Source organism: Balaenoptera borealis (assembly GCF_965194805.1).
Source record: "Balaenoptera borealis genome assembly, contig: HAP1_SCAFFOLD_248, whole genome shotgun sequence".
Taxonomy (NCBI): Eukaryota; Metazoa; Chordata; class Mammalia; order Artiodactyla; family Balaenopteridae; genus Balaenoptera; species Balaenoptera borealis.
The window spans coordinates 713,286-785,374 of record NW_028123909.1 but is presented as its reverse complement, the minus strand read 5'-3'; positions in this window follow the sequence as shown (position 1 = coordinate 785,374).

The following is a 72,089-nucleotide window of genomic DNA, read 5'->3' as shown; positions in this document are numbered from 1 at the left end:
AACAGGACCCGAAGATGAACAGACATATGTAGGAATCATTGAGCAGATTCTGTACAGCCAGGCAATCAAAACACTCTAATCAAATTTACTCTGATAAGAAATAGAAATTAAATTTAAAAAACAAACCTAAGTAAGGAGACATAAACTTCTGGGGGCTTGTCCCAGCACATTCCACTCTAATTTACAACCTCGGAACACTACCTCCAGGAAGACTCTGTTGCCGTAGTAACAAGAGTTGAGAACGTAATAATGCTGCGGCCTTGTGGCTGTTTCCCACAACAGCAGCTTTAAACCCAGTACTAATAGTTGCTTAATAGTCACAAGGACTGCAGGGCTCTAAATGACACCTGCCCTGAAAAATGCCCTGGGGTAGGGAATAGGCAAGAAAATTCAACACATGAGAAATTTTTCAAGAAGTCAATAAGAGGAGGGAAGTTGTACTCACTCTTTAAAAAAAAGGAAAAGAAAAAAAAGGACATGCCTAAAGCTCAGTATAAGGAATTATTAGACACATGCAAATTCAAATTCAAAAAGGTTTCAGCTCACACCAGTCATTTCCATCAGCAAAATGTCTATAAACTATAAATGCTGAAGGGGTTTTAGAGAACTGTGTACCTTCTAGCTGCTGGTGGGATGTAAAGTGGTAACAGCACTAACGCAAACTGAATGGAGCTTCTTGACAAGGTAAAAATTGAGCTACCATATGATGCAGCAGGTCACCCTTTGGGCCTATAACCTAAGACCACCTGAATCGGAAAGACACAGGCAGGCAAATGAGCACTGCAGCAATATTGAAATAGCCAAGACATGGAAGCAGAAAAAAGGTTCATAAACAGATGAATGGACAAAGAAGAAGTAGTATACGTACCAAATAGAATAGTAGCCTGGGGAAAAAAATGAACAACGCCGTTTGCAGGACTACAGTTGAGCCTAGAAATAATCATATAAGGTTAACTAACTCAAAAGGGTACGACAAAGATCCTATGATAATATTTATACATGTTATCCTAAGATTGCTACCAATGAACATATTTCCACAGAAAAAGACACTCACAGACTTATGAAATAAACTAATGGTTAGCAAAATGAAAGGTGGGAGGATGGGTAAATTAGGACTATGGGGTTAACATACATATACTAATGTATGTTAAGTGTATAACAACATATAACAGATAAACTGTATGAATTATATAATCACCAATACCTTTAAAATATACATTTTGTAATCACATACATGGTAACAGGACCCGAAGATGAACAGACATATGTATGAATCATTGAGCAGATCCTGTACAGCCAGGCAATCAAAACACTCTAATCAAATTTACGCTGATAAGAAATAGAAATGAAATTTAAAAAACAAACATAAGTAAGGAGACATAAACTTCTGGGGGCTTGTCCCAGCACATTCCACTCTAATTTACAACCTCAGAACACTACCTCCAGGAAGATTCTGTTGCCCTAGTAACAAGAGTTGAGAACGTAATAATGCTGCCGCCTTGTGGCTGTTTCCCACAACAGCAGCTTTAAACCCAGTGCTAATGGTTGCTTAATAGTCACATGGACTGCAGGGCTCTAAATGACACCTGCCCTGAAAAATGCCCTGGGGTAGGGAATAGGCAAGAATATTCAACACATGAGAAATTTTTCAAGAAGTCAATAAGAGGAGGGAAGTTGTACTCACTCTTTAAAAAAAAAGGAAAAGAAAAAAAAGGACATGCCTAAAGCTCAGTAGAATGAATTATTAGACACATGCAAATTCAAATTCAAAAAGGTTTCAGCTCACACCAGTCGTTTCCATCAGCAAAATGTCTACAAACTATAAATGCTGAAGGGGTTTTAGAGAACTGTGTACCTTCTAGCTGCCGGAGGGATGTAAAGTGGTAACAGCACTAACGCAAACTGAATGGAGCTGCTTGAAAAGATAAAAATTGAGCTACCATATGATGCGGCAGGTCACCTTTTGGGCCTATAACCTAAGACCACCTGAATCGGAAAGACACAGGCAGGCAAATGAGCACTGCAGCAATATTGAAATAGCCAAGACATGGAAGCAGAAAAAAGGTTCATAAACAGATGAATGGACAAAGAAGAAGTAGTATACGTACCAAATAGAATAGTAGCCTGGGGAAAAAAATGAACAACGCCGTTTTCAGGACTACAGTTGAGCCTAGAAATAATCATATAAGGTTAACTAACTCAAAAGGGTACGACAAAGATCCTATGATAATATTTATACATGTTATCCTAAGATTGCTACCAATGAACATATTTCCACAGAAAAAGACACTCACAGACTTATGAAATAAACTAATGGTTAGCAAAATGAAAGGTGGGAGGATGGGTAAATTAGGACTATGGGGTTAACATACATATACTAATGTATGTTAAGTGTATAACAACATATAACAGATAAACTGTATGAATTATATAATCACCAATACCTTTAAAATATACATTTTGTAATCACATACATGGTAACAGGACCCGAAGATGAACAGACATATGTATGAATCATTGAGCAGATCCTGTACAGCCAGGCAATCAAAACACTCTAATCAAATTTACGCTGATAAGAAATAGAAATGAAATTTAAAAAACAAACATAAGTAAGGAGACATAAACTTCTGGGGGCTTGTCCCAGCACATTCCACTCTAATTTACAACCTCAGAACACTACCTCCAGGAAGATTCTGTTGCCCTAGTAACAAGAGTTGAGAACGTAATAATGCTGCCGCCTTGTGGCTGTTTCCCACAACAGCAGCTTTAAACCCAGTGCTAATGGTTGCTTAATAGTCACAACGACTGCAGGGGTCTAAATGACACCTGCCCTCAAAAAGTGCCCTTGGGTAGGGAATAGGCAAGAAAATTCAACACATGAGAAATTTTTCAAAAAGTGAATATGAAGAGGGAAGTTGTACTCACACTTTAACAAAAAAAGGAAAAGAAGAAAAAGGATATGCCTAAAGATCAGTATAAGGAATTATTCGCCACATGCGTATCCAACCTCCATAAAGGTTTCAGCTCACAACAGTCAAATGGCCATCAGCAAAAGTCTACAAAGTATAAATGCTGAAGGTGTTTTAGAGAAATGTGTACCTTCTATCTGCTGCTGGGATGTAAAGTGGTAACAGCACTAACGCAAACTGAATGGAGCCGCTTGAAAAGGTAGAAATTGAGCTACCATATGATGCGGCAGGGCACCTCTCGGGCTTATAACCTAAGACCACCAGAATCGGAAAGACACAGGCAGTCAAATGTGCACTGCAGCAATACTGAAATAGCCAAGACATGGAAGCAAAAAAAGGTCCATAAACAGATGAATGGACAGAGAAGAAGTGGTATATGGACAGAATGGAATAGTAGCCTCGGGAAAAAAATGAACAATGCCGTTTTCAGGACTACAGTAGAGCCTAGAAATAATAATATAAGGTTAAGTAAGTCAAAAGGGTATGACAAATATCCTATGATATCATTTATACATGTTATCCTAAGATTGCTACCAATGAACATATTTCCACAGAAAAAGACACTCACAGACTTATGAAATAAACTAATGGTTAGCCAAAATGAAAGGGGGGAGGATGGGTAAATTAGGACTATGGGATTAACATAAATATACTAATGTATGTTACATGCATATAAACATATAACAGATAAACTATATGAATTATATAATCACCAATACCTGTAAAATATACATTCTGTATTCACATACATGGTAACAGAATCCGAAGATGAACAGACATATGTAGGAATCATTGAGCAGATTCTGTACAGCCAGACAATCAAAAAACTCTAATCAAATTTACTCCAAAAAGAAATAGAATTAAATTTAATAAACAAACATAAGTAAGGAGACATAAACTTCTGGGGGCTCGTCCCAGCACATTCCACTCTAATTTACAACCACGGAACACTACTTCCAGGAAGATTCTGTTGCCCTAGTAACAAGAGATGAGAACGTAATAATGCTGCCGCCTTGTGGCTGTTTCCCACAACAGCAACATTAAACCCAGTGCTAATGGTTGCTTAATAGTCACAAGGACTGCAGGGCTCTAAATGACACCTGCCCTGAAAAATGCCCTGGGGTAGGGAATAGGCAAGAAAATTCAACACATGAGAAATTTTTCAAGAAGTCAATAAGAGGAGGGAAGTTGTACTCACTCTTTAAAAAAAAAGGAAAAGAAAAAAAAGGACATGCCTAAAGCTCAGTATAAGGAATTATTAGACACATGCAAATTCAAATTCAAAAAGGTTTCAGCTCACACCAGTCATTTCCATCAGCAAAATGTCTATAAACTATAAATGCTGAAGGGGTTTTAGAGAACTGTGTACCTTCTAGCTGCTGGTGGGATGTAAAGTGGTAACAGCACTAACGCAAACTGAATGGAGCTGCTTGAAAAGGTAAAAATTGAGCTACCATATGATGCGGCAGGGCACCTCTTGGGCTTATAACCTAAGACTACCAGAATCGGAAAGACACAGGCAGTCAAATGTGCACTGCAGCAATATTGAAATAGCAAAGACATGGAAGCAAAAAAAATGTCCATAAACAGATGAATGGACAGAGAAGAAGTGGTATATGGACAGAATGGAATAGTAGCCTCGGGGAAAAAATGAACAATGCCGTTTTCAGGACTACAGTAGAGCCTAGAAATAATCATATAAGGTTAAGTAAGTCAAAAGGGTATGACAATTATCCTATGATATCATTTATACATGTTATCCTAAGATTGCTACCAATGAACATATTTCCACAGAAAAAGACACTCACAGAGTTATGAAATAAACTAATTGTTAGCCAAAATGAAAGGTGGGAGGACGGGTAAATTAGGACTATGGGGTTAACATACATATACTAATGTATGTTAAGTGTATAAAAACATATAACAGATAAACTGTATGAATTATATAATCACCAATACCTTTAAAATATACATTCTGTAATCACATACATGGTAACAGAATCCGAAGATGAACAGACATATGTAGGAATCATTGAGCAGTTTCTGTACAGCCAGACAATCAAAACACTCTAATCAAATTTACTCCGATAAGAAATAGAAATTAAATTTAAAAAACAAACCTAAGTAAGGAGACATAAACTTCTGGGGGCTTGTCCCAGCACATTCCACTCTAATTTACAACCTCGGAACACTACCTCCAGGAAGATTCTGTTGCCCTAGTAACAAGAGATGAGAACGTAATAATGCTGCCGCCTTGTGGCTCTTTCCCACAACAGCAGCTTTAAACCCAGTGCTAATGGTTGCTTAATAATCACATGGACTGCAGGGCTCTAAATGACACCTGCCCTGAAAAATGCCCTGGGGTAAGGAATAGGCAAGAATATTCAACACATGAGAAATTTTTCAAGAAATCAATAAGAGGAGGGAAGTTGTACTCACTCTTTAAAAAAAAAGGAAAAGAAAAAAAAGGACATGCCTAAACCTCAGTAGAATGAATTATTAGACACATGCAAATTCAAATGGAAAAAGGTTTCAGCTCACACCAATCGTTTCCATCAGCAAAATGTCTACAAACTATAAATGCTGAAGGGGTTTTAGAGAACTGTGTACCTTCTAGCTGCTGGTGGGATGTAAAGTGGTAACAGCACTAACACAAACTGAATGGAGCTGCTTGAAAAGGTAAAAATTGAGCTACCATATGATGCGGCAGGTCACCTTTTGGGCCTATAACCTAAGACCACCTGAATCAGAAAGACACAGGCAGGCAAATGAGCACTGCAGCAATATTGAAATAGCCAAGACATGGAAGCAGAAAAAAGGTTCATAAACAGATGAATGGACAAAGAAGAAGTGGTATACGTACCAAATAGAATAGTAGCCTCGGGAAAAAAATGAACAATGCCGTTTTCAGGACTACAGTTGAGCCTAGAAATAATCATATAAGGTTACGTAACTCAAAAGGGTACGACAAATATCCTATGATATCATTTATACATGTTATCCTAAGATTGCTACCAATGAACATATTTCCACAGAAAAAGACACTCACAGACTTATGAAATAAACTAATGGTTAGCCAAAATGAAAGGTGGGAGGATGGGTTAACTAGGACTATGGGGTTAACATACATATACTAATGTATGTTAAGTGTATAAAAACATATAACAGATAAACTGTATGAATTATATAATCACCAATACCTTTAAAATATACATTTTGTAATCACATACATGGTAACAGGACCCGAGGATGAACAGACATATGTATGAATCATTGAGCAGATTCTGTACAGCCAGGCAATCAAAACACTAAAATCAAATTTACTCCGATAAGAAATAGAAATTAAATTTAAGAAACAAACATAAGTAAGGAGACATAAACTTCTGGAGGCTTGTCCCAGCACATTCCACTCTAATTTACAACCTCGGAACACTACCTCCAGGAAGACTCTGTTGCCATAGTAACAAGAGTTGAGAACGTAATAATGCTGCCGCCTTGTGGCTGTTTCCCACAACAGCAGCTTTAAACCCAGTGCTAATGGTTGCTTAATAGTCAAAACGACTGCAGGGGTCTAAATGACACCTGCCCTCAAAAAATGCCCTGGGGTAGGGAATACGCAAGAAAATTCAACACATGAGAAATTTTTCAAAAAGTGAATATGAAGAGGGAAGTTGTACTCACACTTTAACTAAAAAAGGAAAAGAAGAAAAAGGATATGCCTAAAGATCAGTATAAGGAATTATTCGCCACATGCGTATCCAACCTCCAAAAAGGTTTCAGCTCACACCAGTCAAATGGCCATCAGCAAAAAGTCTACAAACTATAAATGCTGAAGGGGTTTTAGAGAAATGTATACCTTCTATCTGCTGCTGGGATGAAAAGTGATAACAGCACTAATGCAAACTGAATGGAGCTGCTTGAAAAGGTAAAAATTGAGCTACCATATGATGCGGCAGGGCACCTCTTCGGCTTATAACCTAAGACTACCAGAATCGGAAAGACACAGGCAGTCAAATGTGCACTGCAGCAATATGGAAATAGCAAAGACATGGAAGCAAAAAAAATGTCCATAAACAGATGAATGGACAAAGAAGAAGTGGTATACGTACCAAATAGAATAGTAGCCTCGGGAAAAAAATGAACAATGCCGTTTTCAGGACTACAGTTGAACCTAGAAATAATCATATAAGGTTAAGTAACTCAAAAGGGTACGACAAATATCCTATGATAACATTTATACATGTTATCCTAAGATAGCTACCAATGAACATATTTCCACAGAAAAAGACACTCACAGACTTATGAAATAAACTAATGATTAGACAAAATGAAAGGTGGGAGGATGGGTAAACTAGGACTATGGGGTTAACATACATATACTAATGTATGTTAAGTGTATAAAAACATATAACAGATAAACTGTATGAATTATATAATCACCAATACCTTTAAAATATACATTCTGTAATCACATACATGGTAACAGAATCCGAAGATGAACAGACATATGTAGGAATCATTGAGCAGTTTCTGTACAGCCAGACAATCAAAACACTCTAATCAAATTTACTCCGATAAGAAATAGAAATTAAATTTAAAAAACAAACCTAAGTAAGGAGACATAAACTTCTGGGGGCTTGTCCCAGCACATTCCACTCTAATTTACAACCTCGGAACACTACCTCCAGGAAGATTCTGTTGCCCTAGTAACAAGAGATGAGAACGTAATAATGCTGCCGCCTTGTGGCTCTTTCCCACAACAGCAGCTTTAAACCCAGTGCTAATGGTTGCTTAATAGTCACATGGACTGCAGGGCTCTAAATGACACCTGCCCTGAAAAATGCCCTGGGGTAGGGAATAGGCAAGAATATTCAACACATGAGAAATTTTTCAAGAAGTCAATAAGAGGAGGGAAGTTGTACTCACTCTTTAAAAAAAAAGGAAAAGAAAAAAAAGGACATGCCTAAAGCTCAGTAGAATGAATTATTAGACACATGCAAATTCAAATTCAAAAAGGTTTCAGCTCACACCAGTCGTTTCCATCAGCAAAATGTCTACAAACTATAAATGCTGAAGGGGTTTTAGAGAACTGTGTACCTTCTAGCTGCCGGTGGGATGTAAAGTGGTAACAGCACTAACGCAAACTGAATGGAGCTGCTTGAAAAGATAAAAATTGAGCTACCATATGATGCGGCAGGTCACCTTTTGGGCCTATAACCTAAGACCACCTGAATCGGAAAGACACAGGCAGGCAAATGAGCACTGCAGCAATACTGAAATAGCCAAGACATGGAAGCAGAAAAAAGGTTCATAAACAGATGAATGGACAAAGAAGAAGTGGTATACGTACCAAATAGAATAGTAGCCTCGGGAAAAAAATGAACAATGCCGTTTTCAGGACTACAGTTGAGCCTAGAAATAATCATATAAGGTTAAGTAATTCAAAAGGGTACGACAAATATCCTCTGAAAACATTTATACATGTTATCCTAAGATTGCTACCAATGAACATATTTCCACAGAAAAAGACACTCACAGACTTATCAAATAAACTAATGGTTAGCCAAAATGAAAGGTGGGAGGATGGGTAAATTAGGACTATGGGGTTAACATACATATACTAATGTATGTTAAGTGTATAAAAACATATAACAGATAAACTGTATGAATTATATAATCACCAATACCTTTAAAATATACATTTTGTAATCACATACATGGTAACAGGACCCGAAGATGAACAGACATATGTAGGAATCATTGAGCAGATTCTGTACAGCCAGGCAATCAAAACACTCTAATCAAATTTACTCTGATAAGAAATAGAAATTAAATTTAAAAAACAAACCTAAGTAAGGAGACATAAACTTCTGGGGGCTTGTCCCAGCACATTCCACTCTAATTTACAACCTCGGAACACTACCTCCAGGAAGACTCTGTTGCCGTAGTAACAAGAGTTGAGAACGTAATAATGCTGCGGCCTTGTGGCTGTTTCCCACAACAGCAGCTTTAAACCCAGTACTAATAGTTGCTTAATAGTCACAAGGACTGCAGGGCTCTAAATGACACCTGCCCTGAAAAATGCCCTGGGGTAGGGAATAGGCAAGAAAATTCAACACATGAGAAATTTTTCAAGAAGTCAATAAGAGGAGGGAAGTTGTACTCACTCTTTAAAAAAAAGGAAAAGAAAAAAAAGGACATGCCTAAAGCTCAGTATAAGGAATTATTAGACACATGCAAATTCAAATTCAAAAAGGTTTCAGCTCACACCAGTCATTTCCATCAGCAAAATGTCTATAAACTATAAATGCTGAAGGGGTTTTAGAGAACTGTGTACCTTCTAGCTGCTGGTGGGATGTAAAGTGGTAACAGCACTAACGCAAACTGAATGGAGCTTCTTGACAAGGTAAAAATTGAGCTACCATATGATGCAGCAGGTCACCCTTTGGGCCTATAACCTAAGACCACCTGAATCGGAAAGACACAGGCAGGCAAATGAGCACTGCAGCAATATTGAAATAGCCAAGACATGGAAGCAGAAAAAAGGTTCATAAACAGATGAATGGACAAAGAAGAAGTAGTATACGTACCAAATAGAATAGTAGCCTGGGGAAAAAAATGAACAACGCCGTTTGCAGGACTACAGTTGAGCCTAGAAATAATCATATAAGGTTAACTAACTCAAAAGGGTACGACAAAGATCCTATGATAATATTTATACATGTTATCCTAAGATTGCTACCAATGAACATATTTCCACAGAAAAAGACACTCACAGACTTATGAAATAAACTAATGGTTAGCAAAATGAAAGGTGGGAGGATGGGTAAATTAGGACTATGGGGTTAACATACATATACTAATGTATGTTAAGTGTATAACAACATATAACAGATAAACTGTATGAATTATATAATCACCAATACCTTTAAAATATACATTTTGTAATCACATACATGGTAACAGGACCCGAAGATGAACAGACATATGTATGAATCATTGAGCAGATCCTGTACAGCCAGGCAATCAAAACACTCTAATCAAATTTACGCTGATAAGAAATAGAAATGAAATTTAAAAAACAAACATAAGTAAGGAGACATAAACTTCTGGGGGCTTGTCCCAGCACATTCCACTCTAATTTACAACCTCAGAACACTACCTCCAGGAAGATTCTGTTGCCCTAGTAACAAGAGTTGAGAACGTAATAATGCTGCCGCCTTGTGGCTGTTTCCCACAACAGCAGCTTTAAACCCAGTGCTAATGGTTGCTTAATAGTCACATGGACTGCAGGGCTCTAAATGACACCTGCCCTGAAAAATGCCCTGGGGTAGGGAATAGGCAAGAATATTCAACACATGAGAAATTTTTCAAGAAGTCAATAAGAGGAGGGAAGTTGTACTCACTCTTTAAAAAAAAAGGAAAAGAAAAAAAAGGACATGCCTAAAGCTCAGTAGAATGAATTATTAGACACATGCAAATTCAAATTCAAAAAGGTTTCAGCTCACACCAGTCGTTTCCATCAGCAAAATGTCTACAAACTATAAATGCTGAAGGGGTTTTAGAGAACTGTGTACCTTCTAGCTGCCGGAGGGATGTAAAGTGGTAACAGCACTAACGCAAACTGAATGGAGCTGCTTGAAAAGATAAAAATTGAGCTACCATATGATGCGGCAGGTCACCTTTTGGGCCTATAACCTAAGACCACCTGAATCGGAAAGACACAGGCAGGCAAATGAGCACTGCAGCAATATTGAAATAGCCAAGACATGGAAGCAGAAAAAAGGTTCATAAACAGATGAATGGACAAAGAAGAAGTGGTATACGTACCAAATAGAATAGTAGCCTCGGGAAAAAAATGAACAACGCCGTTTTCAGGACTACAGTTGAGCCTAGAAATAATCATATAAGGTTAAGTAACTCAAAAGGGTACGACAAATATCCTATGATATCATTTATACATGTTATCCTAAGATTGCTACCAATGAACATATTTCCACAGAAAAAGACACTCACAGACTTATCAAATAAACTAATGGTTAGCCAAAATGAAAGGTGGGAGGATGGGTAAATTAGGACTATGGGGTTAACATACATATACTAATGTATGTTAAGTGTATAAAAACATATAACAGATAAACTGTATGAATTATATAATCACCAATACCTTTAAAATATACATTTTGTAATCACATACATGGTAACAGGACCCGAAGATGAACAGACATATGTAGGAATCATTGAGCAGATTCTGTACAGCCAGGCAATCAAAACACTCTAATCAAATTTACTCTGATAAGAAATAGAAATTAAATTTAAAAAACAAACCTAAGTAAGGAGACATAAACTTCTGGGGGCTTGTCCCAGCACATTCCACTCTAATTTACAACCTCGGAACACTACCTCCAGGAAGACTCTGTTGCCGTAGTAACAAGAGTTGAGAACGTAATAATGCTGCGGCCTTGTGGCTGTTTCCCACAACAGCAGCTTTAAACCCAGTACTAATAGTTGCTTAATAGTCACAAGGACTGCAGGGCTCTAAATGACACCTGCCCTGAAAAATGCCCTGGGGCAGGGAATAGGCAAGATAATTCAACACATGAGAAATTTTTCAAGAAGTCAATAAGAGGAGGGAAGTTGTACTCACTCTTTAAAAAAAAGGAAAAGAAAAAAAAGGACATGCCTAAAGCTCAGTATAAGGAATTATTAGACACATGCAAATTCAAATTCAAAAAGGTTTCAGCTCACACCAGTCATTTCCATCAGCAAAATGTCTATAAACTATAAATGCTGAAGAGGTTTTAGAGAACTGTGTACCTTCTAGCTGCTGGTGGGATGTAAAGTGGTAACAGCACTAACGCAAACTGAATGGAGCTTCTTGACAAGGTAAAAATTGAGCTACCATATGATGCAGCAGGTCACCCTTTGGGCCTATAACCTAAGACCACCTGAATCGGAAAGACACAGGCAGGCAAATGAGCACTGCAGCAATATTGAAATAGCCAAGACATGGAAGCAGAAAAAAGGTTCATAAACAGATGAATGGACAAAGAAGAAGTAGTATACGTACCAAATAGAATAGTAGCCTGGGGAAAAAAATGAACAACGCCGTTTTCAGGACTACAGTTGAGCCTAGAAATAATCATATAAGGTTAACTAACTCAAAAGGGTACGACAAAGATCCTATGATAATATTTATACATGTTATCCTAAGATTGCTACCAATGAACATATTTCCACAGAAAAAGACACTCACAGACTTATGAAATAAACTAATGGTTAGCAAAATGAAAGGTGGGAGGATGGGTAAATTAGGACTATGGGGTTAACATACATATACTAATGTATGTTAAGTGTATAACAACATATAACAGATAAACTGTATGAATTATATAATCACCAATACCTTTAAAATATACATTTTGTAATCACATACATGGTAACAGGACCCGAAGATGAACAGACATATGTATGAATCATTGAGCAGATCCTGTACAGCCAGGCAATCAAAACACTCTAATCAAATTTACGCTGATAAGAAATAGAAATGAAATTTAAAAAACAAACATAAGTAAGGAGACATAAACTTCTGGGGGCTTGTCCCAGCACATTCCACTCTAATTTACAACCTCAGAACACTACCTCCAGGAAGATTCTGTTGCCCTAGTAACAAGAGTTGAGAACGTAATAATGCTGCCGCCTTGTGGCTGTTTCCCACAACAGCAGCTTTAAACCCAGTGCTAATGGTTGCTTAATAGTCACAACGACTGCAGGGGTCTAAATGACACCTGCCCTCAAAAAGTGCCCTTGGGTAGGGAATAGGCAAGAAAATTCAACACATGAGAAATTTTTCAAAAAGTGAATATGAAGAGGGAACTTGTACTCACACTTTAACAAAAAAAGGAAAAGAAGAAAAAGGATATGCCTAAAGATCAGTATAAGGAATTATTCGCCACATGCGTATCCAACCTCCATAAAGGTTTCAGCTCACAACAGTCAAATGGCCATCAGCAAAAGTCTACAAAGTATAAATGCTGAAGGTGTTTTAGAGAAATGTGTACCTTCTATCTGCTGCTGGGATGTAAAGTGGTAACAGCACTAACGCAAACTGAATGGAGCCGCTTGAAAAGGTAGAAATTGAGCTACCATATGATGCGGCAGGGCACCTCTCGGGCTTATAACCTAAGACCACCAGAATCGGAAAGACACAGGCAGTCAAATGTGCACTGCAGCAATACTGAAATAGCCAAGACATGGAAGCAAAAAAAGGTCCATAAACAGATGAATGGACAGAGAAGAAGTGGTATATGGACAGAATGGAATAGTAGCCTCGGGAAAAAAATGAACAATGCCGTTTTCAGGACTACAGTAGAGCCTAGAAATAATAATATAAGGTTAAGTAAGTCAAAAGGGTATGACAAATATCCTATGATATCATTTATACATGTTATCCTAAGATTGCTACCAATGAACATATTTCCACAGAAAAAGACACTCACAGACTTATGAAATAAACTAATGGTTAGCCAAAATGAAAGGGGGGAGGATGGGTAAATTAGGACTATGGGATTAACATAAATATACTAATGTATGTTACATGCATATAAACATATAACAGATAAACTATATGAATTATATAATCACCAATACCTGTAAAATATACATTCTGTATTCACATACATGGTAACAGAATCCGAAGATGAACAGACATATGTAGGAATCATTGAGCAGATTCTGTACAGCCAGACAATCAAAAAACTCTAATCAAATTTACTCCAAAAAGAAATAGAATTAAATTTAATAAACAAACATAAGTAAGGAGACATAAACTTCTGGGGGCTCGTCCCAGCACATTCCACTCTAATTTACAACCACGGAACACTACTTCCAGGAAGATTCTGTTGCCCTAGTAACAAGAGATGAGAACGTAATAATGCTGCCGCCTTGTGGCTGTTTCCCACAACAGCAACATTAAACCCAGTGCTAATGGTTGCTTAATAGTCACAAGGACTGCAGGGCTCTAAATGACACCTGCCCTGAAAAATGCCCTGGGGTAGGGAATAGGCAAGAAAATTCAACACATGAGAAATTTTTCAAGAAGTCAATAAGAGGAGGGAAGTTGTACTCACTCTTTAAAAAAAAAGGAAAAGAAAAAAAAGGACATGCCTAAAGCTCAGTATAAGGAATTATTAGACACATGCAAATTCAAATTCAAAAAGGTTTCAGCTCACACCAGTCATTTCCATCAGCAAAATGTCTATAAACTATAAATGCTGAAGGGGTTTTAGAGAACTGTGTACCTTCTAGCTGCTGGTGGGATGTAAAGTGGTAACAGCACTAACGCAAACTGAATGGAGCTGCTTGAAAAGGTAAAAATTGAGCTACCATATGATGCGGCAGGGCACCTCTTGGGCTTATAACCTAAGACTACCAGAATCGGAAAGACACAGGCAGTCAAATGTGCACTGCAGCAATATTGAAATAGCAAAGACATGGAAGCAAAAAAAATGTCCATAAACAGATGAATGGACAGAGAAGAAGTGGTATATGGACAGAATGGAATAGTAGCCTCGGGGAAAAAATGAACAATGCCGTTTTCAGGACTACAGTAGAGCCTAGAAATAATCATATAAGGTTAAGTAAGTCAAAAGGGTATGACAATTATCCTATGATATCATTTATACATGTTATCCTAAGATTGCTACCAATGAACATATTTCCACAGAAAAAGACACTCACAGAGTTATGAAATAAACTAATTGTTAGCCAAAATGAAAGGTGGGAGGACGGGTAAATTAGGACTATGGGGTTAACATACATATACTAATGTATGTTAAGTGTATAAAAACATATAACAGATAAACTGTATGAATTATATAATCACCAATACCTTTAAAATATACATTCTGTAATCACATACATGGTAACAGAATCCGAAGATGAACAGACATATGTAGGAATCATTGAGCAGTTTCTGTACAGCCAGACAATCAAAACACTCTAATCAAATTTACTCCGATAAGAAATAGAAATTAAATTTAAAAAACAAACCTAAGTAAGGAGACATAAACTTCTGGGGGCTTGTCCCAGCACATTCCACTCTAATTTACAACCTCGGAACACTACCTCCAGGAAGATTCTGTTGCCCTAGTAACAAGAGATGAGAACGTAATAATGCTGCCGCCTTGTGGCTCTTTCCCACAACAGCAGCTTTAAACCCAGTGCTAATGGTTGCTTAATAATCACATGGACTGCAGGGCTCTAAATGACACCTGCCCTGAAAAATGCCCTGGGGTAAGGAATAGGCAAGAATATTCAACACATGAGAAATTTTTCAAGAAATCAATAAGAGGAGGGAAGTTGTACTCACTCTTTAAAAAAAAAGGAAAAGAAAAAAAAGGACATGCCTAAACCTCAGTAGAATGAATTATTAGACACATGCAAATTCAAATGGAAAAAGGTTTCAGCTCACACCAATCGTTTCCATCAGCAAAATGTCTACAAACTATAAATGCTGAAGGGGTTTTAGAGAACTGTGTACCTTCTAGCTGCTGGTGGGATGTAAAGTGGTAACAGCACTAACACAAACTGAATGGAGCTGCTTGAAAAGATAAAAATTGAGCTACCATATGATGCGGCAGGTCACCTTTTGGGCCTATAACCTAAGACCACCTGAATCGGAAAGACACAGGCAGGCAAATGAGCACTGCAGCAATATTGAAATAGCCAAGACATGGAAGCAGAAAAAAGGTTCATAAACAGATGAATGGACAAAGAAGAAGTGGTATACGTACCAAATAGAATAGTAGCCTCGGGAAAAAAATGAACAATGCCGTTTTCAGGACTACAGTTGAGCCTAGAAATAATCATATAACGTTAAGTAACTCAAAAGGGTACGACAAATATCCTATGATAACATTTATACATGTTATCCTAAGATTGCTACCAATGAACATATTTCCACAGAAAAAGACACTCACAGACTTATCAAATAAACTAATGGTTAGCCAAAATGAAAGGTGGGAGGATGGGTTAACTAGGACTATGGGGTTAACATACATATACTAATGTATGTTAAGTGTATAAAAACATATAACAGATAAACTGTATGAATTATATAATCACCAATACCTTTAAAATATACATTTTGTAATCACATACATGGTAACAGGACCCGAGGATGAACAGACATATGTATGAATCATTGAGCAGATTCTGTACAGCCAGGCAATCAAAACACTAAAATCAAATTTACTCCGATAAGAAATAGAAATTAAATTTAAAAAACAAACATAAGTAAGGAGACATAAACTTCTGGAGGCTTGTCCCAGCACATTCCACTCTAATTTACAACCTCGGAACACTACCTCCAGGAAGACTCTGTTGCCATAGTAACAAGAGTTGAGAACATAATAATGCTGCCGCCTTGTGGCTGTTTCCCACAACAGCAGCTTTAAACCCAGTGCTAATGGTTGCTTAATAGTCAAAACGACTGCAGGGGTCTAAATGACACCTGCCCTCAAAAAATGCCCTGGGGTAGGGAATACGCAAGAAAATTCAACACATGAGAAATTTTTCAAAAAGTGAATATGAAGAGGGAAGTTGTACTCACACTTTAACAAAAAAAGGAAAAGAAGAAAAAGGATATGCCTTAAGATCAGTATAAGGAATTATTCGCCACATGCGTATCCAACCTCCAAAAAGGTTTCAGCTCACACCAGTCAAATGGACATCAGCAAAAAGTCTACAAACTATAAATGCTGAAGGGGTTTTAGAGAAATGTATACCTTCTATCTGCTGCTGGGATGTAAAGTGGTAACAGCACTAACGCAAACTGAATGGAGCTGCTTGAAAAGGTAAAAATTGGGCTACCATATGATGCGGCAGGTCACCTTTTGGGCCTATAACCTAAGACCACCTGAATCGGAAAGACACAGGCAGGCAAATGAGCACTGCACAATATTGAAATAGCCAAGACATGGAAGCAGAAAAAAGGTTCATAAACAGATGAATGGACAAAGAAGAAGTGGTATACGTACCAAATAGAATAGTAGCCTCGGGAAAAAAATGAACAATGCCGTTTTCAGGACTACAGTTGAGCCTAGAAATAATCATATAAGGTTAAGTAACTCAAAAGGGTACGACAAATATCCTATGATAACATTTATACATGTTATCCTAAGATAGCTACCAATGAACATATTTCCACAGAAAAAGACACTCACAGACTTATGAAATAAACTAATGGTTAGACAAAATGAAAGGTGGGAGGATGGGTAAACTAGGACTATGGGGTTAACATACATATACTAATGTATGTTAAGTGTATAAAAACATATAACAGATAAACTGTATGAATTATATAATCACCAATACCTTTAAAATATACATTCTGTAATCACATTCATGGTAACAGAATGCGAAGATGAACAGACATATGTAGGAATCATTGAGCAGATTCTGTACAGCCAGACAATCAAAACACTCTAATCAAATTTACTCAGATAAGAAATAGAAATTAAATTTAAAAAACAAACCTAAGTAAGGAGACATAAACTTCTGGGGGCTTGTCCCAGCACATTCCACTCTAATTTACAACCTCGGAACACTACCTCCAGGAAGATTCTGTTGCCCTAGTAACAAGAGATGAGAACGTAATAATGCTGCCGCCTTGTGGCTCTTTCCCACAACAGCAGCTTTAAACCCAGTGCTAATGGTTGCTTAATAGTCACATGGACTGCAGGGCTCTAAATGACACCTGCCCTGAAAAATGCCCTGGGGTAGGGAATAGGCAATAATATTCAACACATGAGAAATTTTTCAAGAAGTCAATAAGAGGAGGGAAGTTTTACTCACTCTTTAAAAAAAAAGGAAAAGAAAAAAAAGGACATGCCTAAAGCTCAGTAGAATGAATTATTAGACACATGCAAATTCAAATTCAAAAAGGTTTCAGCTCACACCAGTCGTTTCCATCAGCAAAATGTCTACAAACTATAAATGCTGAAGGGGTTTTAGAGAACTGTGTACCTTCTAGCTGCTGGTGGGATGTAAAGTGGTAACAGCACTAACGCAAACTGAATGGAGCTGCTTGAAAAGGTCAAAATTGAGCTACCATATGATGCGGCAGGGCACCTCTTGGGCTTATAACCTAAGACTACCAGAATCGGAAAGACACAGGCAGTCAAATGTGCACTGCAGCAATATTGAAATAGCAAAGACATGGAAGCAAAAAAAATGTCCATAAACAGATGAATGGACAGAGAAGAAGTGGTATATGGACAGAATGGAATAGTAGCCTCGGGGAAAAAATGAACAATGCCGTTTTCAGGACTACAGTAGAGCCTAGAAATAATCATATAAGGTTAAGTAAGTCAAAAGGGTATGACAATTATCCTATGATATCATTTATACATGTTATCCTAAGATTGCTACCAATGAACATATTTCCACAGAAAAAGACACTCACAGACTTATGAAATAAACTAATTGTTAGCCAAAATGAAAGGTGGGAGGACGGGTAAATTAGGACTATGGGGTTAACATACATATACTAATGTATGTTAAGTGTATAAAAACATATAACAGATAAACTGTATGAATTATATAATCACCAATACCTTTAAAATATACATTCTGTAATCACATACATGGTAACAGAATCCGAAGATGAACAGACATATGTAGGAATCATTGAGCAGTTTCTGTACAGCCAGACAATCAAAACACTCTAATCAAATTTACTCCGATAAGAAATAGAAATTAAATTTAAAAAACAAACCTAAGTAAGGAGACATAAACTTCTGGGGGCTTGTCCCAGCACATTCCACTCTAATTTACAACCTCGGAACACTACCTCCAGGAAGATTCTGTTGCCCTAGTAACAAGAGATGAGAACGTAATAATGCTGCCACCTTGTGGCTCTTTCCCACAACAGCAGCTTTAAACCCAGTGCTAATGGTTGCTTAATAATCACATGGACTGCAGGGCTCTAAATGACACCTGCCCTGAAAAATGCCCTGGGGTAAGGAATAGGCAAGAATATTCAACACATGAGAAATTTTTCAAGAAATCAATAAGAGGAGGGAAGTTGTACTCACTCTTTAAAAAAAAAGGAAAAGAAAAAAAAGGACATGCCTAAACCTCAGTAGAATGAATTATTAGACACATGCAAATTCAAATGGAAAAAGGTTTCAGCTCACACCAATCGTTTCCATCAGCAAAATGTCTACAAACTATAAATGCTGAAGGGGTTTTAGAGAACTGTGTACCTTCTAGCTGCTGGTGGGATGTAAAGTGGTAACAGCACTAACACAAACTGAATGGAGCTGCTTGAAAAGATAAAAATTGAGCTACCATATGATGCGGCAGGTCACCTTTTGGGCCTATAACCTAAGACCACCTGAATCGGAAAGACACAGGCAGGCAAATGAGCACTGCAGCAATATTGAAATAGCCAAGACATGGAAGCAGAAAAAAGGTTCATAAACAGATGAATGGACAAAGAAGAAGTGGTATACGTACCAAATAGAATAGTAGCCTCGGGAAAAAAATGAACAATGCCGTTTTCAGGACTACAGTTGAGCCTAGAAATAATCATATAACGTTAAGTAACTCAAAAGGGTACGACAAATATCCTATGATAACATTTATACATGTTATCCTAAGATTGCTACCAATGAACATATTTCCACAGAAAAAGACACTCACAGACTTATCAAATAAACTAATGGTTAGCCAAAATGAAAGGTGGGAGGATGGGTTAACTAGGACTATGGGGTTAACATACATATACTAATGTATGTTAAGTGTATAAAAACATATAACAGATAAACTGTATGAATTATATAATCACCAATACCTTTAAAATATACATTTTGTAATCACATACATGGTAACAGGACCCGAGGATGAACAGACATATGTATGAATCATTGAGCAGATTCTGTACAGCCAGGCAATCAAAACACTAAAATCAAATTTACTCCGATAAGAAATAGAAATTAAATTTAAAAAACAAACATAAGTAAGGAGACATAAACTTCTGGAGGCTTGTCCCAGCACATTCCACTCTAATTTACAACCTCGGAACACTACCTCCAGGAAGACTCTGTTGCCATAGTAACAAGAGTTGAGAACATAATAATGCTGCCGCCTTGTGGCTGTTTCCCACAACAGCAGCTTTAAACCCAGTGCTAATGGTTGCTTAATAGTCAAAACGACTGCAGGGGTCTAAATGACACCTGCCCTCAAAAAATGCCCTGGGGTAGGGAATACGCAAGAAAATTCAACACATGAGAAATTTTTCAAAAAGTGAATATGAAGAGGGAAGTTGTACTCACACTTTAACAAAAAAAGGAAAAGAAGAAAAAGGATATGCCTAAAGATCAGTATAAGGAATTATTCGCCACATGCGTATCCAACCTCCAAAAAGGTTTCAGCTCACACCAGTCAAATGGACATCAGCAAAAAGTCTACAAACTATAAATGCTGAAGGGGTTTTAGAGAAATGTATACCTTCTATCTGCTGCTGGGATGTAAAGTGGTAACAGCACTAACGCAAACTGAATGGAGCTGCTTGAAAAGGTAAAAATTGGGCTACCATATGATGCGGCAGGTCACCTTTTGGGCCTATAACCTAAGACCACCTGAATCGGAAAGACACAGGCAGGCAAATGAGCACTGCACAATATTGAAATAGCCAAGACATGGAAGCAGAAAAAAGGTTCATAAACAGATGAATGGACAAAGAAGAAGTGGTATACGTACCAAATAGAATAGTAGCCTCGGGAAAAAAATGAACAATGCCGTTTTCAGGACTACAGTTGAGCCTAGAAATAATCATATAAGGTTAAGTAACTCAAAAGGGTACGACAAATATCCTATGATAACATTTATACATGTTATCCTAAGATAGCTACCAATGAACATATTTCCACAGAAAAAGACACTCACAGACTTATGAAATAAACTAATGGTTAGACAAAATGAAAGGTGGGAGGATGGGTAAACTAGGGCTATGGGGTTAACATACATATACTAATGTATGTTAAGTGTATAAAAACATATAACAGATAAACTGTATGAATTATATAATCACCAATACCTTTAAAATATACATTCTGTAATCACATTCATGGTAACAGAATGCGAAGATGAACAGACATATGTAGGAATCATTGAGCAGATTCTGTACAGCCAGACAATCAAAACACTCTAATCAAATTTACTCAGATAAGAAATAGAAATTAAATTTAAAAAACAAACCTAAGTAAGGAGACATAAACTTCTGGGGGCTTGTCCCAGCACATTCCACTCTAATTTACAACCTCGGAACACTACCTCCAGGAAGATTCTGTTGCCCTAGTAACAAGAGATGAGAACGTAATAATGCTGCCGCCTTGTGGCTCTTTCCCACAACAGCAGCTTTAAACCCAGTGCTAATGGTTGCTTAATAGTCACATGGACTGCAGGGCTCTAAATGACACCTGCCCTGAAAAATGCCCTGGGGTAGGGAATAGGCAATAATATTCAACACATGAGAAATTTTTCAAGAAGTCAATAAGAGGAGGGAAGTTTTACTCACTCTTTAAAAAAAAAGGAAAAGAAAAAAAAGGACATGCCTAAAGCTCAGTAGAATGAATTATTAGACACATGCAAATTCAAATTCAAAAAGGTTTCAGCTCACACCAGTCGTTTCCATCAGCAAAATGTCTACAAACTATAAATGCTGAAGGGGTTTTAGAGAACTGTGTACCTTCTAGCTGCTGGTGGGATGTAAAGTGGTAACAGCACTAACGCAAACTGAATGGAGCTGCTTGAAAAGGTCAAAATTGAGCTACCATATGATGCGGAAGGGCACCTCTTGGGCTTATAACCTAAGACTACCAGAATCGGAAAGACACAGGCAGTCAAATGTGCACTGCAGCAATATTGAAATAGCAAAGACATGGAAGCAAAAAAAATGTCCATAAACAGATGAATGGACAGAGAAGAAGTGGTATATGGACAGAATGGAATAGTAGCCTCGGGGAAAAAATGAACAATGCCGTTTTCAGGACTACAGTAGAGCCTAGAAATAATCATATAAGGTTAAGTAAGTCAAAAGGGTATGACAATTATCCTATGATATCATTTATACATGTTATCCTAAGATTGCTACCAATGAACATATTTCCACAGAAAAAGACACTCACAGACTTATGAAATAAACTAATTGTTAGCCAAAATGAAAGGTGGGAGGACGGGTAAATTAGGACTATGGGGTTAACATACATATACTAATGTATGTTAAGTGTATAAAAACATATAACAGATAAACTGTATGAATTATATAATCACCAATACCTTTAAAATATACATTCTGTAATCACATACATGGTAACAGAATCCGAAGATGAACAGACATATGTAGGAATCATTGAGCAGTTTCTGTACAGCCAGACAATCAAAACACTCTAATCAAATTTACTCCGATAAGAAATAGAAATTAAATTTAAAAAACAAACCTAAGTAAGGAGACATAAACTTCTGGGGGCTTGTCCCAGCACATTCCACTCTAATTTACAACCTCGGAACACTACCTCCAGGAAGATTCTGTTGCCCTAGTAACAAGAGATGAGAACGTAATAATGCTGCCGCCTTGTGGCTCTTTCCCACAACAGCAGCTTTAAACCCAGTGCTAATGGTTGCTTAATAATCACATGGACTGCAGGGCTCTAAATGACACCTGCCCTGAAAAATGCCCTGGGGTAAGGAATAGGCAAGAATATTCAACACATGAGAAATTTTTCAAGAAATCAATAAGAGGAGGGAAGTTGTACTCACTCTTTAAAAAAAAAGGAAAAGAAAAAAAAGGACATGCCTAAACCTCAGTAGAATGAATTATTAGACACATGCAAATTCAAATGGAAAAAGGTTTCAGCTCACACCAATCGTTTCCATCAGCAAAATGTCTACAAACTATAAATGCTGAAGGGGTTTTAGAGAACTGTGTACCTTCTAGCTGCTGGTGGGATGTAAAGTGGTAACAGCACTAACACAAACTGAATGGAGCTGCTTGAAAAGATAAAAATTGAGCTACCATATGATGCGGCAGGTCACCTTTTGGGCCTATAACCTAAGACCACCTGAATCGGAAAGACACAGGCAGGCAAATGAGCACTGCAGCAATATTGAAATAGCCAAGACATGGAAGCAGAAAAAAGGTTCATAAACAGATGAATGGACAAAGAAGAAGTGGTATACGTACCAAATAGAATAGTAGCCTCGGGAAAAAAATGAACAATGCCGTTTTCAGGACTACAGTTGAGCCTAGAAATAATCATATAACGTTAAGTAACTCAAAAGGGTACGACAAATATCCTATGATAACATTTATACATGTTATCCTAAGATTGCTACCAATGAACATATTTCCACAGAAAAAGACACTCACAGACTTATCAAATAAACTAATGGTTAGCCAAAATGAAAGGTGGGAGGATGGGTTAACTAGGACTATGGGGTTAACATACATATACTAATGTATGTTAAGTGTATAAAAACATATAACAGATAAACTGTATGAATTATATAATCACCAATACCTTTAAAATATACATTTTGTAATCACATACATGGTAACAGGACCCGAGGATGAACAGACATATGTATGAATCATTGAGCAGATTCTGTACAGCCAGGCAATCAAAACACTAAAATCAAATTTACTCCGATAAGAAATAGAAATTAAATTTAAAAAACAAACATAAGTAAGGAGACATAAACTTCTGGAGGCTTGTCCCAGCACATTCCACTCTAATTTACAACCTCGGAACACTACCTCCAGGAAGACTCTGTTGCCATAGTAACAAGAGTTGAGAACATAATAATGCTGCCGCCTTGTGGCTGTTTCCCACAACAGCAGCTTTAAACCCAGTGCTAATGGTTGCTTAATAGTCAAAACGACTGCAGGGGTCTAAATGACACCTGCCCTCAAAAAATGCCCTGGGGTAGGGAATACGCAAGAAAATTCAACACATGAGAAATTTTTCAAAAAGTGAATATGAAGAGGGAAGTTGTACTCACACTTTAACAAAAAAAGGAAAAGAAGAAAAAGGATATGCCTAAAGATCAGTATAAGGAATTATTCGCCACATGCGTATCCAACCTCCAAAAAGGTTTCAGCTCACACCAGTCAAATGGACATCAGCAAAAAGTCTACAAACTATAAATGCTGAAGGGGTTTTAGAGAAATGTATACCTTCTATCTGCTGCTGGGATGTAAAGTGGTAACAGCACTAACGCAAACTGAATGGAGCTGCTTGAAAAGGTAAAAATTGGGCTACCATATGATGCGGCAGGTCACCTTTTGGGCCTATAACCTAAGACCACCTGAATCGGAAAGACACAGGCAGGCAAATGAGCACTGCACAATATTGAAATAGCCAAGACATGGAAGCAGAAAAAAGGTTCATAAACAGATGAATGGACAAAGAAGAAGTGGTATACGTACCAAATAGAATAGTAGCCTCGGGAAAAAAATGAACAATGCCGTTTTCAGGACTACAGTTGAGCCTAGAAATAATCATATAAGGTTAAGTAACTCAAAAGGGTACGACAAATATCCTATGATAACATTTATACATGTTATCCTAAGATAGCTACCAATGAACATATTTCCACAGAAAAAGACACTCACAGACTTATGAAATAAACTAATGGTTAGACAAAATGAAAGGTGGGAGGATGGGTAAACTAGGACTATGGGGTTAACATACATATACTAATGTATGTTAAGTGTATAAAAACATATAACAGATAAACTGTATGAATTATATAATCACCAATACCTTTAAAATATACATTCTGTAATCACATTCATGGTAACAGAATGCGAAGATGAACAGACATATGTAGGAATCATTGAGCAGATTCTGTACAGCCAGACAATCAAAACACTCTAATCAAATTTACTCAGATAAGAAATAGAAATTAAATTTAAAAAACAAACCTAAGTAAGGAGACATAAACTTCTGGGGGCTTGTCCCAGCACATTCCACTCTAATTTACAACCTCGGAACACTACCTCCAGGAAGATTCTGTTGCCCTAGTAACAAGAGATGAGAACGTAATAATGCTGCCGCCTTGTGGCTCTTTCCCACAACAGCAGCTTTAAACCCAGTGCTAATGGTTGCTTAATAGTCACATGGACTGCAGGGCTCTAAATGACACCTGCCCTGAAAAATGCCCTGGGGTAGGGAATAGGCAATAATATTCAACACATGAGAAATTTTTCAAGAAGTCAATAAGAGGAGGGAAGTTTTACTCACTCTTTAAAAAAAAAGGAAAAGAAAAAAAAGGACATGCCTAAAGCTCAGTAGAATGAATTATTAGACACATGCAAATTCAAATTCAAAAAGGTTTCAGCTCACACCAGTCGTTTCCATCAGCAAAATGTCTACAAACTATAAATGCTGAAGGGGTTTTAGAGAACTGTGTACCTTCTAGCTGCTGGTGGGATGTAAAGTGGTAACAGCACTAACGCAAACTGAATGGAGCTGCTTGAAAAGGTCAAAATTGAGCTACCATATGATGCGGCAGGGCACCTCTTGGGCTTATAACCTAAGACTACCAGAATCGGAAAGACACAGGCAGTCAAATGTGCACTGCAGCAATATGGAAATAGCAAAGACATGGAAGCAAAAAAAATGTCCATAAACAGATGAATGGACAGAGAAGAAGTGGTATATGGACAGAATGGAATAGTAGCCTCGGGGAAAAAATGAACAATGCCGTTTTCAGGACTACAGTAGAGCCTAGAAATAATCATATAAGGTTAAGTAAGTCAAAAGGGTATGACAATTATCCTATGATATCATTTATACATGTTATCCTAAGATTGCTACCAATGAACATATTTCCACAGAAAAAGACACTCACAGACTTATGAAATAAACTAATTGTTAGCCAAAATGAAAGGTGGGAGGACGGGTAAATTAGGACTATGGGGTTAACATACATATACTAATGTATGTTAAGTGTATAAAAACATATAACAGATAAACTGTATGAATTATATAATCACCAATACCTTTAAAATATACATTCTGTAATCACATACATGGTAACAGAATCCGAAGATGAACAGACATATGTAGGAATCATTGAGCACTTTCTGTACAGCCAGACAATCAAAACACTCTAATCAAATTTACTCCGATAAGAAATAGAAATTAAATTTAAAAAACAAACCTAAGTAAGGAGACATAAATTTCTGGGGGCTTGTCCCAGCACATTCCACTCTAATTTACAACCTCGGAACACTACCTCCAGGAAGATTCTGTTGCCCTAGTAACAAGAGATGAGAACGTAATAATGCTGCCGCCTTGTGGCTCTTTCCCACAACAGCAGCTTTAAACCCAGTGCTAATGGTTGCTTAATAATCACATGGACTGCAGGGCTCTAAATGACACCTGCCCTGAAAAATGCCCTGGGGTAAGGAATAGGCAAGAATATTCAACACATGAGAAATTTTTCAAGAAATCAATAAGAGGAGGGAAGTTGTACTCACTCTTTAAAAAAAAAGGAAAAGAAAAAAAAGGACATGCCTAAAGGTCAGTAGAATGAATTATTAGACACATGCAAATTCAAATTCAAAAAGGTTTCAGCTCACACCAGTCGTTTCCATCAGCAAAATGTCTACAAACTATAAATGCTGAAGGGGTTTTAGAGAACTGTGTACCTTCTAGCTGCTGGTGGGATGTAAAGTGGTAACAGCACTAACACAAACTGAATGGAGCTGCTTGAAAAGATAAAAATTGAGCTACCATATGATGCGGCAGGTCACCTTTTGGGCCTATAACCTAAGACCACCTGAATCGGAAAGACACAGGCAGGCAAATGTGCACTGCAGCTATATTGAAATAGCCAAGACGTGGAAGCAGAAAAAGGGTTCATAAACAGATGAATGGACAAAGAAGAAGTGGTATACGTACCAAATAGCATAGTAGCCTCGGGAAAAAAAATGAACAATGCCGTTTTCAGGACTACAGTTGAGCCTAGAAATAATCATATAAGGTTAAGTAACTCAAAAGGGTACGACAAATATCCTATGATAACATTTATACATGTTATCCTACGATTGCTACCAATGAACATATTTCCACAGAAAAACACACTCACAGACTTATGAAATAAACTAATGGTTAGCCAAAATGAAAGGTGGGAGGATGGGTAAATTAGGACTATGGGGTTAACATACATATACTAATGTATGTTAAGTGTATAAAAACATGTAACAGATAAACTGTATGAATTATATAATCACCAATACCTTTAAAATATACATTTTGTAATCACATACATGGTAAGAGGACCCGAAGATGAACAGACATATGTATGAATCACTGAGCAGATCCTGTACAGCCAGGCAATCAAAACACTCTAATCAAATTTACTCCGATAAGAAATAGAAATTAAATTTAAAAAAACAAACATAAGTAAGGAGACATAAACTTCTGGGGGCTTGTCCCAGCACATTCCACTCTAATTTACAACCTCGGAACACTACCTCCAGGAAGATTCTGTTGCCCTAGTAACAAGAGATGAGAACGTAATAATGCTGCTGCCTTGTGGCTCTTTCCCACAACAGCAGCTTTAAACCAAGTGCTAATGTTTGCTTAATAGTCACAAGGACTGCAGGGCTCTAAATGACACCTGCCCTTAAAAATGCCCTGGGGTAGGGAATAGGCAAGAAAATTCAACACATTAGAAATTTTTCAAGAAGTCAATAAGAGGAGGGAAGTTGTACTCACTCTTTAAAAAAAAAGGAAAAGAAAAAAAAGGACATTCCTAAACCTCAGTATAAGGAATTATTAGACACATGCAAATGCAAATTCAAAAAGGTTTCAGCTCACACCAGTCATTTCCATCAGCAAAATGTCTACAAACTATAAATGCTGAAGGAGTTTTAGAGAACTGTGTACCTTCTAGATCCTGGTTGGATGTAAAGAGGTAACAGCACTAACGCAAACTGAATTGAGCTGTTGAAAAGGTAAAAATTGAGCTACCATATGATGCGGCAGGTCACCTTTTGGGCCTATAACCTAAGACCACCTGAATCGGAAAGACACAGGCAGGCAAATGAGCACTGCAGCAATATTGAAATAGCCAAGACATGGAAGCAGAAAAAAGGTTCATAAACAGATGAATGGACAAAGAAGAAGTGGTATACGTACCAAATAGAATAGTAGCCTCGGGAAAAAAAAGAACAATGCCGTTTTCAGGACTACAGTTGAGCCTAGAAATAATCATATAAGGTTAAGTAACTCAAAAGGGTACGACAAATATCCTATGATAACATTTATACATGTTATCCTAAGATAGCTACCAATGAACATATTTCCACAGAAAAAGACACTCACAGACTTATGAAATAAACTAATGGTTAGACAAAATGAAAGGTGGGAGGATGGGTAAACTAGGGCTATGGGGTTAACATACATATACTAATGTATGTTAAGTGTATAAAAACATATAACAGATAAACTGTATGAATTATATAATCACCAATACCTTTAAAATATACATTCTGTAATCACATTCATGGTAACAGAATGCGAAGATGAACAGACATATGTAGGAATCATTGAGCAGATTCTGTACAGCCAGACAATCAAAACACTCTAATCAAATTTACTCAGATAAGAAATAGAAATTAAATTTAAAAAACAAACCTAAGTAAGGAGACATAAACTTCTGGGGGCTTGTCCCAGCACATTCCACTCTAATTTACAACCTCGGAACACTACCTCCAGGAAGATTCTGTTGCCCTAGTAACAAGAGATGAGAACGTAATAATGCTGCCGCCTTGTGGCTCTTTCCCAGAACAGCAGCTTTAAACCCAGTGCTAATGGTTGCTTAATAGTCACATGGACTGCAGGGCTCTAAATGACACCTGCCCTGAAAAATGCCCTGGGGTAGGGAATAGGCAATAATATTCAACACATGAGAAATTTTTTCAGAAGTCAATAAGAGGAGGGAAGTTGTACTCACTCTTTAAATAAAAAGGAAAAGAAAAAAAAGGACATGCCTAAAGGTCAGTAGAATGAATTATTAGACACATGCAAATTCAAATTCAAAAAGGTTTCAGCTCACACCAGTCGTTTCCATCAGCAAAATGTCTACAAACTATAAATGCTGAAGGGGTTTTAGAGAACTGTGTACCTTCTAGCTGCTGGTGGGATGTAAAGTGGTAACAGCACTAACACAAACTGAATGGAGCTGCTTGAAAAGATAAAAATTGAGCTACCATATGATGCGGCAGGTCACCTTTTGGGCCTATAACCTAAGACCACCTGAATCGGAAAGACACAGGCAGGCAAATGAGCACTGCAGCAATATTGAAATAGCCAAGACATGGAAGCAGAAAAAAGGTTCATGAACAGATGAATGGACAAAGAAGAAGTGGTATACGTACCAAATAGAATACTAGCTTCGGGAAAAAAATGAACAATGCCGTTTTCAGGACTACAGTTGAGCCTAGAAATAATCATATAACGTTAAGTAACTCAAAAGGGTACGACAAAATCCTATGAAAACATTTATACATGTTATCCTAAGATTGCTACCAATGAACATATTTCCACAGAAAAAGACACTCACAGACTTATGAAATAAACTAATGGTTAGCAAAATGAAAGGTGGGAGGATGGGTAAATTAGGACTATGGGGTTAACATACATATACTAATGTATGTTAAGTGTATAAAAACATATAACAGATAAACTGTATGAATTATATAATCACCAATACCTTTAAAATATACATTTTGTAATCACATACATGGTAACAGGACCCGAAGATGAACCGACATATGTATGAATCATTGAGGAGATCCTGTACAGCCAGGCAATCAAAACACTCTAATCAAATTTACGCTGATAAGAAATAGAAATGAAATTTAAAAAACAAACATAAGTAAGGAGACATAAACTTCTGGGGGCTTGTCCCAGCACATTCCACTCTAATTTACAACCTCAGAACACTACCTCCAGGAAGATTCTGTTGCCCTAGTAACAAGAGTTGAGAACGTAATAATGCTGCCGCCTTGTGGCTGTTTCCCACAACAGCAGCTTTAAGCCCAGTGCTAATGGTTGCTTAATAGTCACAACGACTGCAGGGGTCTAAATGACACCTGCCCTCAAAAAGTGCCCTTGGGTAGGGAATAGGCAAGAAAATTCAACACATGAGAAATTTTTCAAAAAGTGAATATGAAGAGGGAAGTTGTACTCACACTTTAACAAAAAAAGGAAAAGAAGAAAAAGGATATGCCTAAAGATCAGTATAAGGAATTATTCGCCACATGCGTATCCAACCTCCATAAAGGTTTCAGCTCACAACAGTCAAATGGCCATCAGCAAAAAGTCTACAAACTATAAATGCTGCAGGGGTTTTAGAGAAATGGGTACCTTCTATCTGCTGCTGGGATGTAAAGTGGTAACAGCACTAACGCAAACTGAATGGAGCCGCTTGAAAAGGTAGAAATTGAGCTACCATATGATGCGGCAGGGCACCTCTCGGGCTTATAACCTAAGACCACCAGAATCGGAAAGACACAGGCAGTCAAATGTGCACTGCAGCAATACTGAAATAGCCAAGACATGGAAGCAAAAAAAGGTCCATAAACAGATGAATGGACAGAGAAGAAGTGGTATATGGACAGAATGGAATAGTAGCCTCGGGGAAAAAATGAACAATGCCGTTTTCAGGACTACAGTAGAGGCTAGAAATAATAATATAAGGTTAAGTAAGTCAAAAGGGTATGACAAATATCCTATGATATCATTTATACATGTTATCCTAAGATTGCTACCAATGAACATATTTCCACAGAAAAAGACACTCACAGACTTATGAAATAAACTAATGGTTAGCCAAAATGAAAGGTGGGAGGATGGGTAAATTAGGACTATGGGATTAACATAAATATACTAATGTATGTTACATGCATATAAACATATAACAGATAAACTATATGAATTATATAATCACCAATACCTTTAAAATATACATTCTGTATTCACATACATGGTAACAGAATCCGAAGATGAACAGACATATATAGGAATCATTGAGCAGATTCTGTACAGCCAGACAATCAAAAGACTCTAATCAAATTTACTCCATAAAGAAATAGAATTAAATTTAAAAAACAAACATAAGTAAGGAGACATAAACTTCTGGGGGCTCGTCCCAGCACATTCCACTCTAATTTACAACCACGGAACACTACCTCCAGGAAGATTCTGTTGCCCTAGTAACAAGAGATGAGAACGTAATAATGCTGCTGCCTTGTGGCTGTTTCCCACAACAGCAGCATTAAACCCAGTGCTAATGGTTGCTTAATAGTCACAAGGACTGCAGGGCTCTAAATGACACCTGCCCTGAAAAATGCCCTGGGGTAGGGAAAAGGCAAGAAAATTCAACACATGAGAAATTTTTCAAGAAGTCAATAAGAGGAGGGAAGTTGTACTCACTCTTTAAAAAAAAGGAAAAGAAAAAAAAGGACATGCCTAAAGCTCAGTATAAGGAATTATTAGACACATGCAAATTCAAATTCAACAAGGTTTCAGCTCACACCAGTCATTTCCATCAGCAAAATGTCTATAAACTATAAATGCTGAAGGGGTTTTAGAGAACTGTGTACCTTCTAGCTGCTGGTGAGATGTAAAGTGGTAACAGCACTAACGCAAACTGAATGGAGCTTCTTGAAAAGGTAAAAATTGAGCTACCATATGATGCAGCAGGTCACCCTTTGGGCCTATAACCTAAGACCACCTGAATCGGAAAGACACAGGCAGGCAAATGAGCACTGCAGCAATATTGAAATAGCCAAGACATGGAAGCAGAAAAAAGGTTCATAAACAGATGAATGGACAAAGAAGAAGTAGTATACGTACCAAATAGAATAGTAGCCTGGGGAAAAAAATGAACAACGCCGTTTTCAGGACTACAGTTGAGCCTAGAAATAATCATATAAGGTTAACTAACTCAAAAGGGTACGACAAAGATCCTATGATAATATTTATACATGTTATCCTAAGATTGCTACCAATGAACATATTTCCACAGAAAAAGACACTCACAGACTTATGAAATAAACTAATGGTTAGCAAAATGAAAGGTGGGAGGATGGGTAAATTAGGACTATGGGGTTAACATACATATACTAATGTATGTTAAGTGTATAAAAACATATAACAGATAAACTGTATGAATTATATAATCACCAATACCTTTAAAATATACATTTTGTAATCACATACATGGTAACAGGACCCGAAGATGAACAGACATATGTATGAATCATTGAGCAGATCCTGTACAGCCAGGCAATCAAAACACTCTAATCAAATTTACGCTGATAAGAAATAGAAATGAAATTTAAAAAACAAACATAAGTAAGGAGACATAAACTTCTGGGGGCTTGTCCCAGCACATTCCACTCTAATTTACAACCTCAGAACACTACCTCCAGGAAGATTCTGTTGCCCTAGTAACAAGAGTTGAGAACGTAATAATGCTGCCGCCTTGTGGCTGTTTCCCACAACAGCAGCTTTAAACCCAGTGCTAATGGTTGCTTAATAGTCACAACGACTGCAGGGGTCTAAATGACACCTGCCCTCAAAAAGTGCCCTTGGGTAGGGAATAGGCAAGAAAATTCAACACATGAGAAATTTTTCAAAAAGTGAATATGAAGAGGGAAGTTGTACTCACACTTTAACAAAAAAAGGAAAAGAAGAAAAAGGATATGCCTAAAGATCAGTATAAGGAATTATTCGCCACATGCGTATCCAACCTCCATAAAGGTTTCAGCTCACAACAGTCAAATGGCCATCAGCAAAAAGTCTACAAACTATAAATGCTGAAGGGGTTTTAGAGAAATGGGTACCTTCTATCTGCTGCTGGGATGTAAAGTGGTAACAGCACTAACGCAAACTGAATGGAGCCGCTTGAAAAGGTAGAAATTGAGCTACCATATGATGCGGCAGGGCACCTCTCGGGCTTATAACCTAAGACCACCAGAATCGGAAAGACGCAGGCAGTCAAATGTGCACTGCAGCAATACTGAAATAGCCAAGACATGGAAGCAAAAAAAGGTCCATAAACAGATGAATGGACAGAGAAGAAGTGGTATATGGACAGAATGGAATAGTAGCCTCGGGGAAAAAATGAACAATGCCGTTTTCAGGACTACAGGAGAGCCTAGAAATAATAATATAAGGTTAAGTAAGTCAAAAGGGTATGACAAATATCCTATGATATCATTTATACATGTTATCCTAAGATTGCTACCAATGAACATATTTCCACAGAAAAAGACACTCACAGACTTATGAAATAAACTAATGGTTAGCCAAAATGAAAGGGGGGAGGATGGGTAAATTAGGACTATGGGATTAACATAAATATACTAATGTATGTTACATGCATATAAACATATAACAGATAAACTATATGAATTATATAATCACCAATACCTGTAAAATATACATTCTGTATACACATACATGGTAACAGAATCCGAAGATGAACAGACATATGTAGGAATCATTGAGCAGATTCTGTACAGCCAGACAATCAAAAAACTCTAATCAAATTTACTCCAAAAAGAAATAGAATTAAATTTAATAAACAAACATAAGTAAGGAGACATAAACTTCTGGGGGCTCGTCCCAGCACATTCCACTCTAATTTACAACCACGGAACACTACTTCCAGGAAGATTCTGTTGCCCTAGTAACAAGAGATGAGAACGTAATAATGCTGCCGCCTTGTGGCTGTTTCCCACAACAGCAACATTAAACCCAGTGCTAATGGTTGCTTAATAGTCACAAGGACTGCAGGGCTCTAAATGACACCTGCCCTGAAAAATGCCCTGGGGTAGGGAATAGGCAAGAAAATTCAACACATGAGAAATTTTTCAAGAAGTCAATAAGAGGAGGGAAGTTGTACTCACTCTTTAAAAAAAAAGGAAAAGAAAAAAAAGGACATGCCTAAAGCTCAGTATAAGGAATTATTAGACACATGCAAATTCAAATTCAAAAAGGTTTCAGCTCACACCAGTCATTTCCATCAGCAAAATGTCTATAAACTATAAATGCTGAAGGGGTTTTAGAGAACTGTGTACCTTCTAGCTGCTGGTGGGATGTAAAGTGGTAACAGCACTAACGCAAACTGAATGGAGCTGCTTGAAAAGGTAAAAATTGAGCTACCATATGATGCGGCAGGGCACCTCTTGGGCTTATAACCTAAGACTACCAGAATCGGAAAGACACAGGCAGTCAAATGTGCACTGCAGCAATATTGAAATAGCAAAGACATGGAAGCAAAAAAAATGTCCATAAACAGATGAATGGACAGAGAAGAAGTGGTATATGGACAGAATGGAATAGTAGCCTCGGGGAAAAAATGAACAATGCCGTTTTCAGGACTACAGTAGAGCCTAGAAATAATCATATAAGGTTAAGTAAGTCAAAAGGGTATGACAATTATCCTATGATATCATTTATACATGTTATCCTAAGATTGCTACCAATGAACATATTTCCACAGAAAAAGACACTCACAGACTTATGAAATAAACTAATGGTTAGCCAAAATGAAAGGTGGGAGGACGGGTAAATTAGGACTATGGGGTTAACATACATATACTAATGTATGTTAAGTGTATAAAAACATATAACAGATAAACTGTATGAATTATATAATCACCAATACCTTTAAAATATACATTCTGTAATCACATACATGGTAACAGAATCCGAAGATGAACAGACATATGTAGGAATCATTGAGCAGTTTCTGTACAGCCAGACAATCAAAACACTCTAATCAAATTTACTCCGATAAGAAATAGAAATTAAATTTAAAAAACAAACCTAAGTAAGGAGACATAAACTTCTGGGGGCTTGTCCCAGCACATTCCACTCTAATTTACAACCTCGGAACACTACCTCCAGGAAGATTCTGTTGCCCTAGTAACAAGAGATGAGAACGTAATAATGCTGCCACCTTGTGGCTCTTTCCCACAACAGCAGCTTTAAACCCAGTGCTAATGGTTGCTTAATAATCACATGGACTGCAGGGCTCTAAATGACACCTGCCCTGAAAAATGCCCTGGGGTAAGGAATAGGCAAGAATATTCAACACATGAGAAATTTTTCAAGAAATCAATAAGAGGAGGGAAGTTGTACTCACTCTTTAAAAAAAAAGGAAAAGAAAAAAAAGGACATGCCTAAACCTCAGTAGAATGAATTATTAGACACATGCAAATTCAAATGGAAAAAGGTTTCAGCTCACACCAATCGTTTCCATCAGCAAAATGTCTACAAACTATAAATGCTGAAGGGGTTTTAGAGAACTGTGTACCTTCTAGCTGCTGGTGGGATGTAAAGTGGTAACAGCACTAACACAAACTGAATGGAGCTGCTTGAAAAGATAAAAATTGAGCTACCATATGATGCGGCAGGTCACCTTTTGGGCCTATAACCTAAGACCACCTGAATCGGAAAGACACAGGCAGGCAAATGAGCACTGCAGCAATATTGAAATAGCCAAGACATGGAAGCAGAAAAAAGGTTCATAAACAGATGAATGGACAAAGAAGAAGTGGTATACGTACCAAATAGAATAGTAGCCTCGGGAAAAAAATGAACAATGCCGTTTTCAGGACTACAGTTGAGCCTAGAAATAATCATATAACGTTAAGTAACTCAAAAGGGTACGACAAATATCCTATGATAACATTTATACATGTTATCCTAAGATTGCTACCAATGAACATATTTCCACAGAAAAAGACACTCACAGACTTATCAAATAAACTAATGGTTAGCCAAAATGAAAGGTGGGAGGATGGGTTAACTAGGACTATGGGGTTAACATACATATACTAATGTATGTTAAGTGTATAAAAACATATAACAGATAAACTGTATGAATTATATAATCACCAATACCTTTAAAATATACATTTTGTAATCACATACATGGTAACAGGACCCGAGGATGAACAGACATATGTATGAATCATTGAGCAGATTCTGTACAGCCAGGCAATCAAAACACTAAAATCAAATTTACTCCGATAAGAAATAGAAATTAAATTTAAAAAACAAACATAAGTAAGGAGACATAAACTTCTGGAGGCTTGTCCCAGCACATTCCACTCTAATTTACAACCTCGGAACACTACCTCCAGGAAGACTCTGTTGCCATAGTAACAAGAGTTGAGAACATAATAATGCTGCCGCCTTGTGGCTGTTTCCCACAACAGCAGCTTTAAACCCAGTGCTAATGGTTGCTTAATAGTCAAAACGACTGCAGGGGTCTAAATGACACCTGCCCTCAAAAAATGCCCTGGGGTAGGGAATACGCAAGAAAATTCAACACATGAGAAATTTTTCAAAAAGTGAATATGAAGAGGGAAGTTGTACTCACACTTTAACAAAAAAAGGAAAAGAAGAAAAAGGATATGCCTAAAGATCAGTATAAGGAATTATTCGCCACATGCGTATCCAACCTCCAAAAAGGTTTCAGCTCACACCAGTCAAATGGACATCAGCAAAAAGTCTACAAACTATAAATGCTGAAGGGGTTTTAGAGAAATGTATACCTTCTATCTGCTGCTGGGATGTAAAGTGGTAACAGCACTAACGCAAACTGAATGGAGCTGCTTGAAAAGGTAAAAATTGAGCTACCATATGATGCGGCAGGTCACCTTTTGGGCCTATAACCTAAGACCACCTGAATCGGAAAGACACAGGCAGGCAAATGAGCACTGCAGCAATATTGAAATAGCCAAGACATGGAAGCAGAAAAAAGGTTCATAAACAGATGAATGGACAAAGAAGAAGTGGTATACGTACCAAATAGAATAGTAGCCTCGGGAAAAAAAAGAACAATGCCGTTTTCAGGACTACAGTTGAGCCTAGAAATAATCATATAAGGTTAAGTAACTCAAAAGGGTACGACAAATATCCTATGATAACATTTATACATGTTATCCTAAGATAGCTACCAATGAACATATTTCCACAGAAAAAGACACTCACAGACTTATGAAATAAACTAATGGTTAGACAAAATGAAAGGTGGGAGGATGGGTAAACTAGGGCTATGGGGTTAACATACATATACTAATGTATGTTAAGTGTATAAAAACATATAACAGATAAACTGTATGAATTATATAATCACCAATACCTTTAAAATATACATTCTGTAATCACATTCATGGTAACAGAATGCGAAGATGAACAGACATATGTAGGAATCATTGAGCAGATTCTGTACAGCCAGACAATCAAAACACTCTAATCAAATTTACTCAGATAAGAAATAGAAATTAAATTTAAAAAACAAACCTAAGTAAGGAGACATAAACTTCTGGGGGCTTGTCCCAGCACATTCCACTCTAATTTACAACCTCGGAACACTACCTCCAGGAAGATTCTGTTGCCCTAGTAACAAGAGATGAGAACGTAATAATGCTGCCGCCTTGTGGCTCTTTCCCAGAACAGCAGCTTTAAACCCAGTGCTAATGGTTGCTTAATAGTCACATGGACTGCAGGGCTCTAAATGACACCTGCCCTGAAAAATGCCCTGGGGTAGGGAATAGGCAATAATATTCAACACATGAGAAATTTTTTCAGAAGTCAATAAGAGGAGGGAAGTTGTACTCACTCTTTAAATAAAAAGGAAAAGAAAAAAAAGGACATGCCTAAAGGTCAGTAGAATGAATTATTAGACACATGCAAATTCAAATTCAAAAAGGTTTCAGCTCACACCAGTCGTTTCCATCAGCAAAATGTCTACAAACTATAAATGCTGAAGGGGTTTTAGAGAACTGTGTACCTTCTAGCTGCTGGTGGGATGTAAAGTGGTAACAGCACTAACACAAACTGAATGGAGCTGCTTGAAAAGATAAAAATTGAGCTACCATATGATGCGGCAGGTCACCTTTTGGGCCTATAACCTAAGACCACCTGAATCGGAAAGACACAGGCAGGCAAATGAGCACTGCAGCAATATTGAAATAGCCAAGACATGGAAGCAGAAAAAAGGTTCATGAACAGATGAATGGACAAAGAAGAAGTGGTATACGTACCAAATAGAATACTAGCTTCGGGAAAAAAATGAACAATGCCGTTTTCAGGACTACAGTTGAGCCTAGAAATAATCATATAACGTTAAGTAACTCAAAAGGGTACGACAAAATCCTATGAAAACATTTATACATGTTATCCTAAGATTGCTACCAATGAACATATTTCCACAGAAAAAGACACTCACAGACTTATGAAATAAACTAATGGTTAGCAAAATGAAAGGTGGGAGGATGGGTAAATTAGGACTATGGGGTTAACATACATATACTAATGTATGTTAAGTGTATAAAAACATATAACAGATAAACTGTATGAATTATATAATCACCAATACCTTTAAAATATACATTTTGTAATCACATACATGGTAACAGGACCCGAAGATGAACCGACATATGTATGAATCATTGAGGAGATCCTGTACAGCCAGGCAATCAAAACACTCTAATCAAATTTACGCTGATAAGAAATAGAAATGAAATTTAAAAAACAAACATAAGTAAGGAGACATAAACTTCTGGGGGCTTGTCCCAGCACATTCCACTCTAATTTACAACCTCAGAACACTACCTCCAGGAAGATTCTGTTGCCCTAGTAACAAGAGTTGAGAACGTAATAATGCTGCCGCCTTGTGGCTGTTTCCCACAACAGCAGCTTTAAACCCAGTGCTAATGGTTGCTTAATAGTCACAACAACTGCAGGGGTCTAAATGACACCTGCCCTCAAAAAGTGCCCTTGGGTAGGGAATAGGCAAGAAAATTCAACACATGAGAAATTTTTCAAAAAGTGAATATGAAGAGGGAAGTTGTACTCACACTTTAACAAAAAAAGGAAAAGAAGAAAAAGGATATGCCTAAAGATCAGTATAAGGAATTATTCGCCACATGCGTATCCAACCTCCATAAAGGTTTCAGCTCACAACAGTCAAATGGCCATCAGCAAAAAGTCTACAAACTATAAATGCTGAAGGGGTTTTAGAGAAATGTGTACCTTCTATCTGCTGCTGGGATGTAAAGTGGTAACAGCACTAACGCAAACTGAATGGAGCCGCTTGAAAAGGTAGAAATTGAGCTACCATATGATGCGGCAGGTCACCTTTTGGGCCTATAACCTAAGACCACCTGAATCGGAAAGACACAGGCAGGCAAATGAGCACTGCAGCAATATTGAAATAGCCAAGACATGGAAGCAGAAAAAAGGTTCATAAACAGATGAATGGACAAAGAAGAAGTGGTATACGTACCAAATAGAATAGTAGCCTCGGGAAAAAAATGAACAATGCCGTTTTCAGGACTACAGTTGAGCCTAGAAATAATCATATAAGGTTAAGTAACTCAAAAGGGTACGACAAATATCCTATGATAACATTTATACATGTTATCCAAAGATAGCTACCAATGAACATATTTCCACAGAAAAAGACACTCACAGACTTATCAAATAAACTAATGGTTAGCCAAAATGAAAGGTGGGAGGATGGGTTAACTAGGACTATGGGGTTAACATACATATACTAATGTATGTTAAGTGTATAAAAACATATAACAGATAAACTGTATGAATTATATAATCACCAATACCTTTAAAATATACATTTTGTAATCACATACATGGTAACAGGACCCGAGGATGAACAGACATATGTATGAATCATTGAGCAGATTCTGTACAGCCAGGCAATCAAAACACTAAAATCAAATTTACTCCGATAAGAAATAGAAATTAAATTTAAAAAACAAACCTAAGTAAGGAGACATAAACTTCTGGAGGCTTGTCCCAGCACATTCCACTCTAATTTACAACCTCGGAACACTACCTCCAGGAAGATTCTGTTGCCCTAGTAACAAGAGATGAGAACGTAATAATGCTGCCGCCTTGTGGCTCTTTCCCACAACAGCAGCTTTAAACCCAGTGCTAATGGTTGCTTAATAGTCACATGGACTGCAGGGCTCTAAATGACACCTGCCCTGAAAAATGCCCTGGGGTAAGGAATAGGCAAGAATATTCAACACATGAGAAATTTTTCAAGAAATCAATAAGAGGAGGGAAGTTGTACTCACTCTTTAAAAAAAAAAGGAAAAGAAAAAAAGGACATGCCTAAAGCTCAGTAGAATGAATTATTAGACACATGCAAATTCAAATGGAAAAAGGTTTCAGCTCACACCAATCGTTTCCATCAGCAAAATGTCTACAAAGTATAAATGCTGAAGGGGTTTTAGAGAACTGTGTACCTTCTAGCTGCTGGTGGGATGTAAAGTGGTAACAGCACTAACACAAACTGAATGGAGCTGCTTGAAAAGATAAAAATTGAGCTACCATATGATGCGGCAGGTCACCTTTTGGGCCTATAACCTAAGACCACCTGAATGGGAAAGACACAGGCAGGCAAATGAGCACTGCAGCAATATTGAAATAGCCAAGACATGGAAGCAGAAAAAAGGTTCATAAACAGATGAATGGACAAAGAAGAAGTGGTATACGTACCAAATAGAATAGTAGCCTCGGGAAAAAAATGAACAATGCCGTTTTCAGGACTACAGTTGAGCCTAGAAATAATCATATAACGTTAAGTAACTCAAAAGGGTACGACAAATATCCTATGATAACATTTATACATGTTATCCTAAGATTGCTACCAATGAACATATTTCCACAGAAAAAGACACTCACAGACTTATCAAATAAACTAATGGTTAGCCAAAATGAAAGGTGGGAGGATGGGTTAACTAGGACTATGGGGTTAACATACATATACTAATGTATGTTAAGTGTATAAAAACATATAACAGATAAACTGTATGAATTATATAATCACCAATACCTTTAAAATATACATTTTGTAATCACATACATGGTAACAGGACCTGAGGATGAACAGACATATGTATGAATCATTGAGCAGATTCTGTACAGCCAGGCAATCAAAACACTAAAATCAAATTTACTCCGATAAGAAATAGAAATTAAATTTAAAAAACAAACATAAGTAAGGAGACATAAACTTCTGGAGGCTTGTCCCAGCACATTCCACTCTAATTTACAACCTCGGAACACTACCTCCAGGAAGACTCTGTTGCCATAGTAACAAGAGTTGAGAACGTAATAATGCTGCCGCCTTGTGGCTGTTTCCCACAACAGCAGCTTTAAACCCAGTGCTAATTGTTGCTTAATAGTCACAACGACTGCAGGGGTCTAAATGACACCTGTCCTCAAAAAATGCCCTGGGGTAGGGAATACGCAAGAAAATTCAACACATGAGAAATTTTTCAAAAAGTGAATATGAAGAGGGAAGTTGTACTCACACTTTAACAAAAAAAGGAAAAGAAGAAAAAGGATATGCCTAAAGATCAGTATAAGGAATTATTCGCCACATGCGTATCCAACCTCCATAAAGGTTTCAGCTCACAACAGTCAAATGGCCATCAGCAAAAAGTCTACAAACTATAAATGCTGAAGGGGTTTTAGAGAAATGGGTACCTTCTATCTGCTGCTGGGATGTAAAGTGGTAACAGCACTAACGCAAACTGAATGGAGCCGCTTGAAAAGGTAGAAATTGAGCTACCATATGATGCGGCAGGGCACCTCTCGGGCTTATAACCTAAGACCACCAGAATCGGAAAGACACAGGCAGTCAAATGTGCACTGCAGCAATACTGAAATAGCCAAGACATGGAAGCAAAAAAAGGTCCATAAACAGATGATTGGACAGAGAAGAAGTGGTATATGGACAGAATGGAATAGTAGCCTCGGGGAAAAAATGAACAATGCCGTTTTCAGGACTACAGGAGAGCCTAGAAATAATAATATAAGGTTAAGTAAGTCAAAAGGGTATGACAAATATCCTATGATATCATTTATACATGTTATCCTAAGATTGCTACCAATGAACATATTTCCACAGAAAAAGACACTCACAGACTTATGAAATAAACTAATGGTTAGCCAAAATGAAAGGGGGGAGGATGGGTAAATTAGGACTATGGGATTAACATAAATATACTAATGTATGTTACATGCATATAAACATATAACAGATAAACTATATGAATTATATAATCACCAATACCTTTAAAATATACATTCTGTATTCACATACATGGTAACAGAATCCGAAGATGAACAGACATATGTAGGAATCATTGAGCAGATTCTGTACAGCCAGACAATCAAAAGACTCTAATCAAATTTACTCCAAAAAGAAATAGAATTAAATTTAAAAAACAAACATAAGTAAGGAGACATAAACTTCTGGGGGCTCGTCCCAGCACATTCCACTCTAATTTACAACCACGGAACACTACCTCCAGGAAGATTCTGTTGCCCTAGTAACAAGAGATGAGAACGTAATAATGCTGCTGCCTTGTGGCTGTTTCCCACAACAGCAGCATTAAACCCAGTGCTAATGGTTGCTTAATAGTCACAAGGACTGCAGGGCTCTAAATGACACCTGCCCTGAAAAATGCCCTGGGGTAGGGAAAAGGCAAGAAAATTCAACACATGAGAAATTTTTCAAGAAGTCAATAAGAGGAGGGAAGTTGTACTCACTCTTTAAAAAAAAGGAAAAGAAAAAAAAGGACATGCCTAAAGCTCAGTATAAGGAATTATTAGACACATGCAAATTCAAATTCAACAAGGTTTCAGCTCACACTAGTCATTTCCATCAGCAAAATGTCTATAAACTATAAATGCTGAAGGGGTTTTAGAGAACTGTGTACCTTCTAGCTGCTGGTGGGATGTAAAGTGGTAACAGCACTAACGCAAACTGAATGGAGCTTCTTGAAAAGGTAAAAATTGAGCTACCATATGATGCAGCAGGTCACCCTTTGGGCCTATAACCTAAGACCACCTGAATCGGAAAGACACAGGCAGGCAAATGAGCACTGCAGCAATATTGAAATAGCCAAGACACGGAAGCAAAAAAAAGGTTCATAAACAGATGAATGGACAAAGAAGAAGTAGTATACGTACCAAATAGAATAGTAGCCTGGGGAAAGAAATGAACAACGCCGTTTTCAGGACTACAGTTGAGCATAGAAATAATCATATAAGGTTAACTAACTCAAAAGGGTACGACAAAGATCCTATGATAATATTTATACATGTTATCCTAAGATTGCTACCAATGAACATATTTCCACAGAAAAAGACACTCACAGACTTATGAAATAAACTAATGGTTAGCAAAATGAAAGGTGGGAGGATGGGTAAATTAGGACTATGGGGTTAACATACATATACTAATGTATGTTAAGTGTATAAAAACATATAACAGATAAACTGTATGAATTATATAATCACCATTACCTTTAAAATATACATTTTGTAATCACATACATGGTAACAGGACCCGAAGATGAACAGACATATGTATGAATCATTGAGCAGATCCTGTACAGCCAGGCAATCAAAACACTCTAATCAAATTTACGCTGATAAGAAATAGAAATGAAATTCAAAAAACAAACATAAGTAAGGAGACATAAACTTCTGGGGGCTTGTCCCAGCACATTCCACTCTAATTTACAACCTCAGAACACTACCTCCAGGAAGATTCTGTTGCCATAGTAACAAGAGTTGAGAACGTAATAATGCTGCCGCCTTGTGGCTGTTTCCCACAACAGCAGCTTTAAACCCAGTGCTAATGGTTGCTTAAGAGTCACAACGACTGCAGGGGTCTAAATGACACCTGCCCTCAAAAAGTGCCCTTGGGTAGGGAATAGGCAAGAAAATTCAACACATGAGAAATTTTTCAAAAAGTGAATATGAAGAGGGAAGTTGTACTCACACTTTAACAAAAAAAGGAAAAGAAAAAGGATATGCCTAAAGATCAGTATAAGGAATTATTCGCCACATGCGTATCCAACCTCCATAAAGGTTTCAGCTCACAACAGTCAAATGGCCATCAGCAAAAAGTCTACAAACTATAAATGCTGAAGGGGTTTTAGAGAAATGTGTACCTTCTATCTGCTGCTGGGATGTAAAGTGGTAACAGCACTAACGCAAACTGAATGGAGCCGCTTGAAAAGGTAGAAATTGAGCTACCATATGATGCGGCAGGGCACCTCTCGGGCTTATAACCTAAGACCACCAGAATCGGAAAGACACAGGCAGTCAAATGTGCACTGCAGCAGTACTGAAATAGCCAAGACATGGAAGCAAAAAAAGGTCCATAAACAGATGAATGGACAGAGAAGAAGTGGTATATGGACAGAATGCAATAGTAGCCTCGGGGAAAAAATGAACAATGCCGTTTTAAGGACTAGAGTTGAGCCTAGAAATAATCATATAAGGTTAAGTAAGTCAAAAGGGTATGACAAATATCCTATGATATCATTTATACATGTTATCCTAAGATTGCTACCAATGAACATATTTCCACAGAAAAAGACACTCACAGACTTATGAAATAAACTAATTGTTAGCCAAAATGAAAGGTGGGAGGATGGGTAAATTAGGACTATGGGGTTAACATACATATACTAATGTATGTTAAGTGTATAAAAACATATAACAGATAAACTGTATGAATTATATATAATCACCAATACCTTTAAAATATACATTCTGTAATAACATACATGGTAACAGAATCCGAAGATGAACAGACATATGTAGGAATCATTGAGCAGTTTCTGTACAGCCAGACAATCAAAACACTCTAATCAAATTTACTCCGATAAGAAATAGAAATTTAATTTAAAAAACAAACCTAAGTAAGGAGACATAAACTTCTGGGGGCTTGTCCCAGCACATTCCACTCTAATTTACAACCTCGGAACACTACCACCAGGAAGATTCTGTTGCCCTAGTAACAAGAGATGAGAACGTAATAATGCTGCCGCCTTGTGGCTCTTTCCCACAACAGCAGCTTTAAACCCAGTGCTAATGGTTGCTTAATAGTCACATGGACTGCAGGGCTCTAAATGACACCTGCCCTGAAAAATGCCTTGGGGTAGGGAATAGGCAAGAATATTCAACACATGAGAAATTTTTCAAGAAGTCAATAAGAGGAGGGAAGTTGTACTCACTCTTTAAAAAAAAAGGAAAAGAAAAAAAAGGACATGCCTAAAGCTCAGTAGAATGAATTATTAGACACATGCAAATTCAAATTCAAAAAGGTTTCAGCTCACACCAGTCGTTTCCATCAGCAAAATGTCTACAAACTATAAATGCTGAAGGGGTTTTAGAGAACTGTGTACCTTCTAGCTGCTGGTGGGATGTAAAGTGGTAACAGCACTAACGCAAACTGAATGGAGCTGCTTGAAAAGATAAAAATTGAGCTACCATATGATGCGGCAGGTCACCTTTTGGGCCTATAACCTAAGACCACCTGAATCGGAAAGACACAGGCAGGCAAATGTGCACTGCAGCTATATTGAAATAGCCAAGACGTGGAAGCAGAAAAAGGGTTCATAAACAGATGAATGGACAAAGAAGAAGTGGTATACGTACCAAATAGCATAGTAGCCTCGGGAAAAAAAATGAACAATGCCGTTTTCAGGACTACAGTTGAGCCTAGAAATAATCATATAAGGTTAAGTAACTCAAAAGGGTACGACAAATATCCTATGATAACATTTATACATGTTATCCTACGATTGCTACCAATGAACATATTTCCACAGAAAAACACACTCACAGACTTATGAAATAAACTAATGGTTAGCCAAAATGAAAGGTGGGAGGATGGGTAAATTAGGACTATGGGGTTAACATACATATACTAATGTATGTTAAGTGTATAAAAACATGTAACAGATACACTGTATGAATTATATAATCACCAATACCTTTAAAATATACATTTTGTAATCACATACATGGTAAGAGGACCCGAAGATAAACAGACATATGTATGAATCACTGAGCAGATCCTGTACAGCCAGGCAATCAAAACACTCTAATCAAATTTACTCCGATAAGAAATAGAAATTAAATTTAAAAAAACAAACATAAGTAAGGAGACATAAACTTCTGGGGGCTTGTCCCAGCACATTCCACTCTAATTTACAACCTCGGAACACTACCTCCAGGAAGATTCTGTTGCCCTAGTAACAAGAGATGAGAACGTAATAATGCTGCTGCCTTGTGGCTCTTTCCCACAACAGCAGCTTTAAACCAAGTGCTAATGTTTGCTTAATAGTCACAAGGACTGCAGGGCTCTAAATGACACCTGCCCTGAAAAATGCCCTGGGGTAGGGAATAGGCAAGAAAATTCAACACATTAGAAATTTTTCAAGAAGTCAATAAGAGGAGGGAAGTTGTACTCACTCTTTAAAAAAAAAGGAAAAGAAAAAAAAGGACATTCCTAAACCTCAGTATAAGGAATTATTAGACACATGCAAATGCAAATTCAAAAAGGTTTCAGCTCACACCAGTCATTTCCATCAGCAAAATGTCTACAAACTATAAATGCTGAAGGAGTTTTAGAGAACTGTGTACCTTCTAGATCCTGGTTGGATGTAAAGTGGTAACAGCACTAACGCAAACTGAATTGAGCTGTTGAAAAGGTAAAAATTGAGCTACCATATGATGCGGCAGGTCACCTTTTGGGCCTATAACCTAAGACCACCTGAATCGGAAAGACACAGGCAGGCAAATGAGCACTGCAGCAATATTGAAATAGCCAAGACATGGAAGCAGAAAAAAGGTTCATAAACAGATGAATGGACAAAGAAGAAGTGGTATACGTACCAAATAGAATAGTAGCCTCGGGAAAAAAAAGAACAATGCCGTTTTCAGGACTACAGTTGAGCCTAGAAATAATCATATAAGGTTAAGTAACTCAAAAGGGTACGACAAATATCCTATGATAACATTTATACATGTTATCCTAAGATAGCTACCAATGAACATATTTCCACAGAAAAAGACACTCACAGACTTATGAAATAAACTAATGGTTAGACAAAATGAAAGGTGGGAGGATGGGTAAACTAGGGCTATGGGGTTAACATACATATACTAATGTATGTTAAGTGTATAAAAACATATAACAGATAAACTGTATGAATTATATAATCACCAATACCTTTAAAATATACATTCTGTAATCACATTCATGGTAACAGAATGCGAAGATGAACAGACATATGTAGGAATCATTGAGCAGATTCTGTACAGCCAGACAATCAAAACACTCTAATCAAATTTACTCAGATAAGAAATAGAAATTAAATTTAAAAAACAAACCTAAGTAAGGAGACATAAACTTCTGGGGGCTTGTCCCAGCACATTCCACTCTAATTTACAACCTCGGAACACTACCTCCAGGAAGATTCTGTTGCCCTAGTAACAAGAGATGAGAACGTAATAATGCTGCCGCCTTGTGGCTCTTTCCCAGAACAGCAGCTTTAAACCCAGTGCTAATGGTTGCTTAATAGTCACATGGACTGCAGGGCTCTAAATGACACCTGCCCTGAAAAATGCCCTGGGGTAGGGAATAGGCAATAATATTCAACACATGAGAAATTTTTTCAGAAGTCAATAAGAGGAGGGAAGTTGTACTCACTCTTTAAATAAAAAGGAAAAGAAAAAAAAGGACATGCCTAAAGGTCAGTAGAATGAATTATTAGACACATGCAAATTCAAATTCAAAAAGGTTTCAGCTCACACCAGTCGTTTCCATCAGCAAAATGTCTACAAACTATAAATGCTGAAGGGGTTTTAGAGAACTGTGTACCTTCTAGCTGCTGGTGGGATGTAAAGTGGTAACAGCACTAACACAAACTGAATGGAGCTGCTTGAAAAGATAAAAATTGAGCTACCATATGATGCGGCAGGTCACCTTTTGGGCCTATAACCTAAGACCACCTGAATCGGAAAGACACAGGCAGGCAAATGAGCACTGCAGCAATATTGAAATAGCCAAGACATGGAAGCAGAAAAAAGGTTCATGAACAGATGAATGGACAAAGAAGAAGTGGTATACGTACCAAATAGAATACTAGCTTCGGGAAAAAAATGAACAATGCCGTTTTCAGGACTACAGTTGAGCCTAGAAATAATCATATAACGTTAAGTAACTCAAAAGGGTACGACAAAATCCTATGAAAACATTTATACATGTTATCCTAAGATTGCTACCAATGAACATATTTCCACAGAAAAAGACACTCACAGACTTATGAAATAAACTAATGGTTAGCAAAATGAAAGGTGGGAGGATGGGTAAATTAGGACTATGGGGTTAACATACATATACTAATGTATGTTAAGTGTATAAAAACATATAACAGATAAACTGTATGAATTATATAATCACCAATACCTTTAAAATATACATTTTGTAATCACATACATGGTAACAGGACCCGAAGATGAACCGACATATGTATGAATCATTGAGGAGATCCTGTACAGCCAGGCAATCAAAACACTCTAATCAAATTTACGCTGATAAGAAATAGAAATGAAATTTAAAAAACAAACATAAGTAAGGAGACATAAACTTCTGGGGGCTTGTCCCAGCACATTCCACTCTAATTTACAACCTCAGAACACTACCTCCAGGAAGATTCTGTTGCCCTAGTAACAAGAGTTGAGAACGTAATAATGCTGCCGCCTTGTGGCTGTTTCCCACAACAGCAGCTTTAAACCCAGTGCTAATGGTTGCTTAATAGTCACAACAACTGCAGGGGTCTAAATGACACCTGCCCTCAAAAAGTGCCCTTGGGTAGGGAATAGGCAAGAAAATTCAACACATGAGAAATTTTTCAAAAAGTGAATATGAAGAGGGAAGTTGTACTCACACTTTAACAAAAAAAGGAAAAGAAGAAAAAGGATATGCCTAAAGATCAGTATAAGGAATTATTCGCCACATGCGTATCCAACCTCCATAAAGGTTTCAGCTCACAACAGTCAAATGGCCATCAGCAAAAAGTCTACAAACTATAAATGCTGAAGGGGTTTTAGAGAAATGTGTACCTTCTATCTGCTGCTGGGATGTAAAGTGGTAACAGCACTAACGCAAACTGAATGGAGCCGCTTGAAAAGGTAGAAATTGAGCTACCATATGATGCGGCAGGGCACCTCTCGGGCTTATAACCTAAGACCACCAGAATCGGAAAGACACAGGCAGTCAAATGTGCACTGCAGCAATACTGAAATAGCCAAGACATGGAAGCAAAAAAAGGTCCATAAACAGATGAATGGACAGAGAAGAAGTGGTATATGGACAGAATGGAATAGTAGCCTCGGGGAAAAAATGAACAATGCCGTTTTCAGGACTACAGTAGAGGCTAGAAATAATAATATAAGGTTAAGTAAGTCAAAAGGGTATGACAAATATCCTATGATATCATTTATACATGTTATCCTAAGATTGCTACCAATGAACATATTTCCACAGAAAAAGACACTCACAGACTTATGAAATAAACTAATGGTTAGCCAAAATGAAAGGGGGGAGGATGGGTAAATTAGGACTATGGGATTAACATAAATATACTAATGTATGTTACATGCATATAAACATATAACAGATAAACTATATGAATTATATAATCACCAATACCTTTAAAATATACATTCTGTATTCACATACATGGTAACAGAATCCGAAGATGAACAGACATATATAGGAATCATTGAGCAGATTCTGTACAGCCAGACAATCAAAAGACTCTAATCAAATTTACTCCATAAAGAAATAGAATTAAATTTAAAAAACAAACATAAGTAAGGAGACATAAACTTCTGGGGGCTCGTCCCAGCACATTCCACTCTAATTTACAACCACGGAACACTACCTCCAGGAAGATTCTGTTGCCCTAGTAACAAGAGATGAGAACGTAATAATGCTGCTGCCTTGTGGCTGTTTCCCACAACAGCAGCATTAAACCCAGTGCTAATGGTTGCTTAATAGTCACAAGGACTGCAGGGCTCTAAATGACACCTGCCCTGAAAAATGCCCTGGGGTAGGGAAAAGGCAAGAAAATTCAACACATGAGAAATTTTTCAAGAAGTCAATAAGAGGAGGGAAGTTGTACTCACTCTTTAAAAAAAAGGAAAAGAAAAAAAAGGACATGCCTAAAGCTCAGTATAAGGAATTATTAGACACATGCAAATTCAAATTCAACAAGGTTTCAGCTCACACCAGTCATTTCCATCAGCAAAATGTCTATAAACTATAAATGCTGAAGGGGTTTTAGAGAACTGTGTACCTTCTAGCTGCTGGTGAGATGTAAAGTGGTAACAGCACTAACGCAAACTGAATGGAGCTTCTTGAAAAGGTAAAAATTGAGCTACCATATGATGCAGCAGGTCACCCTTTGGGCCTATAACCTAAGACCACCTGAATCGGAAAGACACAGGCAGGCAAATGAGCACTGCAGCAATATTGAAATAGCCAAGACATGGAAGCAGAAAAAAGGTTCATAAACAGATGAATGGACAAAGAAGAAGTAGTATACGTACCAAATAGAATAGTAGCCTGGGGAAAAAAATGAACAACGCCGTTTTCAGGACTACAGTTGAGCCTAGAAATAATCATATAAGGTTAACTAACTCAAAAGGGTACGACAAAGATCCTATGATAATATTTATACATGTTATCCTAAGATTGCTACCAATGAACATATTTCCACAGAAAAAGACACTCACAGACTTATGAAATAAACTAATGGTTAGCAAAATGAAAGGTGGGAGGATGGGTAAATTAGGACTATGGGGTTAACATACATATACTAATGTATGTTAAGTGTATAAAAACATATAACAGATAAACTGTATGAATTATATAATCACCAATACCTTTAAAATATACATTTTGTAATCACATACATGGTAACAGGACCCGAAGATGAACAGACATATGTATGAATCATTGAGCAGATCCTGTACAGCCAGGCAATCAAAACACTCTAATCAAATTTACGCTGATAAGAAATAGAAATGAAATTTAAAAAACAAACATAAGTAAGGAGACATAAACTTCTGGGGGCTTGTCCCAGCACATTCCACTCTAATTTACAACCTCAGAACACTACCTCCAGGAAGATTCTGTTGCCCTAGTAACAAGAGTTGAGAACGTAATAATGCTGCCGCCTTGTGGCTGTTTCCCACAACAGCAGCTTTAAACCCAGTGCTAATGGTTGCTTAATAGTCACAACGACTGCAGGGGTCTAAATGACACCTGCCCTCAAAAAGTGCCCTTGGGTAGGGAATAGGCAAGAAAATTCAACACATGAGAAATTTTTCAAAAAGTGAATATGAAGAGGGAAGTTGTACTCACACTTTAACAAAAAAAGGAAAAGAAGAAAAAGGATATGCCTAAAGATCAGTATAAGGAATTATTCGCCACATGCGTATCCAACCTCCATAAAGGTTTCAGCTCACAACAGTCAAATGGCCATCAGCAAAAAGTCTACAAACTATAAATGCTGAAGGGGTTTTAGAGAAATGGGTACCTTCTATCTGCTGCTGGGATGTAAAGTGGTAACAGCACTAACGCAAACTGAATGGAGCCGCTTGAAAAGGTAGAAATTGAGCTACCATATGATGCGGCAGGGCACCTCTCGGGCTTATAACCTAAGACCACCAGAATCGGAAAGACGCAGGCAGTCAAATGTGCACTGCAGCAATACTGAAATAGCCAAGACATGGAAGCAAAAAAAGGTCCATAAACAGATGAATGGACAGAGAAGAAGTGGTATATGGACAGAATGGAATAGTAGCCTCGGGGAAAAAATGAACAATGCCGTTTTCAGGACTACAGGAGAGCCTAGAAATAATAATATAAGGTTAAGTAAGTCAAAAGGGTATGACAAATATCCTATGATATCATTTATACATGTTATCCTAAGATTGCTACCAATGAACATATTTCCACAGAAAAAGACACTCACAGACTTATGAAATAAACTAATGGTTAGTCAAAATGAAAGGGGGGAGGATGGGTAAATTAGGACTATGGGATTAACATAAATATACTAATGTATGTTACATGCATATAAACATATAACAGATAAACTATATGAATTATATAATCACCAATACCTTTAAAATATACATTCTGTATTCACATACATGGTAACAGAATCCGAAGATGAACAAACATATGTAGGAATCATTGAGCAGATTCTGTACAGCCAGACAATCAAAAGACTCTAATCAAATTTACTCCAAAAAGAAATAGAATTAAATTTAAAAAACAAACATAAGTAAGGAGACATAAACTTCTGGGGGCTCGTCCCAGCACATTCCACTCTAATTTACAACCACGGAACACTACCTCCAGGAAGATTCTGTTGCCCTAGTAACAAGAGATGAGAACGTAATAATGCTGCTGCCTTGTGGCTGTTTCCCACAACAGCATCATTAAACCCAGTGCTAATGGTTGCTTAATAGTCACAAGGACTGCAGGGCTCTAAATGACACCTGCCCTGAAAAATGCCCTGGGGTAGGGAAAAGGCAAGAAAATTCAACACATGAGAAATTTTTCAAGAAGTCAATAAGAGGAGGGAAGTTGTACTCACTCTTTAAAAAAAAGGAAAAGAAAAAAAAGGACATGCCTAAAGCTCAGTATAAGGAATTATTAGACACATGCAAATTCAAATTCAACAAGGTTTCAGCTCACACCAGTCATTTCCATCAGCAAAATGTCTATAAACTATAAATGCTGAAGGGGTTTTAGAGAACTGTGTACCTTCTAGCTGCTGGTGAGATGTAAAGTGGTAACAGCACTAACGCAAACTGAATGGAGCTTCTTGAAAAGGTAAAAATTGAGCTACCATATGATGCAGCAGGTCACCCTTTGGGCCTATAACCTAAGACCACCTGAATCGGAAAGACACAGGCAGGCAAATGAGCACTGCAGCAATATTGAAATAGCCAAGACATGGAAGCAGAAAAAAGGTTCATAAACAGATGAATGGACAAAGAAGAAGTAGTATACGTACCAAATAGAATAGTAGCCTGGGGAAAAAAATGAACAACGCCGTTTTCAGGACTACAGTTGAGCCTAGAAATAATCATATAAGGTTAACTAACTCAAAAGGGTACGACAAAGATCCTATGATAATATTTATACATGTTATCCTAAGATTGCTACCAATGAACATATTTCCACAGAAAAAGACACTCACAGACTTATGAAATAAACTAATGGTTAGCAAAATGAAAGGTGGGAGGATGGGTAAATTAGGACTATGGGGTTAACATACATATACTAATGTATGTTAAGTGTATAAAAACATATAACAGATAAACTGTATGAATTATATAATCACCAATACCTTTAAAATATACATTTTGTAATCACATACATGGTAACAGGACCCGAAGATGAACAGACATATGTATGAATCATTGAGCAGATCCTGTACAGCCAGGCAATCAAAACACTCTAATCAAATTTACGCTGATAAGAAATAGAAATGAAATTTAAAAAACAAACATAAGTAAGGAGACATAAACTTCTGGGGGCTTGTCCCAGCACATTCCACTCTAATTTACAACCTCAGAACACTACCTCCAGGAAGATTCTGTTGCCCTAGTAACAAGAGTTGAGAACGTAATAATGCTGCCGCCTTGTGGCTGTTTCCCACAACAGCAGCTTTAAACCCAGTGCTAATGGTTGCTTAATAGTCACAACGACTGCAGGGGTCTAAATGACACCTGCCCTCAAAAAGTGCCCTTGGGTAGGGAATAGGCAAGAAAATTCAACACATGAGAAATTTTTCAAAAAGTGAATATGAAGAGGGAAGTTGTACTCACACTTTAACAAAAAAAGGAAAAGAAGAAAAAGGATATGCCTAAAGATCAGTATAAGGAATTATTCGCCACATGCGTATCCAACCTCCATAAAGGTTTCAGCTCACAACAGTCAAATGGCCATCAGCAAAAAGTCTACAAACTATAAATGCTGAAGGGGTTTTAGAGAAATGGGTACCTTCTATCTGCTGCTGGGATGTAAAGTGGTAACAGCACTAACGCAAACTGAATGGAGCCGCTTGAAAAGGTAGAAATTGAGCTACCATATGATGCGGCAGGGCACCTCTCGGGCTTATAACCTAAGACCACCAGAATCGGAAAGACGCAGGCAGTCAAATGTGCACTGCAGCAATACTGAAATAGCCAAGACATGGAAGCAAAAAAAGGTCCATAAACAGATGAATGGACAGAGAAGAAGTGGTATATGGACAGAATGGAATAGTAGCCTCGGGGAAAAAATGAACAATGCCGTTTTCAGGACTACAGGAGAGCCTAGAAATAATAATATAAGGTTAAGTAAGTCAAAAGGGTATGACAAATATCCTATGATATCATTTATACATGTTATCCTAAGATTGCTACCAATGAACATATTTCCACAGAAAAAGACACTCACAGACTTATGAAATAAACTAATGGTTAGTCAAAATGAAAGGGGGGAGGATGGGTAAATTAGGACTATGGGATTAACATAAATATACTAATGTATGTTACATGCATATAAACATATAACAGATAAACTATATGAATTATATAATCACCAATACCTTTAAAATATACATTCTGTATTCACATACATGGTAACAGAATCCGAAGATGAACAAACATATGTAGGAATCATTGAGCAGATTCTGTACAGCCAGACAATCAAAAGACTCTAATCAAATTTACTCCAAAAAGAAATAGAATTAAATTTAAAAAACAAACATAAGTAAGGAGACATAAACTTCTGGGGGCTCGTCCCAGCACATTCCACTCTAATTTACAACCACGGAACACTACCTCCAGGAAGATTCTGTTGCCCTAGTAACAAGAGATGAGAACGTAATAATGCTGCTGCCTTGTGGCTGTTTCCCACAACAGCAGCATTAAACCCAGTGCTAATGGTTGCTTAATAGTCACAAGGACTGCAGGGCTCTAAATGACACCTGCCCTGAAAAATGCCCTGGGGTAGGGAAAAGGCAAGAAAATTCAACACATGAGAAATTTTTCAAGAAGTCAATAAGAGGAGGGAAGTTGTACTCACTCTTTAAAAAAAAGGAAAAGAAAAAAAAGGACATGCCTAAAGCTCAGTATAAGGAATTATTAGACACATGCAAATTCAAATTCAACAAGGTTTCAGCTCACACCAGTCATTTCCATCAGCAAAATGTCTATAAACTATAAATGCTGAAGGGGTTTTAGAGAACTGTGTACCTTCTAGCTGCTGGTGGGATGTAAAGTGGTAACAGCACTAACGCAAACTGAATGGAGCTTCTTGAAAAGGTAAAAATTGAGCTACCATATGATGCAGCAGGTCACCCTTTGGGCCTATAACCTAAGACCACCTGAATCGGAAAGACACAGGCAGGCAAATGAGCACTGCAGCAATATTGAAATAGCCAAGACACGGAAGCAAAAAAAAGGTTCATAAACAGATGAATGGACAAAGAAGAAGTAGTATACGTACCAAATAGAATAGTAGCCTGGGGAAAGAAATGAACAACGCCGTTTTCAGGACTACAGTTGAGCCTAGAAATAATCATATAAGGTTAACTAACTCAAAAGGGTACGACAAAGATCCTATGATAATATTTATACATGTTATCCTAAGATTGCTACCAATGAACATATTTCCACAGAAAAAGACACTCACAGACTTATGAAATAAACTAATGGTTAGCAAAATGAAAGGTGGGAGGATGGGTAAATTAGGACTATGGGGTTAACATACATATACTAATGTATGTTAAGTGTATAAAAACATATAACAGATAAACTGTATGAATTATATAATCACCAATACCTTTAAAATATACATTTTGTAATCACATACATGGTAACAGGACCCGAAGATGAACAGACATATGTATGAATCATTGAGCAGATCCTGTACAGCCAGGCAATCAAAACACTCTAATCAAATTTACGCTGATAAGAAATAGAAATGAAATTTAAAAAACAAACATAAGTAAGGAGACATAAACTTCTGGGGGCTTGTCCCAGCACATTCCACTCTAATTTACAACCTCAGAACACTACCTCCAGGAAGATTCTGTTGCCATAGTAACAAGAGTTGAGAACGTAATAATGCTGCCGCCTTGTGGCTGTTTCCCACAACAGCAGCTTTAAACCCAGTGCTAATGGTTGCTTAATAGTCACAACGACTGCAGGGGTCTAAATGACACCTGCCCTCAAAAAGTGCCCTTGGGTAGGGAATAGGCAAGAAAATTCAACACATGAGAAATTTTTCAAAAAGTGAATATGAAGAGGGAAGTTGTACTCACACTTTAACAAAAAAAGGAAAAGAAAAAGGATATGCCTAAAGATCAGTATAAGGAATTATTCGCCACATGCGTATCCAACCTCCATAAAGGTTTCAGCTCACAACAGTCAAATGGCCATCAGCAAAAAGTCTACAAACTATAAATGCTGAAGGGGTTTTAGAGAAATGTGTACCTTCTATCTGCTGCTGGGATGTAAAGTGGTAACAGCACTAACGCAAACTGAATGGAGCCGCTTGAAAAGGTAGAAATTGAGCTACCATATGATGCGGCAGGGCACCTCTCGGGCTTATAACCTAAGACCACCAGAATCGGAAAGACACAGGCAGTCAAATGTGCACTGCAGCAATACTGAAATAGCCAAGACATGGAAGCAAAAAAAGGTCCATAAACAGATGAATGGACAGAGAAGAAGTGGTATATGGACAGAATGCAATAGTAGCCTCGGGGAAAAAATGAACAATGCCGTTTTAAGGACTAGAGTTGAGCCTAGAAATAATCATATAAGGTTAAGTAAGTCAAAAGGGTATGACAAATATCCTATGATATCATTTATACATGTTATCCTAAGATTGCTACCAATGAACATATTTCCACAGAAAAAGACACTCACAGACTTATGAAATAAACTAATTGTTAGCCAAAATGAAAGGTGGGAGGATGGGTAAATTAGGACTATGGGGTTAACATACATATACTAATGTATGTTAAGTGTATAAAAACATATAACAGATAAACTGTATGAATTATATATAATCACCAATACCTTTAAAATATACATTCTGTAATAACATACATGGTAACAGAATCCGAAGATGAACAGACATATGTAGGAATCATTGAGCAGTTTCTGTACAGCCAGACAATCAAAACACTCTAATCAAATTTACTCCGATAAGAAATAGAAATTTAATTTAAAAAACAAACCTAAGTAAGGAGACATAAACTTCTGGGGGCTTGTCCCAGCACATTCCACTCTAATTTACAACCTCGGAACACTACCACCAGGAAGATTCTGTTGCCCTAGTAACAAGAGATGAGAACGTAATAATGCTGCCGCCTTGTGGCTCTTTCCCACAACAGCAGCTTTAAACCCAGTGCTAATGGTTGCTTAATAGTCACATGGACTGCAGGGCTCTAAATGACACCTGCCCTGAAAAATGCCCTGGGGTAGGGAATAGGCAAGAATATTCAACACATGAGAAATTTTTCAAGAAGTCAATAAGAGGAGGGAAGTTGTACTCACTCTTTAAAAGAAAAGGAAAAGAAAAAAAAGGACATGCCTAAAGCTCAGTAGAATGAATTATTAGACACATGCAAATTCAAATTCAAAAAGGTTTCAGCTCACACCAGTCGTTTCCATCAGCAAAATGTCTACAAACTATAAATGCTGAAGGGGTTTTAGAGAACTGTGTACCTTCTAGCAGCTGGTGGGATGTAAAGTGGTAACAGCACTAACGCAAACTGAATGGATCTGCTTGAAAAGATAAAAATTGAGCTACCATATGATGCGGCAGGGCACCTTTTGGGCCTATAACCTAAGACCACCTGAATCGGAAAGACACAGGCAGGCAAATGTGCACTGCAGCTATATTGAAATAGCCAAGACGTGGAAGCAGAAAAAGGGTTCATAAACAGATGAATGGACAAAGAAGAAGTGGTATACGTACCAAATAGCATAGAAGCCTCGGGAAAAAAAATGAACAATGCCGTTTTCAGGACTACAGTTGAGCCTAGAAATAATCATATAAGGTTAAGTAACTCAAAAGGGTACGACAAATATCCTATGATAACATTTATACATGTTATCCTACGATTGCTACCAATGAACATATTTCCACAGAAAAAGACACTCACAGACTTATGAAATAAACTAATGGTTAGCCAAAATGAAAGGTGGGAGGATGGGTAAATTAGGACTATGGGGTTAACATACATATACTAATGTATGTTAAGTGTATAAAAACATGTAACAGATAAACTGTATGAATTATATAATCACCAATACCTTTAAAATATACATTTTGTAATCACATACATGGTAAGAGGACCCGAAGATGAACAGACATATGTATGAATCACTGAGCAGATCCTGTACAGCCAGGCAATCAAAACACTCTAATCAAATTTACTCCGATAAGAAATAGAAATTAAATTTAAAAAAACAAACATAAGTAAGGAGACATAAACTTCTGGGGGCTTGTCCCAGCACATTCCACTCTAATTTACAACCTCGGATCACTACCTCCAGGAAGATTCTGTTGCCCTAGTAACAAGAGATGAGAACGTAATAATGCTGCTGCCTTGTGGCTCTTTCCCACAACAGCAGCTTTAAACCAAGTGCTAATGTTTGCTTAATAGTCACAAGGACTGCAGGGCTCTAAATGACACCTGCCCTTAAAAATGCCCTGGGGTAGGGAATAGGCAAGAAAATTCAACACATTAGAAATTTTTCAAGAAGTCAATAAGAGGAGGGAAGTTGTACTCACTCTTTAAAAAAAAAGGAAAAGAAAAAAAAGGACATTCCTAAACCTCAGTATAAGGAATTATTAGACACATGCAAATGCAAATTCAAAAAGGTTTCAGCTCACAAAAGTCATTTCCATCAGCAAAATGTCTACAAACTATAAATGCTGAAGGAGTTTTAGAGAACTGTGTACCTTCTAGATCCTAGTTGGATGTAAAGTGGTAACAGCACTAACGCAAACTGAATTGAGCTGTTGAAAAGGTAAAAATTGAGCTACCATATGATGCGGCAGGTCACCTTTTGGGCCTATAACCTAAGACCACCTGAATCGTAAAGACACAGGCAGGCAAATGAGCACTGCAGCAATATTGAAATAGCCAAGACATGGAAGCAGAAAAAAGGTTCATAAACAGATGAATGGACAACGAAGAAGTGGTATACGTACCAAATAGAATAGTAGCCTCGGGAAAAAAATGAACAATGCCGTTTTCAGGACTACAGTTGAGCCTAGAAATAATCATATAAGGTTAAGTAACTCAAAAGGGTACGACAAATATCCTATGATAACATTTATACATGTTATCCAAAGATAGCTACCAATGAACATATTTCCACAGAAAAAGACACTCACACACTTATCAAATAAACTAATGGTTAGCCAAAATGAAAGGTGGGAGGATGGGTTAACTCGGACTATGGGGTTAACATACATATACTAATGTATGTTAAGTGTATAAAAACATATAACAGATAAACTGTATGAATTATATAATCACCAATACCTTTAAAATATACATTTTGTAATCACATACATGGTAACAGGACCCGAGGATGAACAGACATATGTAAGAATCATTGAGCAGATTCTGTACAGCCAGGCAATCAAAACACTAAAATCAAATTTACTCCGATAAGAAATAGAAATTAAATTTAAAAAACAAACCTAAGTAAGGAGACATAAACTTCTGGAGGCTTGTCCCAGCACATTCCACTCTAATTTACAACCTCGGAACACTACCTCCAGGAAGATTCTGTTGCCCTAGTAACAAGAGATGAGAACGTAATAATGCTGCCGCCTTGTGGCTCTTTCCCACAACAGCAGCTTTAAACCCAGTGCTAATGGTTGCTTAATAGTCACATGGACTGCAGGGCTCTAAATGACACCTGCCCTGAAAAATGCCCTGGGGTAAGGAATAGGCAAGAATATTCAACACATGAGAAATTTTTCAAGAAATCAATAAGAGGAGGGAAGTTGTACTCACTCTTTAAAAAAAAAGGAAAAGAAAAAAAGGACATGCCTAAAGCTCAGTAGAATGAATTATTAGACACATGCAAATTCAAATGGAAAAAGGTTTCAGCTCACACCAATCGTTTCCATCAGCAAAATGTCTACAAAGTATAAATGCTGAAGGGGTTTTAGAGAACTGTGTACCTTCTAGCTGCTGGTGGGATGTAAAGTGGTAACAGCACTAACACAAACTGAATGGAGCTGCTTGAAAAGATAAAAATTGAGCTACCATATGATGCGGCAGGTCACCTTTTGGGCCTATAACCTAAGACCACCTGAATGGGAAAGACACAGGCAGGCAAATGAGCACTGCAGCAATATTGAAATAGCCAAGACATGGAAGCAGAAAAAAGGTTCATAAACAGATGAATGGACAAAGAAGAAGTGGTATACGTACCAAATAGAATAGTAGCCTCGGGAAAAAAATGAACAATGCCGTTTTCAGGACTACAGTTGAGCCTAGAAATAATCATATAACGTTAAGTAACTCAAAAGGGTACGACAAATATCCTATGATAACATTTATACATGTTATCCTAAGATTGCTACCAATGAACATATTTCCACAGAAAAAGACACTCACAGACTTATCAAATAAACTAATGGTTAGCCAAAATGAAAGGTGGGAGGATGGGTTAACTAGGACTATGGGGTTAACATACATATACTAATGTATGTTAAGTGTATAAAAACATATAACAGATAAACTGTATGAATTATATAATCACCAATACCTTTAAAATATACATTTTGTAATCACATACATGGTAACAGGACCCGAGGGTGAACAGACATATGTATGAATCATTGAGCAGATTCTGTACAGCCAGGCAATCAAAACACTAAAATCAAATTTACTCCGATAAGAAATAGAAATTAAATTTAAAAAACAAACATAAGTAAGGAGACATAAACTTCTGGAGGCTTGTCCCAGCACATTCCACTCTAATTTACAACCTCGGAACACTACCTCCAGGAAGACTCTGTTGCCATAGTAACAAGAGTTGAGAACGTAATAATGCTGCCGCCTTGTGGCTGTTTCCCACAACAGCAGCTTTAAACCCAGTGCTAATGGTTGCTTAATAGTCAAAACGACTGCAGGGGTCTAAATGACACCTGCCCTCAAAAAATGCCCTGGGGTAGGGAATACGCAAGAAAATTCAACACATGAGAAATTTTTCAAAAAGTGAATATGAAGAGGGAAGTTGTACTCACACTTTAACAAAAAAAGGAAAAGAAGAAAAAGGATATACCTAAAGATCAGTATAAGGAATTATTCGCCACATGCGTATCCAACCTCCAAAAAGGTTTCAGCTCACACCAGTCAAATGGCCATCAGCAAAAAGTCTACAAACTATAAATGCTGAAGGAGTTTTAGAGAAATGTATACCTTCTATCTGCTGCTGGGATGTAAAGTGGTAACAGCACTAACGCAAACTGAATGGAGCTGCTTGAAAAGGTAAAAATTGAGCTACCATATGATGCGGCAGGTCACCTTTTGGGCCTATAACCTAAGACCACCTGAATCGGAAAGACACAGGCAGGCAAATGAGCACTGCAGCAATATTGAAATAGCCAAGACATGGAAGCAGAAAAAAGGTTCATAAACAGATGAATGGACAAAGAAGAAGTGGTATACGTACCAAATAGAATAGTAGCCTCGGGAAAAAAATGAACAATGCCGTTTTCAGGACTACAGTTGAGCCTAGAAATAATCATATAAGGTTAAGTAACTCAAAAGGGTACGACAAATATCCTATGATAACATTTATACATGTTATCCAAAGATAGCTACCAATGAACATATTTCCACAGAAAAAGACACTCACAGACTTATCAAATAAACTAATGGTTAGCCAAAATGAAAGGTGGGAGGATGGGTTAACTAGGACTATGGGGTTAACATACATATACTAATGTATGTTAAGTGTATAAAAACATATAACAGATAAACTGTATGAATTATATAATCACCAATACCTTTAAAATATACATTTTGTAATCACATACATGGTAACAGGACCCGAGGATGAACAGACATATGTATGAATCATTGAGCAGATTCTGTACAGCCAGGCAATCAAAACACTAAAATCAAATTTACTCCGATAAGAAATAGAAATTAAATTTAAAAAACAAACCTAAGTAAGGAGACATAAACTTCTGGAGGCTTGTCCCAGCACATTCCACTCTAATTTACAACCTCGGAACACTACCTCCAGGAAGATTCTGTTGCCCTAGTAACAAGAGATGAGAACGTAATAATGCTGCCGCCTTGTGGCTCTTTCCCACAACAGCAGCTTTAAACCCAGTGCTAATGGTTGCTTAATAGTCACATGGACTGCAGGGCTCTAAATGACACCTGCCCTGAAAAATGCCCTGGGGTAAGGAATAGGCAAGAATATTCAACACATGAGAAATTTTTCAAGAAATCAATAAGAGGAGGGAAGTTGTACTCACTCTTTAAAAAAAAAAGGAAAAGAAAAAAAGGACATGCCTAAAGCTCAGTAGAATGAATTATTAGACACATGCAAATTCAAATGGAAAAAGGTTTCAGCTCACACCAATCGTTTCCATCAGCAAAATGTCTACAAAGTATAAATGCTGAAGGGGTTTTAGAGAACTGTGTACCTTCTAGCTGCTGGTGGGATGTAAAGTGGTAACAGCACTAACACAAACTGAATGGAGCTGCTTGAAAAGATAAAAATTGAGCTACCATATGATGCGGCAGGTCACCTTTTGGGCCTATAACCTAAGACCACCTGAATGGGAAAGACACAGGCAGGCAAATGAGCACTGCAGCAATATTGAAATAGCCAAGACATGGAAGCAGAAAAAAGGTTCATAAACAGATGAATGGACAAAGAAGAAGTGGTATACGTACCAAATAGAATAGTAGCCTCGGGAAAAAAATGAACAATGCCGTTTTCAGGACTACAGTTGAGCCTAGAAATAATCATATAACGTTAAGTAACTCAAAAGGGTACGACAAATATCCTATGATAACATTTATACATGTTATCCTAAGATTGCTACCAATGAACATATTTCCACAGAAAAAGACACTCACAGACTTATCAAATAAACTAATGGTTAGCCAAAATGAAAGGTGGGAGGATGGGTTAACTAGGACTATGGGGTTAACATACATATACTAATGTATGTTAAGTGTATAAAAACATATAACAGATAAACTGTATGAATTATATAATCACCAATACCTTTAAAATATACATTTTGTAATCACATACATGGTAACAGGACCTGAGGATGAACAGACATATGTATGAATCATTGAGCAGATTCTGTACAGCCAGGCAATCAAAACACTAAAATCAAATTTACTCCGATAAGAAATAGAAATTAAATTTAAAAAACAAACATAAGTAAGGAGACATAAACTTCTGGAGGCTTGTCCCAGCACATTCCACTCTAATTTACAACCTCGGAACACTACCTCCAGGAAGACTCTGTTGCCATAGTAACAAGAGTTGAGAACGTAATAATGCTGCCGCCTTGTGGCTGTTTCCCACAACAGCAGCTTTAAACCCAGTGCTAATGGTTGCTTAATAGTCAAAACGACTGCAGGGGTCTAAATGACACCTGTCCTCAAAAAATGCCCTGGGGTAGGGAATACGCAAGAAAATTCAACACATGAGAAATTTTTCAAAAAGTGAATATGAAGAGGGAAGTTGTACTGACACTTTAACAAAAAAAGGAAAAGAAGAAAAAGGATATGCCTAAAGATCAGTATAAGGAATTATTCGCCACATGCGTATCCAACCTCCAAAAAGGTTTCAGCTCACACCAGTCAAATGGCCATCAGCAAAAAGTCTACAAACTATAAATGCTGAAGGGGTTTTAGAGAAATGTATACCTTCTATCTGCTGCTGGGATGTAAAGTGGTAACAGCACTAACGCAAACTGAATGGAGCTGCTTGAAAAGGTAAAAATTGAGCTACCATATGATGCGGCAGGTCACCTTTTGGGCCTATAACCTAAGACCACCTGAATCGGAAAGACACAGGCAGGCAAATGAGCACTGCAGCAATATTGAAATAGCCAAGACATGGAAGCAGAAAAAAGGTTCATAAACAGATGAATGGACAAAGAAGAAGTGGTATACGTACCAAATAGAATAGTAGCCTCGGGAAAAAAATGAACAATGCCGTTTTCAGGACTACAGTTGAGCCTAGAAATAATCATATAAGGTTAAGTAACTCAAAAGGGTACGACAAATATCCTATGATAACATTTATACATGTTATCCTAAGATAGCTACCAATGAACATATTTCCACAGAAAAAGACACTCACAGACTTATGAAATAAACTAATGGTTAGACAAAATGAAAGGTGGGAGGATGGGTAAACTAGGACTATGGGGTTAACATACATATACTAATGTATGTTAAGTGTATAAAAACATATAACAGATAAACTGTATGAATTATATAATCACCAATACCTTTAAAATATACATTCTGTAATCACATACATGGTAACAGAATCCGAAGATGAACAGACATATGTAGGAATCATTGAGCAGTTTCTGTACAGCCAGACAATCAAAACACTCTAATCAAATTTACTCAGATAAGAAATAGAAATTAAATTTAAAAAACAAACCTAAGTAAGGAGACATAAACTTCTGGGGGCTTGTCCCAGCACATTCCACTCTAATTTACAACCTCGGAACACTACCTCCAGGAAGATTCTGTTGCCCTAGTAACAAGAGATGAGAACGTAATAATGCTGCCGCCTTGTGGCTCTTTCCCACAACAGCAGCTATAAACCCAGTGCTAATGGTTGCTTAATAGTCACATGGACTGCAGGGCTCTAAACGACACCTGCCCTGAAAAATGCCCTGGGGTAGGGAATAGGCAATAATATTCAACACATGAGAAATTTTTCAAGAAGTCAATAAGAGGAGGGAAGTTGTACTCACTCTTTAAAGAAAAAGGAAAAGAAAAAAAAGGACATGCCTAAAGCTCAGTAGAATGAATTATTAGACACATGCAAATTCAAATTCAAAAAGGTTTCAGCTCACACCAGTCGTTTCCATCAGCAAAATGTCTACAAAGTATAAATGCTGAAGGGGTTTTAGAGAACGGTGTACCTTCTAGCTGCTGGTGGGATGTAAAGTGGTAACAGCACTAACACAAACTGAATGGAGCTGCTTGAAAAGATAAAAATTGAGCTACCATATGATGCGGCAGGTCACCTTTTGGGCCTATAACCTAAGACCACCTGAATCGGAAAGACACAGGCAGGCAAATGAGCACTGCAGCAATATTGAAATACCCAAGACATGGAAGCAGAAAAAAGGTTCATAAACAGATGAATGGACAAAGAAGAAGTGGTATACGTACCAAATAGAATAGTAGCCTCGGGAAAAAAATGAACAATGCCGTTTTCAGGACTACAGTTGAGCCTAGAAATAATCATATAACGTTAAGTAACTCAAAAGGGTACGACAAATATCCTATGATAACATTTATACATGTTATCCTAAGATTGCTACCAATGAACATATTTCCACAGAAAAAGACACTCACAGACTTATCAAATAAACTAATGGTTAGCCAAAATGAAAGGTGGGAGGATGGGTAAATTAGGACTATGGGGTTAACATACATATACTAATGTATGTTAAGTGTATAAAAACATATAACAGATAAACTGTATGAATTATATAATCACCAATACCTTTAAAATATACATTTTGTAATCACATACATGGTAACAGGACCCGAAGATGAACAGACATATGTATGAATCATTGAGCAGATTCTGTACAGCCAGGCAATCAAAACACTCTAATCAAATTTACTCTGATAAGAAATAGAAATTAAATTTAAAAAACAAACATAAGTAAGGAGACATAAACTTCTGGGGGCTCGTCCCAGCACATTCCACTCTAATTTACAACCACGGAACACTACCTCCAGGAAGATTCTGTTGCCCTAGTAACAAGAGTTGAGAACGTAATAATGCTGCCGCCTTGTGGCTGTTTCCCACAACAGCAGCATTAAACCCAGTGCTAATGGTTGCTTAATAGTCACAAGGACTGCAGGGCTCTAAATGACACCTGCCCTGATAAATGCCCTGGGGTAGGGAATACGCAAGAAAATTCAACACATGAGAAATTTTTCAAGAAGTCAATAAGAGGAGGGAAGTTGTACTCACTCTTTAAAAAAAAGGAAAAGAAAAAAAAGGACATGCCTAAAGCTCAGTATCAGGAATTATTAGACACATGCAAATTCAAATTCAACAAGGTTTCAGCTCACACCAGTCATTTCCATCAGCAAAATGTCTATAAACTATAAATGCTGAAGGGGTTTTAGAGAACTGTGTACCTTCTAGCTGCTGGTGGGATGTAAAGTGGTAACAGCACTAACGCAAACTGAATGGACCTGCTTGAAAAGGTAAAAATGGAGCTACCATATGATGCGGCAGGGCACCTCTTGGGCTTATAACCTAAGACTACCAGAATCGGAAAGACACAGGCAGTCAAATGTGCACTGCAGCAATATTGAAATAGCAAAGACATGGAAGCAAAAAAAATGTCCATAAACAGATGAATGGACAGAGAAGAAGTGGTATATGGACAGAATGGAATAGTAGCCTCGTGGAAAAAATGAACAATGCCGTTTTCAGGACTACAGTAGAGCCTAGAAATAATCATATAAGGTAAAGTAAGTCAAAAGGGTATGACAATTATCCTATGATATCATTTATACATGTTATCCTAAGATTGCTACCAATGAACATATTTCCACAGAAAAAGACACTCACAGACTTATGAAATAAACTAATTGTTAGCCAAAATGAAAGGTGGGAGGACGGGTAAATTAGGACTATGGGGTTAACATACATATACTAATGTATGTTAAGTGTATAAAAACATATAACAGATAAACTGTATGAATTATATAATCACCAATACCTTTAAAATATACATTCTGTAATCACATACATGGTAACAGAACCCGAAGATGAACAGACATATGTAGGAATCATTGAGCAGTTTCTGTACAGCCAGACAATCAAAACACTCTAATCAAATTTACTCCGATAAGAAATAGAAATTAAATTTAAAAAACAAACCTAAGTAAGGAGACATAAACTTCTGGGGGCTTGTCCCAGCACATTCCACTCTAATTTACAACCTCGGAACACTACCTCCAGGAAGATTCTGTTGCCCTAGTAACAAGAGATGAGAACGTAATAATGCTGCCGCCTTGTGGCTCTTTCCCACAACAGCAGCTTTAAACCCAGTGCTAATGGTTGCTTAATAGTCACATGGACTGCAGGGCTCTAAATGACACCTGCCCTGAAAAATGCCCTGGGGTAAGGAATAGGCAAGAATATTCAACACATGAGAAATTTTTCAAGAAATCAATAAGAGGAGGGAAGTTGTACTCACTCTTTAAAAAAAAAGGAAAAGAAAAAAAGGACATGCCTAAAGCTCAGTAGAATGAATTATTAGACACATGCAAATTCAAATGGAAAAAGGTTTCAGCTCACACCAATCGTTTCCATCAGCAAAATGTCTACAAAGTATAAATGCTGAAGGGGTTTTAGAGAACGGTGTACCTTCTAGCTGCTGGTGGGATGTAAAGTGGTAACAGCACTAACACAAACTGAATGGAGCTGCTTGAAAAGATAAAAATTGAGCTACCATATGATGCGGCAGGTCACCTTTTGGGCCTATAACCTAAGACCACCTGAATCGGAAAGACACAGGCAGGCAAATGAGCCCTGCAGCAATATTGAAATAGCCAAGACATGGAAGCAGAAAAAAGGTTCATAAACAGATGAATGGACAAAGAAGAAGTGGTATACGTACCAAATAGAATAGTAGCCTGGGGAAAAAAATGAACAACGCCGTTTTCAGGACTACAGTTGAGCCTAGAAATAATCATATAAGCTTAAGTAACTCAAAAGGGTACGACAAATATCCTATGATAACATTTATACATGTTATCCTAAGATTGCTACCAATGAACATATTTCCACAGAAAAAGACACTCACAGACTTATGAAATAAACTAATGGTTAGCCAAAATGAAAGGTGGGAGGATGGGTTAACTAGGACTATGGGGTTAACATACATATACTAATGTATGTTAAGTGTATAAAAACATATAACAGATAAACTGTATGAATTATATAATCACCAATACCTTTAAAATATACATTTTGTAATCACATACATGGTAACAGGACCCGAGGATGAACAGACATATGTATGAATCATTGACCAGATTCTGTACAGCCAGGCAATCAAAACACTAAAATCAAATTTACTCTGATAAGAAATAGAAATTAAATTTAAAAAACAAACCTAAGTAAGGAGACATAAACTTCTGGAGGCTTGTCCCAGCACATTCCACTCTAATTTACAACCTCGGAACACTACCTCCAGGAAGACTCTGTTGCCATAGTAACAAGAGTTGAGAACGTAATAATGCTGCCGCCTTGTGGCTGTTTCCCACAACAGCAGCTTTAAACCCAGTGCTAATGGTTGCTTAATAGTCAAAACGACTGCAGGGGTCTAAATGACACCTGCCCTCAAAAAATGCCCTGGGGTAGGGAATACGCAAGAAAATTCAACACATGAGAAATTTTTCAAAAAGTGAATATGAAGAGGGAAGTTGTACTCACACTTTAACAAAAAAAGGAAAAGAAGAAAAAGGATATGCCTAAAGATCAGTATAAGGAATTATTCGCCACATGCGTATCCAACCTCCAAAAAGGTTTCAGCTCACACCAGTCAAATGGCCATCAGCAAAAAGTCTACAAAGTATAAATGCTGAAGGGGTTTTAGAGAAATGTATACCTTCTATCTGCTGCTGGGATGTAAAGTGGTAACAGCACTAACGCAAACTGAATGGAGCTGCTTGAAAAGGTAAAAATTGAGCTACCATATGATGCGGCAGGGCACCTCTTGGGCTTATAACCTAAGACTACCAGAATCGGAAAGACACAGGCAGTCAAATGTGCACTGCAGCAATATGGAAATAGCAAAGACATGGAAGCAAAAAAAATGTCCATAAACAGATGAATGGACAGAGAAGAAGCGGTATATGGACAGAATGCAATAGTAGCCTCGGAGAAAAAATGAACAATGCCGTTTTAAGGACTAGAGTTGAGCCTAGAAATAATCATATAAGGTTAAGTAAGTCAAAAGGGTATGACAAATATCCTATGATATCATTTATACATGTTATCCTAAGATTGCTACCAATGAACATATTTCCACAGAAAAAGACACTCACAGACTTATGAAATAAACTAATTGTTAGCCAAAATGAAAGGTGGGAGGATGGGTAAATTAGGACTATGGGGTTAACATAAATATACTAATGTATGTTAAGTGTATAAAAACATATAACAGATAAACTGTATGAATTATATAATCACCAATACCTTTAAAATATACATTCTGTAATAACATACATGATAACAGAATCCAAAGATGAACAGACATATGTAGGAATCATTGAGCAGTTTCTGTACAGCCAGACAATCAAAACACTCTAATCAAAGTTACTCCGATAAGAAATAGAAATTTAATTTAAAAAACAAACCTAAGTAAGGAGACATAAACTTCTGGGGGCTTGTCCCAGCACATTCCACTCTAATTTACAACTTCGGAACACTACCTCCAGGAAGATTCTGTTGCCCTAGTAACAAGAGATGAGAACGTAATAATGTTGCCGCCTTGTGGCTCTTTCCCACAACAGCAGCATTAAACCCAGTGCTAATGGTTGCTTAATAGTCACAAGGACTGCAGGGATCTAAATGACACCTGCCCTGAAAAATGCCCTCGGGTAGGGAATAGGCAAGAAAATTCAACACATGAGAAATTTTTCAAGAAGTCAATAAGAGGAGGGAAGTTGTACTCATTCTTTAAAAAAAAAGGAAAAGAAAAAAAAGGACATGCCTAAAGCTCAGTATAAGGAATTATTAGACACATGCAAATTCAATTTCAAAAAGGTTTCAGCTCACACCAGTCATTTCCATCAGCAAAATGTCTACAAACTATAAATGCTGAAGGGGTTTTAGAGAACTGTGTACCTTCTAGCTGCTGGTGGGATGTAAAGTGGTAACAGCAATAACGCAAACTTAATGGAGTTTCTTGAAAAGGTAAAAATTGAGCTACCATATGATGCGGCAGGTCACCTTTTGGGCCTATAACCTAAGACCACCTAAATCGGAAAGACACAGGCAGGCAAATGTGCACTGCAGCTATATTGAAATAGCCAAGACATGGAAGCAGAAAAAGGGTTCATAAACAGATGAATGGACAAAGAAGAAGTGGTATACGTACCAAATAGCATAGTAGCCTCGGGAAAAAAATGAACAATGCCGTTTTCAGGACTACAGTTGAGCCTAGAAATAATCATATAACGTTAAGTAACTCAAAAGGGTACGACAAATATCCTATGATAACATTTATACATGTTATCCTACGATTGCTACCAATGAACATATTTCCACAGAAAAAGCCACTCACAGACTTATGAAATAAACTAATGGTTAGCCAAAATGAAAGGTGGGAGGATGGGTAAATTAGGACTATGGGGTTAACATACATATACTAATGTATGTTAAGTGTATAAAAACATGTAACAGATAAACTGTATGAATTATATAATCACCAATACCTTTAAAATATACATTTTGTAATCACATACATGGTAAGAGGACCCGAAGATGAACAGACATATGTATGAATCACTGAGCAGATCCTGTACAGCCAGGCAATCAAAACACTCTAATCAAATTTACTCCGATAAGAAATAGAAATTAAATTTAAAAAAACAAACATAAGTAAGGAGACATAAACTTCTGGGGGCTTGTCCCAGCACATTCCACTCTAATTTACAACCTCGGAACACTACCTCCAGGAAGATTCTGTTGCCCTAGTAACAAGAGATGAGAACGTAATAATGCTGCCGCCTTGTGGCTCTTTCCCACAACAGCAGCTTTAAACCCAGTGCTAATGTTTGCTTAATAGTCACAAGGACTGCAGGGCTCTAAATGACACCTGCCCTGAAAAATGCCCTGGGGTAGGGAATAGGCAAGAAAATTCAACACATTAGAAATTTTTCAAGAAGTCAATAAGAGGAGGGAAGTTGTACTCACTCTTTAAAAAAAAATGAAAAGAAAAAAAAAGGACATGCCTAAACCTCAGTATAAGGAATTATTAGACACATGCAAATGCAAATTCAAAAAGGTTTCAGCTCACACCAGTCATTTCCATCAGCAAAATGTCTACAAACTATAAATGCTGAAGGAGTTTTAGAGAACTGTGTACCTTCTAGATCCTGGTTGGATGTAAAGTGGTAACAGCACTAACGCAAACTGAATTGAGCTGTTGAAAAGGTAAAAATTGAGCTACCATATGATGCGGCAGGTCACCTTTTGGGCCTATAACCTAAGACCACCTGAATCGGAAAGACACAGGCAGGCAAATGAGCACTGCAGCAATATTGAAATAGCCAAGACATGGAAGCAGAAAAAAGGTTCATAAACAGATGAATGGACAGAGAAGAAGTGGTATATGGACAGAATGCAATAGTAGCCTCGGGGAAAAAATGAACAATGCCGTTTTAAGGACTAGAGTTGAGCCTAGAAATAATCATATAAGGTTAAGTAAGTCAAAAGGGTATGACAAATATCCTATGATATCATTTATACATGTTATCCTAAGATTGCTACCAATGAACATATTTCCACAGAAAAAGACACTCACAGACTTATGAAATAAACTAATTGTTAGCCAAAATGAAAGGTGGGAGGATGGGTAAATTAGGACTATGGGGTTAACATACATATACTAATGTATGTTAAGTGTATAAAAACATATAACAGATAAACTGTATGAATTATATAATCACCAATACCTTTAAAATATACATTCTGTAATAACATACATGGTAACAGAATCCGAAGATGAACAGACATATGTAGGAATCATTGAGCAGTTTCTGTACAGCCAGAC